The sequence below is a fragment of the Magnolia sinica genome, chromosome 8 (genome assembly GCF_029962835.1).
Source record: "Magnolia sinica isolate HGM2019 chromosome 8, MsV1, whole genome shotgun sequence".
Lineage (NCBI taxonomy): Eukaryota > Viridiplantae > Streptophyta > Magnoliopsida > Magnoliales > Magnoliaceae > Magnolia > Magnolia sinica.
Window position 1 is genome coordinate 65661487 of NC_080580.1, and position 72089 is coordinate 65733575.

The 72089-nt window shown below is 40.4% G+C and overlaps 2 protein-coding genes, 1 long non-coding RNA gene and 1 pseudogene across 3 annotated transcripts; 3 read left to right on the forward strand and 1 right to left on the reverse strand.

Moving 5' to 3' along the window:
* Positions 1–33242: 33242 nt before the first annotated feature.
* Positions 33243–37027, forward strand: LOC131254288 (probable CCR4-associated factor 1 homolog 11). Its single transcript, XM_058255281.1, has 3 exons — positions 33243–34109; positions 36765–36930; positions 37007–37027. Exons 1-3 carry the CDS (start codon positions 33277–33279, stop codon positions 37025–37027), a joined length of 1020 nt encoding a protein of 339 aa, XP_058111264.1. The 5' UTR covers positions 33243–33276.
* A 14442-nt stretch (positions 37028–51469) lies between these two features.
* On the forward strand, positions 51470–53814 carry LOC131254033 (uncharacterized). The gene is made up of 5 exons (XR_009175446.1): positions 51470–51818; positions 52536–52598; positions 53424–53507; positions 53602–53674; positions 53781–53814. It is a non-coding gene; the product is annotated as an uncharacterized LOC131254033 (long non-coding RNA).
* Positions 53815–55004: 1190 nt separating this feature from the next.
* LOC131254289 (probable CCR4-associated factor 1 homolog 11) lies at positions 55005–55922 on the forward strand. Its single transcript, XM_058255283.1, has one exon. The coding sequence runs from the start codon at positions 55074–55076 to the stop codon at positions 55920–55922; it is 849 nt and encodes a 282-aa protein (XP_058111266.1). The 5' UTR covers positions 55005–55073.
* Positions 55923–68863: 12941 nt separating this feature from the next.
* On the reverse strand, positions 68864–70046 carry LOC131254290 (probable N-acetyltransferase HLS1; annotated as a pseudogene).
* Between the last annotated feature and the right edge of the window lie 2043 nt (positions 70047–72089).

The window sequence follows — 72089 nt, forward strand, 5'->3', positions numbered from 1 at the left end:
ACCATGAAGAAAACTACCCTACGCATGATCTGGAGTTAGCGGTCGTCATCTTTGCATTGAAGCTCTGGAGACATTACCTCTATGAAGAGGAGTTCGAGCTCTTTTGCGACCACAAGAGCCACAGGTACATATTCACGCAGATGCACCTGAATATGAGGCAGCGACGATGGATGGAAACCTTGAAAGACTTCAAGTTCGAGGTCTCTTACCATCCTGGCAAGGCCAACCTTGTAGCAGACGCGTTGAGTCGCAAGAGAACAATAACATTTATAGCTCCACTAATGATAGCAGAGTGGGATATGGTAGAGTTTGTGCAAGACTTTGAGCAAAAACTTACGGTAGAGGAGCTGTTCGAAAGTATCGCACATATTCGGGTTTAGTCACTCATTGATGACAGGATTATTGCAGCTCAGGGGGACAATGAGCTATTGGTGAAGATGAGAGAGCAGGTTAGTGACAATGTAGACTCGAAATGAAGAGTTAGTACGGATGGGGGTTTACATTATCGTGGCCGCCTATGCATCCCAAATCTTCATGACTTGAGGAAGGAAGTTCTCAAGGCCACCACAACTCGAGGATGGCAATACACCCTGGCAGTATGAAGATGTATCGAGACATGAAGCGCTCGTACTGGTGGGACAACATGAAGGCCCACATAACAGATTATGTATCCCGTTGTCTTACATGCCAGCAGGTCAAGGCAGAGCATCGCCGACCTCCTGGATTACTGCAGCCCATGCCCATAGCTGAATGGAAATGAGATTTCATCTCTATGGATTTTATCTCAAGGCTATCGAAGACGAGGAAGGGACATGACTCCATATGGGTGATTATGGATCGATTGACGAAATTGACTTATTTCCTTCCGATCAGAATCTCAAACTCCGCAAACGAGTTGGCCAGGTTGTACATTAAGGAGATTGTGCATCTACATGGAGTTCCTATGGAGATCGTGTCGGACCGAGACACGCGATTCACATATATTTTCTAGACTCATATCCAGGAAGTTCAGTACCGCGTTCCACCAACAGACTGATGGGTAGACGGAACGGGTAGATCAGGTATTGGAAGATATGTTGTGAGCTTGTGTGCTTGATTTCAAGGATAGTTGGGATGACTGTCTTCCGTATGCAGAGTTCACTTATAACAACAGCTTTCCCATGGCTCCCTATGAGGCCTTGTATGGGCGCCCCTGTCGAGCACCGCATTGCTGGGTAGAGGTTGGTGAGAAGAGCCTAATTGGCCCAGAGTTAGTTCAGGCGACTTCAGAGAAGATCGACATTATCAGGCGTCGACTTTTGACAGCACAGAGCAGACAGAAGAGCTACACCGATACGAGGTGGCGGCAGTTAGAGTTCGAGGTTGGGGACTACGTATTCCTGAAAGTTTCTCTGATGAAAGGAGTCCTTTGATTTGGCGAGAAGGGGAAGCTCATGCCAAGATTTATTGGCCCATTCCAGATACTGGATCGAGTGGGTGTGGTAGCGTACCGCCTGGCTTTGCCCACACCACTCGTAGGCGTGCACAACGTATTTCATGTGTCGATGTTGAAGAAATACGTTCCTGACCCTTCCCTTATTATCAGATGGGAGCAAGTACAGTTGAGTGAGGATGCTACTTATGTACTGTGACCGACGCGTATTTTATATAGGAAGAAATAGGTGTTGCGCAGTAAAGTGATTCCACTTGTTAAGGTTCTGTGGACACACCACACTGAGGAAGAGGCTACTTGGGAAATAGAAGCCGAGGTCTAAAAGAACTACCCTCAGACTCTCGAGGAGTACGAAAAGGTACTAATTTCGAGGATGAAATTTTTTCTTAAGGGGGGTAGATTGTAACGTCTCGAAAAAATTTGTACAAAGGCCCGAGTAACACCTCAGGCAGAAATCACTAAGGACCAAATCCTTTAGAAATTAAATGAAGATTAATTAAGTGTTAAACTAAATCACCTATCGAATTAGCTTGGACAACTTTAAATACGAATTGCAAGACCAAAAATGAGTAGAATCCCTAACGCTACATTACCTAAAAACCTAGGATCAATCTCAAAACCCAGTTGCTCTCAGGCGCATCACGAAACTCCGTATCGGGCCTAGACCACACGTCAAAAGTCTGATTACTGCAAAACTTATACTTATGACCACCTTACTGGGCTTGACAACCATCTCAGAAATCAAGTCCTAATAGTATCCAAAAACGCACAACTTGAGCCCGGAGCGAAGTGTGTGAGAAATGCAAATATCTTTAGGAAGTGAACTGAAACTTAAGTGAATTGATTCGTTCGCTTGCAAGTCAAATCTAAGGATTCTGACCTAACTATACCCTCGGATCAGGAAAAATTTTCAACACATGTCAGTGTATTTATGGCCTTGATCGAGCAATGGCGACCGTTGAACTGAAACTGATCCTCCGCAGTCGATCTGTAAATCCGATCGAACCGAAAACTTAAATTGACTTAGATCCAATGTTAGGGAACTTACTTCGGACCGTACGTAGAAAAGGGGCCTCCTGATGTGATCCATTTGACTGAAACAGCCAACTTTTGGCTATAACATAAGTATATCATGGCCATGGGGCCATTCTCATCAGTTCTGGGCCTATATAAGGGCCTTAAACCCTCTCTCTCCCATTTCATACGAATTTCTAAACCCTAGGAGAGAGAAGAGAGAAAAGAAAAGAAGAAAGTAAGGAGAAGAGAGAGAGAGAGAGAGAGAGAGAATTAGGGTTTATTCTTAGGATTCGATCCCACCACTCCACGTACTTAGCTACTGCTTCCATGTTGTTATATCGGCGATTTCGATACCATTTTCGGGTAAGAAATCCTAACCTTAATCTGTTTTATGGATTTAAATAGAGTAGATGGTGGAATAGCTAACCTATTTCATGCTATAGGTTGTTGTTGTGCCGTAGACAAAGACTTAGTGTTTAAGCTGAGTTCGTTACGAGTCTATCGATGAAAGGTGCAGACTATAAATGTTTAAGTTATGGTTTTCAAGGCTTTCAATGTCAGCAATGATTTATATTTGACTTGATTGCTATCACATATGCTTAGTTACGATGTTTCCGCGTATTACACATATATATGAACAATGTTGAAAATGATGCATTTCATGTGTTTGTTTAACCGTTTGAATGAATATGGAATTATGATTTATGCTTGTTATGATGGATGTTTGGGAAAACCTGATTGTTGTACATGTGGCAACTCCTTGGTGAAAGGATTTGCTATAAATTTATGTTTTAACTAATTTATTACATGTATGTTATATGCGTAGTTTAAGTGTTTGATAAAAATGCCTGAATGAGAAAAATGCTGCCTGAATGAGAAAAATGCTAGTTGAATTGTATTTAATAATGGTGTTGAGATAGGATTATCTATAGTTACAATTTCCTTTATGTAACCTATCTTATTATTATGTGATTTGTGGATGAAATACTTATGTATGTTAACATGTACACTATATGTTGGTAAAATGCTCAAATGAGATTTATATTTGGATTGGTTGTCACATATTGTCTTTGACTATCACAAGTGAATGTTATTGTTTTGAAGTGAGGTTGGGGGTATGATGTAGTTTAGGTAATCGACAATGGTTTAAGATTAGAGGCTGAATTGTTCTAGCCACGTTGGACACGTTCCGATGAATCCGAGTCGTACGTTGATTATCGACAGTGGTTAGATCATGTGGAGTGCTTACGCACTTCATGTCGATTAACTCAACATATACTCGTACTAGTCAAGCTTGTCAAGTAACCCGATTGGCTCAATGTATATTCACCATGTATGAACGCTACTGCTTGAACCTAAGGTACCAAACTTACCAATGCAAAACCCGTTTAAACCTTGGTACCACGATCCGCTAAGACTCATGAGTCGGGCATGGTGGTATGGGACACCGTGGTCGAGATGTCTGCCTGCGCTGGGGCTACGAGCCTTCCAGTAGTGTCCAGTGAGCAACCCGGACTCGTGAGCCGAATACGGTGGTATGTGACACTGTATTCGAGCTATCGGCCTACATTGGTGCAGCCTGGCTGTGGTCCCCAGTCGGGTTGGTGACGAGCCTTCAAAAATAGACTGCCAGTTGGTAGGGTGTTGGTGGAGTGACCTCGAGTACAAAATAGGCCTATGTTGATGATGACAAGCGTCTCCGTAACGACTTAGAACTTGCCTTTCGTATGTGATTAACTAGGATTGACGACCTTAGATGGATCATCATTTGGGTAAACGATATAAAGGGAGGTACCTTAGCTTCCCGAATATATTGTTTGAATAAGTCTAAATAAGAACTTGGCTAACACGATCATGCATTCGCATTGCACGGTGCTTTGGCGAGGAAGTGCACGTATCTGGAGTGGTGCATACCACGATCGTGAGATGATATCGCTGAGAAAGTGTAGGTGAGGGCATACATCATTATCATATACCATTTTTGCATTAACAAGAGTACTTAGGCTATGATTGTTGTACTACTTTATCATTACTACTTGATTGAGTTGATAACATATTAACCTTTGCTTTATAGCTCCATTGAGTTGATCACTCACTCCCACATTCTGGGACGGTGCTTTAAACACTAACCTAACTCTGGTTTAGTTGCAGATGATGGTGATGCTTGCGAGGTAGAGCCTAATTTTATGATGACGGGAAGGTCTACGTAGACCATGTTCTGATCGACGGGGATTACTGGGATGCTGACTAGATGACATTACACATTTTGTATATTTTGAAATTTTATATGTAATTAATTGACCTGGTGACATGATCATACTCAGGAGACTTACAATCACTTATATGTTTTATATATTTATCATAGTCTTTCGCTTGCGTAATCTAACTGTCTCTGGAGTATGATATGCCCATTTGGTATAATCTCACTCATGTTTAATGCACTAATATGGATAGCATTTAATCATCATTATCTATGTTGCATAAGTGATGTGTTCAAACTCAGGAGTTGGGCTCCTGCTCGACCACCGATTTTTAGGGCGTTACGTACATGCACCACATTCATGTGCCTTTTGAGCACAGTGGAAGGGGTGCATACCACGATTGTGAGATGATGTCGTAGAGGGAGTGTAGGCGAGGGCATGCATCATTAACACATATCATCTTAGCATTAACCAGAGTACTGAGTTGATCACTCACTCCCACTCTGGGACGTTGTTTTAAAACACCAACCAGACTCTGTTGTAGTTACAGATGATGATGCATCTTATGATCTAGAGCCAACCTTCTAGGACGATGAGGAGGAGTTCTCCTACCTACAACTCTCTGACGGGTCTATGTAGGCCTGGTGTTACGTCACCAGGGCTACAGGGTTATGGATTAGTAGACATTACACTTTATCATTTTGTAATTTTGGGAATTATACATGTAATTTACCTAACCTGGCGACGTGTTGATACTCTAGGGACTTACACCTTATATATTCTATATACTTATCACAGTCTTCCACTTGCGTAATTTAACTATCTCTGGAGTATGATATGCTGATTTAGGGTAATCCCATTCATATTTAATGTGCTAATATAGACAACATTTAATCATCATTATCTATGTTGGATAAGTGATGCGTTGGAACTCGGGGGTTGGGCATCTGCTCGGCCCTCGAATTTTAGGGCATTACAAGTTGGTATCAGAGCATGATTTGGATTAAAATAGACTTGGGTTATGGTAACACGATGCACACTGACGTACTTTGACTTAGGAGGGAAAGATGAAACATAAAAATGATCATAGGATCCCAAGTTTCTCCCGTCGATGGTCATATGACCGTTAAAGTGAAACTGACCCTTGAATTTCACCCCATAGGCATATAAGATCATGTAAAATGATCCCAACCCCTTCCTAGACCATCAACTGATGGGTTTGGGCGATGACTCAGTGAATCTTACGCTCAAAACACGTCAAAAAGTGTGAATACGTGTGAGTTGAAGTTCGAAAGTACCTCAAACCGTTGTGGGGGCCACACCGTAATTTACAAAGGGACCTCAAGGGGGTCCCACATGTTTTCAGCACCCCGGGGAGGGGTGGACACTGCCCCTAGGTGGAGCCACCGTGGTCGGACCAGAGTCCAGGCAGCGGCACCGCCAGACTCCACAGCGCCCGCGCGGCGGCACCGCCAGGTCTGCAGCACGCTGCCCACCGCCTGGTCTGGTGGGCCATGTCACACGTGTGGGGCCTCTATTTGACCCCCTCACTTCCCCTTTTTCTATTTCCTTCAACTCCTAACCCCCCTAAACCCCTCAAATCCTCATTTCTCTCTCAAACTCCCTCCTACATACAAATCCATCTTCCAAATTCTCTACCCATTGCATCTACCCACCACCATTGCCATGAAACCATCATTTTCATCTTTCTAGCTTCCCTATTTCCACCCATTTGAGCACAAAGGCCTTCTTTTGTGGCTCACAACCTTTCAAACCCATCAACCCATCTCATCCTTCAAGCATTTCCACTTCCAATGGCTTTCTTCAAGGTTGTCGCTGCCATCCTCTCGAGCTCTACACTCCTTTCTCTCATGGGAAAGAAGAGAGCAGCCCTGGATGAATCTGGGCTGAGCCGACCACACCGTACTACGAGGAGGGCGGACGCCGAAGCCTGTATGAGGTTGAGCATAAACGGAGGTCCAAGCAGGACCTCGATCCTCAAATTCTGTTGGAGAGATCGCTATTGCTGAACGTCGACCTTAGTAAGTTCCGCAACCGCAAGGTCGTATTTGAGACACATGTCGATGAGAAGATGTTTGGGACTTATCTAGCCATTGACTTTCTCTTGGAAAATGGGTGAGGTCCCATGTTTGAAGGGAACACTCATGCGAGCAAAGCCACTGTGTGCACCTTCTATGCCCTCATTCGGAATCCACTATTGAAGCCTCTCCAGTTTACTATCCCTCTGGGAAGGCAAGAGGTCATAGTTGGTGTGGATGAGATTGCCCGCATTATGGGAGTCGAAAGGGGTGTGGTGCATGCCAGTGAGAAGAATCTCACTAGTGAGCAAGAGAAGAGACTCCGCACACATTTTCTATGCGGCCGACTCGAGCATTGGATGTGGGGAAATAGTCTCGATTCATCCAAGATGACGGCAGACTTCCGCCTGCTCCACCACATATGCACGTATAACGTGTATCCTAGGTGGAGTAATCACACCAAATGCATAAGGTTCATGGTGGATTTCTTATATAGAGTCGGGTAAGGAGAAAAAGTATGCCTGCCTACTCTTGTCTTATCCCAGATAATCTGCACTGCACGGTCTACTAAGGAGAGCTTCTCTCTGCCTTTTGGTCAACTTGTTTGCAAGATAGCCCACCACTACTATTTCTGACTCCATATGGATGATGTCGCCCCAATCCACATTATTAGCGAAAACACGCTTGACAACATGGGTATTGGCCTTAGGCGACGCTGAGCTCGACTTGAGGAGCAGAGCGATGATACAGAAGAAGGGAGCGAAGAAGGCGACGGAAGTGAAGGTGAAGAAGGAAGTGGTGATGAAGAAGAGGAAAGTGGTGAGGAAGGCAGTGAAGATGAGGGCAGTGGTGAAGGAGGGGAGCAGGAAGAGGAAGAAGTGGAGGCCCAAGACTCAAATGAGGGATTTCCACCTGCTACACTTGAGCCCCACCATGATCGAGCTGTTATAGAAGCCCGTTTAACTCGGATCGAGGAGGGCCAAGTCGCCTTGAGACATGAGATCAAAGAGACCCGAGCCAAGGTTGAAGAGAATCAGGCCTTGGTGAAGTAGAAATTTAGCAAAGTGTCTCGTACCTTGAGGGCTATCCTGTGTTGCCTGCAGGACAAGGGTGCCCCTCCATCTCTAGATTCGGATGACTAGTCTCATGTGTAGTCGTCTCTTAATTTGCTTTGCTGTTAGTCTTCCTTTGTACTAGCCTTAGTAGACTTGTTTGGTTGTTAGTATGTTTAGTGTTTAAAGCTTTGGTAAATTAGCTCACATGCATCTTCTATCATGACTCATGTGAAACTATATCTCATGTTTTGTGATGATTTTGGTAAATAAAATGCATGAAGTTTCTTCTGATTTGGATGTGAATGAGTGTATGTTCTTATGCTGAATCTGACATGGGTTGCACCCTATGTTGTATATAGGGGATGCCACCTAAGGCCACACGGAGTACAGCATGTCTTACACTTGGCGACTTGATTGATGGGGCACTTCCCCTCAGCGATAGCCATACGAACCCCAGTTTGGGCCCGGATCACTAAACTATGCCGGATTCCTAGCCGGCCATTGGCCCCACTAATGGGCCAACACCTGTTAGACCACCAGTTCATAAGTAGAACCGTGCGTCTACTTCAACGCCTCATGTGCCTCAGTCGGCTCCTCCTCCTGATAGGTTGGAGTAGATGATACTCTTGATGCAGCAGCAGCAACAACAGCAGCAACAGTTTTTGGCCACCATTGCGGGGGCCATTGCCCAGAGCATTCACACAGTTCTGCTTACACCACCAGTGCAGCCTACTGGAAATAGGAGTGCCAGCAGCTTATTCGAGCGATTCCAGCGCTTCCGACCTCTTACTTTTACGGGTACTCACAGACTCGAGGAAGCTGAGTATTGTCTTAACCGCTTCTCTAAAATGCTGAAGCCACTGCACTACACTGAGGCAGCTCAGGTTGAGTTGGTCACATATATGTTTGAGAAGGAAGCCAGTCTCTGGTGGGAGAGCATCCTTCGGACCGTGGCTTCTGGCTATGTATGGATGTGGGAAGCTTTTGAGACATGCTTCCATGAGAAGTACTTTCCCCTCACGTATCGTAATGAGAAGGAGAGTGAATTTTTTCACCTCCGTCAGGGAGGGATGACAGTAGTAGAGTACGAGAACAAGTTCATGGATCTGGCTAAATATGCTCCCTTGATATTAACAGACCAGCCGATGTGAATGCGGCGGTTTTCTGAGGGTCTGCGACTCAAGATACGCTCGAAGATGTGTTACGCTAGCATATCTGACTATGTTGAGATAGTGGGTATGTCTCTGCAAGCTGAGTAGGATGGGAACAGGTTGTCCTGTACACGTGTACCTATGGTTCCTAGGCCTCGACCGGATTTTTCAAGCAGACCATTTCTCAGCAAGAGGCCCCGTGCAGACTCGCCTTCCAGACTTACTGCTCCACCAGCCCCGACGAGGTGAGCAGACTTGTGGTGCACCTACTGTAAGAGGTCAAGCCACATGGATACGTATTGTTTCACCAAGATGAGGGACAATGGCTTCTCGTCACCTTAGAGGATCAACCGCCAGCTTCCTCAAGCTCTTGCAACCCCACCTCTACGGTCAGCATCAGCACACCCATCTTTTCGACCGCCTGCACTTCGTTTTAAGCTGCCTCCATGGCCTATGGCACCTCAGACCAATCGTTCTCAGCAGACGCGAGTACATGCGCTTGCAGCTGAAGCGCCTGAGTCATTAGCTACAGTCCCTTTGGCTTTTGAGCTCACTGCCCACATACAAGGTACACCAGCATTTCTATTGGTGGACACCGGATCTACTATCTTGATGATTTCTTGCTCGGCAGTTAAATGTTTAGGGTTGAGTACGACCCCTATAGTAGGGGTGAGAGTGATCGCAGTAGCAGGAGTATTTTCAGATGCTACTAAGTTATGTAAGGGTTGTTTAATAGACTTAGGAAGTAGAACCATACCCGTTGACTTGATTGTCACCACGATATACCACTTCGACGTCATCCTCGGCATGGATTGGCTTACGAAAATGAAGTCTGAGATTGACTACGAGACCCGACTGGTGACGGCATACAGGCCCGAAAACACAGCCTTCACATTCCCGTTCAGGTCAGTTGCCCCTTTCGGGTCCTTTGTTATTCTGCCCTGTTGAAAGATCATAATGGTCCGACGCTTGAAAACACGCCCGTAGTCCAGGACTTCTGGGAAGTGTTTAAGACGATACCTGGATTACCTCCTCAGCGCGAGATTGATTTTACTATCGACCTGGTGCCTGGTTCGACACCCATTTCCTTACCCACGTATCGCATGCCTCTATGTGAAATGGAGGAATTGAGGAGACAGATTGATGACTTTTGGGGTCAAGTTTCATTCAGCTTAGTGTGTCTCCTTAAGGAGCACCCATGCTATTTGTGAAGAAGAAAGATGGCTTACTGCGATTGTGTATTGATTATCATAGGTTGAACCAGGTGATAGTGAAGAATAAGTATCCTTTGCCTAGGATAGATGATCTATTCGATCAGTTGAAGGGGGCACAGTATTTCTTGAAGATTGACTTACATTCAGGGTATCACCAGTTGCGTGTTAGGGATGAGGACGTGTAGAAGACAACGTTTAGAACCAGTTTTGGGCATTACGAGTTCCTTGTGATGTCGTTTGGACTCACAAATGCACCAGCCATGTTCATGGATCTGATGAACCGAGTGTTTCGGCCGTATCTATACCGATTCGTCATCGTATTTATAAATGACATCCTGATATACTCTAAGAGTCGGGAGGATCATGAGGAACACCTGTAAGTAGTCTTTGATACTCTAAAGAAGAACAAATTGTTTATGCAGTACAAGAAGTGCGACTTCTGGAAGGAAGAAGTGAAGTTCCTGGGACATGTGGTGTCCAAGGAAGGGATAGTTGTGGACCTTGCTAAGGTAGCCGCAGTTCAGGATTGGGAGCAGCCCGGTTCGGTTATAGAAGTGAAGAGTTTTCTGAGACTCGCAGGCTACTACCATCGATTCATTAGGGACTTCTCCAAGATACCCAGACCGTTGTCTCAGCTAACTCGGAAGGATCTTAAGTTCGCCTAGAATGAGAAGGCGGAAGCAGCTTTTCAGGAACTAAAGGACAAGTTGACGTCTGCCCCTGCGCTAGTATTGCTAGAGCAAGGGGTCAAGCATACGATATACACCGACACATCTCGTATTGGTTTGGGTTATGTCCTTATGTAGAAGGACAAGGTGATCGCCTATGCATCGCGACAGTTGAGAAAACACAAGGAAAACTACCCTACACATGACTTAAAGTTAACAGCGGTCATCTTTGCATTAAAGCTTTGGAGACATTACCTTTATGGAGAGGAGTTCGAGCTCTTTTACGACCACAAGAGCCTCAGATACATATTCATATAGAGGGACTTGAATATGAGGCAGCGACAATGGATGGAAACCTTGAAGGACTTCAAGTTCGAGGTTTCCTACCATCCTGGCAAGGCCAACCTTTTGACAGACGTGTTGAGTCACAAGAAGACAATAGCATTTGCGGCTCCGCTGATGATCGATGAATGGAACATGGTAGAGTTTGTGCGGGACTTTGAGCAGAAGCTCACGGTAGAGGAACCATTCGAGAGCGAGCACATATTTGCGTACAGCCCCTTATTGATGACTGCATTATAGTGGCTCAGGGGGAAGATGAATGGTTAGTTGAGTTGAGGAAGCGAGCTAGTGATAATGAGGACTCTGAATGGAGAGTCGGTATGGATGGGGGTTTGCGTTATCGTGGCTGCCTATGCGTCCCAAACCTTCATGACTTGAGAAAGGAAGTTCTCGAAGCTGCTCACAATACGAAGATGGCGCTGCATCCTAGTAGTATGAACATTTATCGAGACATGAAAAAGTCGTACTGGTGGAAAAACATGAAGGCCCACATAGTGGACTATGTATCCCGTTGCCTCACGTGCCAGCAGGTCAAGGCCAAACATCACCGACCTCCTGGACTGCTTCAGCCCATACCCATAGCAGAATGGAAATGGAACTTCATCTCTATGGACTTCGTTTCAGGGTTACCAAAGATGAGGAAGGGACATGACTCCATTTGGGTGATTATGGACCGGTTGACGAAATCGGCTCACTTTCTCCCTATTAGAGTTTCGAACTCTACAGATGATTTAGCCAGGCTGTACATCAAGGAGATAGTGCGTCTGCATGGAGTTCTCATGGAGATCGTGTTGGACCGAGACACGCAATTCACATTTATCTTTTTGACTCGTATTCAGGAAGCGATGGGTGTGAAACTGAAGTTCAGTACCGTGTTCCACCCACAGACGAAACAAGTAAATCAGGTGTTGAAAGATATGCTGTAAGCTTGTGTGCTTAATTTTAAGGACAGTTGGGATGACTGTTTTCCTTATGCTGAGTTCACCTATAACAACAGCTTCCAGGCAAGTATTGGCATGGCCCCCTATGAGGCACTGTATGGGCGCCCCTATTGAGCAATGCATTATTGGGCAGAGGTTGGCGAGAAGAGTTTGATTGGCCCCAAGTTAGTACAGGTGACCTCAGAGAAGATCGACATTATTAGGCGTCGACTTTTGGTGGCATAGAGCAAACAGAAGAGTTACGTCGATACGAGGCGACGACCGCTAGAGTTTGAGGTTGGAGACCATGTGTTCCTAAAAGTTTACCCCATGAAGGGAGTTCTTCGGTTTGGAAAGAAGGAAAAACTCACACCAAGATTCATTGGCCCATTCCAAATACTAGACCGAGTGGGTGTGGTAACTTACTGCCTTGCCTTGCCAACACCACTCGTAGGTGTGCACAACATATTTCACGTATCTATGCTCCTTCCCACATTATCAAATGGGAGCAGGTACAGTTAAGTAAGGATACTACTTATGTACTGCGACCGACACGTATTCTAGACCGGAAGGAGCAGGTGCTGCGTAGTAAAGTTATCTAGCTTGTGAAGGTGCTGTGGACACACCACACTGAGGAAGAGGCTACTTGATAAACAAAAGCCGAGGTTCCCAAGAACTACCCTCAGATTCTCGAAGAGTACGAAAAGGTACTAATTTTGAGGATGAAATTTTTCTTTAAGAGGGGTAGATTGTAACGTCTCGAAAAAATTCGTACAAAGACCCGAGTACCACCCAGGCAGAAATCACTAAGGACCGAATCCTTTAGAAGTCAGACGAAAATTAATTAAGTACTAAACTAAATTAATTGGTAAATTAGCTTAAATCGCTTCCTGTATGATCTGTAAGACCCAAAACCAGTAGAATCGATAACTTTACATTACTTAAAAACCTATGATCAATCTCAAAACTCAGTTGCTCTTGGGAGCATCACAAGACTCCGTATTAGACCTGGACTGCGCATCGAAACTCTGATTAACGTGAAACTATACGATTATGACCATCTTACTAGGCTTGATGACTGTCTCAAAAATCAAGTCCAAATAGTATCCCTAAATGCACAACTTGAGCCCGGAGCGAAGTGTGTGAGAAACGCGAATATCTTCAGAAAATAAACTCAAACTTAAGTGAATTGAGCCGTTCGCTTACAGGACAAATCTAAGGTTTCAGACCATCAGATTCTGACCTAACTACACTCTCAGATCAGGGAAATTTCCCTACACAGGTCAGTGTACTTGTGGCCCTGATCGAGTGACGACGACCGTTGAACTGAAACTAGTCCACCGCGGTCGATCCACTGATCTGATCAGACCGAAAATGTAACCTGACGTAGATCCATTGTCAGGGGACTTTCTTCGGACCGTATGTAGGTAATGGGCCTCCAAATGAGCTCCATTGGCTTGAAACAGCTGCCATTTGACTATAACCTAAGTATACCATGGCCCTGGGGCCATTGAGCTCACTTTTGAGCCTATACAAGGCCCTTAAACCCCCTCTCTCCTATGCTATACGAATTCTATAAACCCTAGGAGAGAGAAGAGAGAAAAGAGAAGGAGGAAGTGAGAAGTGAGAGAGAGCGAGAGATAGTTGCTGGGATTTGATCCCACCGCTTTACGTGCTGATTCGCCTCTCCCATATCACTTCACCGGCGATTCCGACTCCATTGTTGGGTAAAAAATCCTAACCCTAACCTGTTTTAGGTATCTAAATAGAGTAAATGGTGAAATAGCTAATCTATTTCATGCCATAAGTAGCCGTTGTGCCGTAGACGAAGGCATAGCATTCGAACTGAGTTCGATACGAGTTTACAGGTGAAAGGTGTGGACTATAAACATTTAGGTTATGGTTTTCAACGCTTTCAATGCCAGTTAATGATTTATGACTGACTTGATTGATATCACATATGCTTAGATACAATGTTTTCGCGTATTACACATATATATAAACTATGTGGAAAATAATGCATTCCATGTGTTGTTTAAATGTTTATATGAACATGGAATTATGATTTGAGCTCGTCATGATTGATGTTTGAGGATACATGATTGTTGTACGCATGGTAAGTCCCTTATGAACGGATTTGCTATAATACTTGTTATAACTAATTTATTACTGTAAGTGATATGCATAGTCAAGTGTTTGACAAAATCCCTGAATGAGTAAATGCTTGTTGAAATGTATTTAATGAGGGTGTTGGGATAGGATTCTCAATCCCCTTATCTATAGTTACCGATTCCTTTAGGCAACGTATCTTACTACCATGTGATTTATGGATGAAATGCCTATGTATCATAAACATGTGTACTATTTGTTTAATGAAATGCTCAAATAAGGTTTATACTTAGATTGGTTTCACATGCTGTCTTTGACTATCCATGTGAATGCAAATTATTTTAGAGTGTGATTGGGGCTACGATGTAGTCCAGGCAATCGGTAATGATTCCCAAATCAGTGGCCAAGGTTATTTCACCACACAAGACACGTTCAATGAATCCGAGTCGTACACTGTTTGTCGACAGTGGTTAGGCCACACAGAGTGCTTATGCGCTCCATGTCGATTAATCCAACGTGCGCTCATACCAGTCGAGCTTGTCAAGTAACCTGATTGACGTAATGTATGTTCACCAAGTATGAACGCTACTGCTTGAATCTAAGGTACCAACCTACTAGTGAAAAGCCCGTTTAACCTTGGTACCATGATCCGCTAAGACTCATGAGCCGGGCATGGTGGTATGGGACACCGTGGTCGAGTTGTCAGCCTACACTGGGGTGACAAGCCACCCCGTAGTGATCAGTGAGCAAACCAAACTCGTGAGCTGAATACGGTGGTATGGGACACTGTATTCAAATTGTTGGCTTACGATCAGGTGACAAGCCTCTCATAGTGACCTCAAGTATACACTAGGACTACGCTAAGGTGACAAGCCTTTCCATAGTGACTTCGAGTATAAACTAGGCATGCTCTGAGGTGACGAGCCTCTCCATTGTGACCTAGAACTGCTATCGTAAGAGATTAAATAGGATTGACGACCCTAGATGGATCATTATTTGGGTACCCAACCTGCTATATAAATAGTTCTAATTAATAACTTGGCTAATCATGTACATATACCGCATTGCACGTGCCTTTGGCGTAGGAGTTGAGCACAGTGGAAGGGGTGCATGTCGTGATCGTGAGATGATGTCACGGAGGGAGTGTAGGCGAGGGCATGCATCATTAACACATATCATCCTAGCATTAACTAGAGTACCTAGAAATGCTTGTTGTATTGCTTTATCATTACTGCTTGACTGAATTGATAACATGTTAACCTTTGCCTTATAGCTCCACTGAGTTGATCACTCACTCCCACTCTAGGACGGTGTTTTAAAACACCAACCAGACTCTATTGTAGTTACAGATGATGATGCAGCTTACGATCTGGAGCCAGCCTTCTACGACGATGAGGAGGAGTTCTCCTACCTACAACTCTCTGACAGGTCTATGTAGACGTGGAGTTGTGTTACCGGGACTACAAGGTTATGGATTAGCAGACATTACACTTTATCATTTTGTAATTTTAGGAATTATACATGTAATTTACTTAACCTGACGACATGTTGATACTCCGGGGACTTACCACTTATATGTTCTATATACTTATCACAGTCTTCCACTTGCGTAATTTAACTGTCTCTGGAGTATGATATGCTGATTTAAGGTAATCCCATTCATGTTTAATGTACTAATACAGACAACATTCAATCATCATTATCTATGTTGAATAAGTGATGCGTTAAAACTTGGGGGTTGGGCATTTGCTCGACCCTCAGATTTCGGGGCATTACAGACCTTCAAGATGCTTATAATGCCCTTTACAAGGAAAGTTGTAAAATTGCTGTTAAACTAAAACTTCAAAAAGAAAAGTTTTTAAAGCTTAAAGAAAATTTTGATGCTCTTATTTTAGAAAAATCCCACATTTTAGATAGTTTTGAAAAATCAAAATGCGATTTAGATTTCAAAACCTCCCTTATTGAAAATCTTAAATCTGAAAATGAAAAACTTAAACTTGAAGTCCCTTCACTTTTGAGTTTAAAGGATACATGGAAGTATGCTTAAGGTGATCTAAAGATAGAAAAACTTTTGTCTGGATCAAGAAAATGTGGCGACAGATCTGGTTTGGCCTACGACAGAAATATTCCTCCTAAACAGAAGAATACTCTTCCTAAGTTTGTGAAAGGAGAGTCTTCAAACTCAAAAGGGAATAGTTCAAATCAAAATTTTTCTAAAAATGCTAAAGCTTTTTAATCTTTAAAACCAAAATACAACAATATCAACTATAACAATCAGAACCGAAATCCTTTAGCTGAGAAAATAGTTGATTTAGTTAAGTAGCTCCTAAAATCTAACTCAGTAGCTCATTCTTACAACAACTACAAACATAAGAAGACCAACTATACTTCTAAACCCAAAACTGTAATGAAATGGGTTCCTAAGGTTAATTGCTTGGTTGCCTACATGACTTTCAAAGCTACAAGCCATTCAAAGTGGTACCTAGACAGTGGTTATTCCAGGCATGTGACTCGTAACAAAGGTCTATTCACCAATCTTAATGACATGGCTGATAGATCGGTCACATTTGGTGATGGTAGCAACTGCAAGATTATTGGTCAAGGTACGGTTCAACTCTTTAACCTCCCCTTATTTGAGAATGTTTTATATGTTGAAGGGTTAAAACACAACCTGTTAAGCATATCTCAAATATGCGATAACAATCATAGAGTAAAATTTACTAACCAAGGTTGTGAAATTTTAAACAAGAAGGGTTCTATAATATTAATTGGTCGTAAAACATCTGAAAACTGCTACATTGTAAGTGATTCTAGCTCATCTAATTAATCGTGTTACATGGTCCATATTGATGAGACTGAATTATTACATAAACGCCTTGGACATGTACACTACTGGAATTTATATAGATTGAGCAACAGAGAACTGATAAGAGGTCCACCTAAATTACAGAAAGTAGACAAAATATGTGGTGAATGCCAGATTGGCAACAAACTAGGAGTGCTCACAAAAAGGTGGACTCTAATGCCACATCCAAACTGCTCGAACTTCTCCACATGGATCTTATAGGACCAACCAGGATGGAGAGTCGAGGTGGCAATAAATACATACTGGTAATCGTGGATGATTTTACCAAATTCACTTGGGTAGCCTTCTTAAGGGATAAATCAGAAACCCTTGATGAAGTAAAAAGAGTTCTCAAACGGATCCAAACGGAAAAAGGTTCTCAAGTCTGTAAGATCCATAGTGATCATCGATTAGAATTTGAGAATAGCAGTTTTGAGAAATTCTGTAGTGATCAGGGAATATCACATGAATTCTTTGCACCCAAAACACCAAAACAAAATGGAATTGTTGAAATAAAAAATAAAGTGCTTCAACAAATGGCAAATGTAGTGTTGAATAGTATGAAGCTCCCTAGAAATCTTTGGGCTGAAGCTGTAAATACTGTCTGCTATATAATTAACCAGGTTTATACAAGTAAGTAAAATAATAAAACTGCTTATGAAATGTGGTTTGATAAGAAACCTACTGTCAAATACTTTTGAGTTTTTGGCAGCAAGTGCTATATTTTACGTGATCATGAAAATCTGGGTAAGTTTGATACCAAAAGTGATGAAGGGATCTTTTTAGGATATGCTTTAAACAGTCGAGTGTATCGAGTACTGAATAAGAGGACTGGTGTAATTTAAGAGTCCATCAATGTGGTCATTGACGATCACTTGAATACACCTGCCTCAAGTTCAGATAATGATGAAGCTCTTCTAATTGACAAACTAGATACTTCATCAAGTTAAAATAACTCTGAACTGAGGACTATTAAAGATCATCCAACCACTCAGGTTCTTGAAAACCCTCTCACTGGTGTGCGTACTTGTAGACAACTAGAAGATATATGTAATTACATGTGCTTTACATCTCAGATCGAATTGGCTAACGTAAAAGAAGCTCTTATTGACGAAAACTGGATAATAGCAATGCAAGAAGAGCTTAATTAATTTATTAGAAATGATGTTTGGTATCTTGTTCCTATACCTAAAGATAAACATATTATCGGAACTAAGTGAATTTTCAAAAATAAGTCTGACGAACTTGGTAATATAATTCGAAACAAGGCTAGACTGGTTGTACAAGGGTACACTCAAATTGAAAGAGTCGATTATGATGAAACCTTTGCCCCAGTAGCTCGTCGTGAATCAATCGAACTATTTATATCCATTACATGCTTTAGAAAGTTCAAAATATATCAAATGGATGTAAAGAGTGCCTTCTTAAATGGTGATCTGCATGAAGAAGTATATGTTGAACAACCAATGGGTTTTGAAGACCCTAAGAACAGTGATCATGTTTATCGCTTAAAAAAGGATTTCTACAGTTTGAAACAAGCTCCTAGGGCATGATACGAAAAATTAACTAAGTTTCTACTAAGTCATAATTTTCAAATGGGAAGTGTTGATAAGACCCTTTTTGTTAAGAAACATAACGATCGTATCTTATTAGTGCAGATCTATGTTGATGATATTATTTATAGATCTACCTGTACTAACTTGATTGTTGAGTTTATAGATCTTATGAAATCTAAGTTCGAAATGAGCATGGTTGGGGAATTGAATTATTTCTTAGGGTTGCAAGTTAAATAGCAACCTGATGGTATATTTATTTCTCAAACCAAATATACTCTGAACTTAGTTAAAAAGTTCGGCCTTGACAATAGTAAAAAATTTGATATTTCTATGAGTACAACATTAAGACTCTCAAAAGTCTCTACAGGTAAAAGTGTGGATCCTAAATTATATCGTAATATGATTGACAGTTTACTTTATTTAACTGCAAGTAGACCTGATATTACTTTTAGCGTTGAAATTTGTGCTAGATATCAATCTAACCCTAAAGAGTCACATTTAACTATTGCTAAGTAGATTATGTGATATGTCGCTAGCACAGCAAATTTGGATCTCTAGTATCCACATGATACTAGTGTTCAATTGGCTGGTTACATAGATGTTGATTGGGCTAGTAATATGGATGATAGGAAATCGACCAGTGGTGGTTGTTTCTATATTGAAAACTGTTTAGTTTCTTGGTTTAGCAAGAAGCAAAGTTCCGTATCGCTCTCAACTACTGAGGCTAAATACATCGCAGCTGGAAATGCATGTACTCAGCTTGTATGGATGAATAGAATGTTAAGCGATTACAGAATTACATATGATTTAATAGTTTTATATTGTGATAATTCTAGTGCAATTAATATATCTAAAAATCCAATTCAGTATTCACAAACCAAGCACATTAACATTAGATATCACTACATTTTTGAATTAGTGGAAGAAAAGACTATTTCATTAGAATACATTCCTACCGAGACTCAACTCACTAACAGTTTCACTAAATCACTCGATAAAAGCAGGTTTAATAAATTGAAATTTGATCTTGGTATGTGCAATTTGAATTGATTATTCATGCTTGTATGTATCATAGTATATATATTTGTTAATTTATTTGTTTGAATTTTGAATTTATCTGAAAATTGCATATTTTTGGGTTTGCACGACCAGTCGAGGATGTACTCGACCAGTCGTGGCACAACTGGTCAAGGACATACTCGACCATTCGTGTAGCGCGTCTGGTGCTTTTAATTTGGGAAAAAACCCTTTTCTTCCTCATTTGCTCTTCCTCTCCAACGAGTCTAAGCTCAATCGGTCGTACCCAACTTCTTGATTCTTCAAGGTTAGTTCATGATTTCCATTTTTCTTATAGATTGAAGTGCATATCACTCCATTTTCTTACTTGGAGTGGTTTATTTCTTGTTTCCTTGAAGTTTTTAGAGTTTTCTTCTCCAAATTCTGATTTTGAGAAAACCTATTCTACATCTTTTGCAACCTCTTCATTTCTTGTATTCCAAGTTATAAATGGATGTTAGAGGTAGAAAGAAAAACACTCGTGGTCCTTCAACATCCAGATCATCACCTATCACAAGGCTCCACCTTCGGTCACCCGAAAATGATCCTCCCTATGTGTGGGATTTGAGATTGCGTAATGTAATAGTTGAGCGACCTATGCATGTTAAACATATTGCTCCTTTTAATTTCCTCCTGCTTCTCTAATATGTAGGATGGGCTAACACTCTACATTGGGGTGGGCCGACATACCGGTCTATTGCGCAGGCTATGTTTGCTTGCATTTTTTATTTTTCAACTAAAAATTTAACGTTTATAATAGCAACTAGAGAAGGTCCATTTGAAGTTGATCGACATTTGATTTCTGTCTTAATGGACATACCTGTCACTGATGAAGGTATTCCTCTTAGTACTCTAGTTGAGAAACCATCTGAATCAGAAAAATGCATGCTTACTAGAGCATTATGCAATATAGATGCACAATCGAGTCAAAATGGGAATGCACTCGCTTCAAAGTACTTGTTACCCAGATACAGGGTTCTTCACAGGATATTTATTTCAAATCTGTATCCTCGTTCTAGGAACAAAACCGAACTCACCTCTTTTATGGTTCGGATTTTGCTTTCCATCATCTCTGGTACAAATGTCTGTCTTCCTTCTTTAATCTATCATTCCATCATGCAATTCTGTATCCATCCTGGACATAGTGATATCCACTTTGTAGATCTTATGACTGTATTAGCCACACATATGTTAGTAGCTATGCCTGTTGGAGAGGCTCCTATTCATCACCTTATTTTCAACAACTCTAATACTAATAAGATGAATTTGAGGTTAGCTGATGGCCAAGTGGATGTGGGTGGTGGAGTTGAAGCAGTGAATGAAGAAGAAGGCGATTTACCTCCTGATGATATAAACATGGATGATATCTTTAATGAGATTGAATCGGATTCCGAAGCTGACCCTAATTATCAGCCTTCTGATTTTGCTAAGAGGTTGCATACGCTTGAGGAACAGGTGGCTCAGATTCGTGTAACCCAAGATTCTCAATTTGCTTATATGCGTAAATATATGAGGCACATTAATAAGGGTTTACACCAAATTGATCCATCTATTCCTGCTTCCTCTTTTGGATCTGATTAAGTTTTTTTTATGGCCTGTAATAACTCCTATGATTCTTTGCTTTCTTTCAGTTTGTGGGACTTACTTTGGTTGAATTTGGTTCATGTTGGTTACTTATATGTGAACATTATTTGCTTCTATCTTGCCTAGTTTGCTCCCTTATTCTTCTTTTATTTATTTTCCTCTTCCATATCTTAGTTTCTTCCTTTGTCATATTGTGACAAAAAGGGGGAGAATATTTTGTTGTGATTGCTTATGGATATAGATATGGATTGTGGGAAGTAGCATTTATTTAATTTTGATGTGTGCTACTCAGGGGGAGTACGTAAGAAGGTGTTTTGAATATTTCATGATAAGTGTGTTCTGATTATTGCAACTGGTGCATTATACTTTCTTGTATACATATGGTGCATGATTCTTTATTGAGCATGTAATGTTTCTCTTATTTTTAATGGAGTGTGTTTTGTCACAAATTTGACAAAGGGGGAGATTTTAAGTGCTATGGTTTCATGCTCCTTTGATTGTCAAATTTTGTAGTGACAAAACCACAATCTGTGTCTTATGTAGCACATTGATATATCTGTTCAAGGCAATGCATCACATATACAAGGACAATGCTTCAAGTCATGAACGAAGATCTACTTCAAGAAATGCAAGATCAAGTACATTATTCACTCCTTTAAGCTTCAAAGTTTAATGTTTTAAAGCAACATCGAAAGACAAGTCCACTGTTCATACTTAAGACTCAATGTGAAGTACAACTCATGTATTACAAATTCAAGCTTCAAAAGATCTCAAGTACAAGCTTCATCATGTGTCGAGATCTCAAACTTCATGAACTTCAAAGATTACCTATCATCTGAAGAAAAGAAGGTTCAATGTTCATATGTCATGGTTAAGGTATGAAAGACCTTAGATTGACCTTAAGGTAGGTCATTTTGTATACATAATTCAAATTGAATCATTTTATAAGTGTTTGGTCTGTTCTTCGACTAGTCTTGGACTCTATTCGACTAGTCCTAGCACTGACTCGACCAGTCCAAGAAATTCTAAGACCAGTCCTAAGTTTGTTGCAACTTTTTAGAATTTTTTTGTTAAGCCACGACCAGTCCTGGAGACTGTTCGACCGATCGTGTGAACAGTGCACGACTCGTTCACAACCAGTCCTGCAGCCACGACTCAAACTCTAACAACTATTTCTAGTTCCACACAACTAGTCGTGGAGGTCCCACGACCGGTCATGAATGGCCTACTACCAGTCGTGGAACGACTTTATCCTATCGCGCTCTAAATTTCAAAAGTCCGTTGGTCCTATGACCAGTCGTAGTGTCCACAGGACCAGTCGTGAACTCTATTCCTTCACCTATAAATAGAGCACGAATTTCAGAGTTATTCATTTTAATTCAAGTATAATCAAGACATCAGTCTGAGAAATAAGTTCGTAAACTTCTTAAGCTATATTATGCATATTTAATATTCTCTTTTATTAGGTTTTTATATTTGATTTTATATTCTACATACTAATCTGATTGGAAAGAGGGATTGATGAATTCCACTTCTTGGAATCAAAATCAAATAGAGCTAGCCCAACTTGATTTAATTTAAAATCAATTTAGAACCCAGAACCATTTCATAAGAGAGTGTGGATCTTGAACTTTTGTATTCGAACTTCTACTCCGATTTGGTTCTTCCAGGCTGCAACAAAAGAAGAAATCTAGGTATTTTACATTATTGTAATTTTCTTTATTTTGGTCTCTTTTGAGATTTAGATAGAAAAATCTCATTCGTTTGGTTATCCGAGGTGATCTAAAAAACTCAGAGTGTGGGGTTTATGAATTATGTAAGCCCATTTGAAAGACACAATTGTGAGGGTTTTAGGTGAACTTGGACAAACCTATTTTTATTGTGAACACTAATATCCACCGTGTGAGGATATTATGAGTGGAATAGCTGTGTGGCTGTTGTTTAACAGTTGGTGTACACATAGGCGAACCATTATAATTCTTTGTGTTTCGTGGATGTGTGGTTTATTTTCTATATCTTTTATCATTCAAGATTGTGGGATGTATTTGTGGATGTGAATGTTGTAATCTTTACCTTTCAGCATTGTGGGGAATGTTGTAATAGCGTAGATTCCCTTTCTAGCTATTTCCTTTGTTTATTCCTCTTCAGTTTGAGTTCTTGATACACAAACCTTTCTAGTAAGGTTGTCCTGCCATAAACCCTTGGTTTTTATGGTGTAAGGTTGTCCTTAGAACAACATTTGTATCAACTTCTCAATATTAGAATTTGAGGTTATTTTACATTTCCATAATGTGGATTGTTTAAAGTGTTATCTTTCCTTTAATTGTTTAAATTCCACTGTTATTATTTTAATTTGGCACAGTCCTATCCACCCCCCCCCCCCCCCCTCTCTAGGACTCTAGCTCGGCCTTTTCAAACTCCTCCTCCTCATCCATAAAATCCTGCTCCATCGCATAAACTTCATCATCACCTACATCTAAATTAGAGTCTAGTTAGTGTTTTAAAACACCGTCCCAGGGTGGGAGTGAGTGATCAACTCAGTGGTACTATAAGGCAAAGGTTAATTTGTTATCAAGTCAATCAAGCAGTAATGATAAAAAAACATAACAATCACTTCCTAACTACTCTTGTTAATGCAGGAATGGAGTGTAAGTAATGATGTATGCCCTCGCATCAAAGCTCCCTCAACAAGCGACTCCGACACCCAATTTCGCATATGACATCACTGCCTCCTGTGCGACTTCCATGCCTTTAAAGCACGTCCTAACTAATGCAGTGTAACGCATGGTCATGTTAGCCCAGTAGTTTATTAAGTTTATTCATACAACAGATTTGAGAAGCTAGAGTACCTTCCTTTATGTCATTGACCTGAACCGAAACATCCATCTAGGTTCGTCACTACTAGTCAAGTATATACGATAGGCAAGTTGTAGGGTTATCACTCCCAATGAAAAGCAGTCGATATGTAAATTCAAAAATTTATACTCGTGGTTACTACGGGGTGACTAATCACCTCGGCGTAGGCAGACAGCTCGAACACGGTGTCTCATACCACCATGCTCGGCTCACGAGTCTGTGTTACTCACTGGTCACTACGGGGAGGCTCGTCACCCCAGCGTAGGTCGATAGCTCGAACATAGTGTCCCATACCACCATGCCCGGCTCATGAGTCTTAACGGATCATGGTACCATGGTTAAAGTGGGTCTTTACATTGGTGATGGGTACCTTAGATTCAAGCAATAGTATCTATACATGGTAAACACACAATAGGCCGATTGGTTTGTTAGGCAAGTTTGATTGGTATGGGCACACGCTGACTAAATCGACATTAAGAGCATAAGCACCCCTTGTGACCTAACCACTGTCGACAATCATCGTGCGACCCAGATTCATCAAGTATACCTATTGTGGCAAGATTAATTCGGCCACCTGAACAGGAACTGTTACCGATTGCATGGGCTAGGTTGTAGCCACAATCTTACTCAGATGCAGCAATTAAATATATGTGATAATCAATTCAGCATTTAACAAACAATCCAAGTGAAATCCTCATTTGAGCATTTCATCAAAATCTTGATCATGTTACCAAATACTAGCATTTTATCAATCATTTGCATAGGGGCGAATATGATTTCATGAAAGAAACTATACATATGTATTAGGCAAGAAAGAATTCTATCTTAACACTCGTAATACATACAAATCATCAACAATTTCTCATTCAGACAATTCATCAAACACTTAGACTACACTTCACCAAATACGTAGACTAGGTTAGTTATAACATATATTTTAGCAAATCCTTACACAAAGAGGTCGACATGCATATGACAACGATGAATCCTAGATTAGTAGTCATGGCAAGCATAAATCATGTTTACATGTTTATTCAAACATTTCAACAAACACATGGGATGCATCTTTTGTTCAACATAGTCCATACATGTATATAATATCGAAAACGGAGTATCTAAGACAATATGGCAGCAATCAAGTCAGAAATAAATCATTAGCTGACATTGAAAGTATTGATAACCATAACTTAAGCGTTTATAGTCCGTACCTTTCATCAAAATACTCGATTTGGACTCGGTTCGAATTCTACGTTCTCGAAAATGGAACATTGGGCACCTAAATAACGAAATAGATTAGCTAGTTTGTGATTAATCAAACTGGATCTCTATAACAAGATTAGGGTTAGGTTTTTTTTACCCAAATTGTAGCCGAAACTGAGTGTGTAGCGTAACGGGAAGGTGATTCAGTGCGTAGAGTAGTGGGAGAGAATTACTGCAACAATCACCAAGAATCCTTTTTCTCTCTTTCCTCTTTTCTCTTCTTTTCTCTCTCTCTCTCTCTCTCTCTCTCTCTCCCTTAGGGTTTTGGAGAAATTCATATATGAGAGAGGTGGGGTGATATAAGGGCTATTTATAAGCCTAGAAGTGATGCAAATGACCCCAAGGCCACTATATACATGGGTTATACCCTTTGGGCAACTGTTTTTGACAAACAAGGCTCACAGGGAGGCTCACTACTCACCAACGTAATAGTGTAAGTTCCCTGCCAATGGATCTATGCCAGGATGTGATTTTGGTGTGATCGGATAAGTTGATCGCCGTGGACCTGCGTCAGATCAACGGTCGTACTTACTCGATCGGGGCCATAGTTATACGGATATGTGCAGGAAAATTTTCTTTTCCTATGGGTGAAGTTTGGTCAGAAACTGACGGTCCGAAACTCCAATTTCGTGTATGAGTGAATGGCCCAATTCACTTAAGTTTCATTACATTTTCTAAAGATATTCACGTTTCTCGCACACTTCACTCAGGGCTCAAGTTGTGCATTTCTCGACACTATCTGGGTTCGATTCCCCTGATGGTTGTCAAGCCCAGTAGGACGGACATAATCCTATAGCTTCGCGATTATCGGACTCTCGACGTGCAGTCTAGGTTCGATACGGAGTTTCAATATACTCCCGAGAGCGACAGGCTCTTGGGATTTTTCCTAGGTCTTTATCTAGTGTTAAGCCAGTGATATTAATAGTTTTAGGTCTTCTCATTTGTGGAAATGGTGGCCCAAGCTTTATCCACCAATTATTCAGTTTAGTACTTAACTAAATTCCACCTTAATTACGACAGGATATGGTCCTTAGGTGATTCTTCCTGAGGTTGTACTCGGGTCCTTGTACAGAATTTTTTGAGATGTTACACTTTTCTTTGTTTAAGGTTTTTTTTTTTAAATTTAATTTTATTTATTTGTTTTTTTTTTTTTTGAAGGCATGGTCATACGCAACAGTTAGTAACCTTTGGAGGGTTTTGTTTTCTAAGAGAGAAGGGGGTTTTTAGAGGAAGAAGAGCAAGGCTCTTTCTACAAGGCCCTAATTTAAGTCTTTTGTCAATTTCAATATTCGTATCCAGGAAAGTGATGCTTCCATCCACAATTGCTGGATTCATCAGTAATCTTCTCCAAGGGTTTGTTCGTGGATTATTCTCTACATTCCTTTGATAAGAAACTTCTTTCTTCTTTATTAATGCTTGCAATCCACCCATTGGGTGTTGTATTTCGGTTACTCAAGAGAGTATTTTCTCGAAGGTTGTTGCGTGGTGTATGTTGGGCATCAACAAGAAGATGTTCTCTTAATGATTTTACTTCCATTATCGTTATAGTGGATCTGTTGTTGGACTAGGTTCAATAGGTTTTCCTTCATTTTAGAGCGTTTTTCACGTTAAAAATCATGATGCCTCATTTGCATTCTACATGTTCGATGATATGCTTATTTGATTTGGAATCACTTATTTTTCATCAAATCTCTCCATATTTTAAATCTCACTAATTTAAACATAGCTAGGAAATAGATTGTTTTCCCTACAAGTGGTATTAGAGCTTTAGTTGTAAGCTCGGTCATTTTGGGAGGAGTTTATTGTTTGTCGTGTTTATGTTGAAATAAAGGCAAGCATCATAAATAGAATGGTCAGCCTTAATGGCTTCAATTGGATGATTTGAAAAGCCAAGATAGAGGACATCTTATATTGCATTATATGCACTTGTTAAAGGAGATGAAGCCAAACCTAAAGACATGTCGAACGAGATATGAAAGAAGTTAAATAGAAAAACCATTGGACTTATTTGGCAATGGTTGGATGATAGTATTTTCACCCAACTTGTAGTCATTTGCACCAGCAAAGGTCCCCGAAGATGACTAAACCCCTAACCCGGCCCCTCATTTGTTCTCTCTCTCTCTCTCTCTGTCTCTCTCTCTCTCTCCCGATTCTCCTCTTTCCCTCTCTTTCTCTTACCCGATCTCCACCCCCAATTCTCCTTACCCTTTCTCCCTCTCCTCTCTCACCTGTTGCATCTCTTTCATTCGCCTCCCTCTCTCTCCATCGCATCTCCACCATCTCTTGTATCTCCCTTACATCATCATTTTGCTCAGACATCCATTGCAGCAACCATGAGACTCCTATCCAAAGGAAACACGTACCATTCAAAAGCCCCTTTCAGATTTTTAGGGCATGTCTTAAATCTAAGGAATTTGAGACTCCTCTCCACATGTCTGGTCTCTTCCTCTTTTGTCTTTCTCTGTCTTACTTTCAAATTTCATACATGCTAACTGTTTGATGAAATGGCTCAACAAGAAAGGTTTTGGTGGTTAAAACTGTTTGATGAAATGCCTCAACAAGGTAGTTATAAATGTAGTCCTTTTGGATGCATCTGGCTTTAATGGTCTATTTCAATTAAAGTTCGAGACTTTTTTATACAAAAAGTAATGAATTAAAAATAGTTAATGGTGCCTCCATGAAGGGTCATAATCAAAAGGCCCTGTTGAGAATCTGATTGATGCAATCAACTTGTTGGTAAACATGAGGGGGAAGTGACTGACTTATCAATGTGTCATTAGATGATTACTCGCCTAGTATCTGCATCAGCAGATGACATGGTTTGTATTTGTTCTGCAACTAATTTCCTACTCTTGTTACTTGCAATGTTAGTTCAGTGTTCAAGAGATACAATTTTTAGAATTAGTTTAGAACATCTTGAACTATGCATTACCATTAGATATTCCTAGTAGATCTCTCTCTCTCTCTCTCTCTCTCTCTCTCTCTCTCTCTTTTCTTTGATGGGTATCATTGATGACTAATTTGATGGCTATTATTCTTAAGAAATGATCAAATTTCTGGTAATGTTTATTTATTTATTGTTTCACTCTTTAGAGTCATGTAGTAATTAATTTCTTATTTGCTCATGACTTGAGTTAGTGCAGTGGAGGGGATTGAATGATTGATAATCTAATTAGTGGATAGTGTTGCATTGTTTTATATCTACACATGGGGCCCAAGGAATCATTTTAGAACCATTCTTTTACACAACAACAAGCTCCCAAAAATAACATCCCCCTCATATAGCTTGATGTACATGAAAGGGGTATTATTTGTACATGTGGAAGATGGGAGTGAAAGAAAGTAAAAGAAATGAAAGAGTGGAAAGTCTTTTTTATTGCAACTCCATGCACCACCTAGGTCTTTGGAGGCCCTTGTTGTCCACCACTCTACACCACACTGTGGTCTTCAGGGGAGTGCCTATGAAAGAAGAAGAGAAAAAGAAAGGTAGGAATATGTAGAAAGAAGGGATAAAAGGAACGAAAATGAAGCATGAATGGATCCTAACTTTACACTTACCTCTTGCTACCAATGGAGCACCACCCTTAATGTCCAAACTCCCAAGAAGCCCCTAACCAAAACCACAAGAAGGAAGAAAAAGAGGAGAAGAAAGAGAGCTTGAGAAGAAGAAAAGAAAGAAATTATGGGAAGTAAGCATGCTGTAATGGCTACCATAGCCTGGAATATATAGAGGAAGTGGGGCTACCCTATTACCCAACACATGGGAGAAACCCTTTTAGTGATAGGACTTGGCCCAACCCTCTCCCCTTGGGAAAAGAGGGGCCTTGGGAAGACCACTTGCATGAAAACTTGCACGGTTTGTCGAGAATGAAGTGATGGAAGAGAGAGAGAGAGAGAGAGAGAGAGAGAGAGAGAGAGAGTAAATGAGGGAGTTGGTGGAAAATTTTGAATTTTAATTCAAAATCCAATAACTCATGAGAAATAAAAAAAAATGATGTGAAAAAGAGAGAAAATCACATGCATTTTAAAAATCATAAAAACATTTCCAATAAAAATTGGTATCCTTCGTGATCGTCATTTTGCGATCCAATGGACCAGATCGTTTTAAAAATCTTAAAACTATTTTCGATAAAAACAAACATCTATCACAACCATTGATTCACATTTTGTAAGACAAGATCATTTTAAAAATATTACAAAAATATTTCTAATAAAAACCAGCATCATAATAAGTTGATTAAACCTTCTTGGGGTTCACTGTTGAGGGTCAAATATTGCATATTAGACCCCAGTTATTACCTGATTTTATGAACATGATACTGTTTGACGTCCTATTTTAATCATGTTTTTTGTTGCAAGATGAATTTAGGAGCTTAGACTGAAAAATGGTTTTAAAAGCATGGATTTAATGCTTAAGAATCACCAAGGTAAGGGACGGATCTTAGAGAAACAAGATCGAAGAATTCACATACCAAAGATCTGAGAAAATCAAGTGATTAACGATAAAGAGGCCTGAAAGTCATCCTGAATGCAAGATCACAGGGTTCCCACCATTTGTTTGGCTCAAAACTTTATATCTGGCCTGAGGACCCTAAATTAACCGTACACGTCGAAATTCAGCCCTTGGATATTTGTGGAAGTGGCCCAACGAACAGATCAGCCACTAAATCAAGGATTTAGGGCCCACCGGATATCTGGATATACATCAATTTTGGTCTCAACCTCTTAAATTGGATGAGAAGAAGGATGGATGGAGTGGATTTATCATGACATCACAATGGGCCCCACCTTGGGGTCCGTGCACACCTAGCACATGTAATCCCGCAGTGCACCGGATCACAGGACCAGTCAAAGACCGGTTGACCCGATCCCGTCTTCCTTATTTAGCTAGCCTCCGCACGAACGATGGCTGTGGAGTGTAATAGCCCACCACCGAGGACCGGTTCGACGATCTGGACCATCCATTCGATCCAGAGGGGGTGCTGACCATAACCATGGTGACCTTTTGATCCTATGCACGTGTACACATGCAGATCACCGTCAAACGCAGGATGAATAGCAGCATGACTTGATACAGTGAGCCACACCAAAACTCGACCAAAACCACCCTTTTCTGATCGAAATCTCGCCAGGAATTCAATGGACGGGGTGGATTTCTCCGAAAACATCACTGTGGGCCCACTGAGCATCTTAGCTCAAGAGATTTTGCAATAACGCATGTCTGGGAAAACTGGGACTTTTGGGCAGTTGTACGACCACGATCATAATCAGATATGTGATCCAGATCGTTCAAAAGAGAGAGGGTGGCCACTACCCTAGCCAAGAATATTAAATTAAGGATGGGACGATCTTTTGTCCCATAACTCAGTCCAAGCGCAAGTTGTCTGCACGGTTTGCGTTTTCGCTGCGAAACACTACTGTGCTGCGTAAACAACCTTCTTCACCGACTTCCAGCCTTCTCTACCGACTTTTAGCCACCGCCATACCTTGTGTTTATAAAAGGAAGAGAGAGAGAGAGAGAGAGAGAGAGAGAGGCAGTAACTTGACCAAAACCACCCCTTTCCGACTGAAATCTCACTAGGAATTCAATGGACGGGGTGGATTTCTTCGAAAACATCAGTGTGGAGCCCACCAAGCATCTCAGCACAAGAGATTTCGCAGTAACACATGTCCAGGCAGTTGACCATCCAGAAGGGAGAGAGGGTGGCCACGACCCTAGCTAAGAAGATTAAATCAAGGATGAGACGATCTTTCGTCCCATAACTCGGTCCAAGCGCAAGTTGTTTGCGCAGTTTGCGTTTTCGTTGCGAAATTCTGCTGTGCTGCATAAAGAGCCTTTTCCACTGACTTCCAGCCTTCTCCACCGACTTCCAGCCACCACCATATCTTGTGTTTGTGAAAGGGGGAGAGAGAGAGAGAGAGAGGCAACATCCTTAGACGGAGAGAGAGAGAGAGAGGCAGCATCCTTAGACGGAGAGAGAGAGAGAGAGGCAGCATCCTTAGACGTGTGGAGCACGAGAGAGAAGAAGAAAGAGAGAGAGAAGATGACGTGTGGCTGGCCTTTGGCTGGGAAGTTTTCTTCCTTTTCAATGCTTTCTTTATATCTTTCCTATAAGAGATTCTAGTTCATCATGTCTATGAAGAGCTAAACCTCTTAGCTAGGGATAAGAGGTGAAGCTTGTAGCTTGATGGGATTGTTTCTACGGTTTTGATTCATCTTACGTTGAACTCTCTTTGATTCTAGTTTGGTTATATGGAATATTCATAGTTTTTTAATGGTTTGTTGTAACTTGAATTACAATAGATCTGCGATAGCTTTGAGCATGTTCTTTTCATTATAGGGATTGTGAACTTAGGAGCTCTGTTGTTCAGCATCGTCTCATGGACATGGTTGGATGATGAAATCCTTCCTAATGTTCATAATTCGCTCAGATTAGTTGTAGATTGGTATATTCTATTGTTGGCTTTGTCTCATGGGCATGGTTTTGTGATGGAATCAATTCTAGTTCTCATACCTCTCATTTCTTGAAAACTGAACCAAAGGAAGTTCATAGTTGATTTTTAATGAAATAACTTCCAATTGGATGAAGAAGGGACTCTAATTCCAGTTGTGTTCATGAATCAGTCCCGATTAACCATTGATTCGAACTCGATTTGATGTACGGTCGGATCTAACTGGGCCAACTCTATTTGACTTGATCCTGGCCTTCAGTTCGGATTGGATCGGGTCGAATCCATCGGATCGGTTTGGTTTATGCCCGACTCTAGTAGTAACTCACTATGCTTAGGGTATTAAGTAAACTCTATGAGGTCCACTATGATTTATGTATTTTATCCGCTCTGTCCATACATTCTACGAGATAATTTTAGGGCTTGAGCTAAAAAATGAAACATATTCAATATTCAGATAGACCACACCCTAGGAAACAGTTGAATTGAACTTGTACCGTTGAAAAATTCCAAGGGACCACGGAAGTTTTGGATCAAGCTTATATTTGTGTTTTCCCTTCCTCCATGTCTATTTGATCTTACCAAAAGGTTGGATGACAAATAAAAATCACTGTGGAGCCTAGAAAGATTTCAACAGTAGAAATCATTATCCCCACTGTTTCCGGTGGTATGATCCACTTGATCTTTGGATATTCCTCTATTTGGGCTCAACCCCTTAAATTAGATGGAAAAACGGATGGACGGCGTGGATAGACCACAAACATTCAAGGTGGGCCCAACTGAGTTTACTCAGTAACATAACAGCGTACTGTGTAACTCAGTACGGATTGACAGGGACGCGGATGTCCTGCTAAAGCTTTCGCAGTAACTTCGTGCTCTGGGAATCTATGTGGGCCACCATCATGTTTTTGACAGATCCACTACGTCCATCCGTTTTTTGAACTCATTTTAGGATAAAAGGACAAAAATAAGCCCAATTCAAATTCAAGTGGGCCTCAGTAAAGGAAAAGGTTTCTAGGGAAATTTCTACCGTTGAAACCTCCCCGGGTCGACAGTGATTCTTACGTGAAATCCATACCGTTCATAACGTCACTAATACTGGGATAAACTGAAAAAACAAATACTAACCTGATTCAAAACTTCTATGGCCCACGAATGTTTCAACTGTGGACGTTCAATTCTCACCTTTTCGGCCCACTTGAATCTTGGATCCGGCTTATTTTTGATATTTTGCCCAAAATGAACTCAAAAAGCCGATGGACGTGGTGGATTTATCAAAAATTTTATGATAGGCCCCACATAGTTCCCAGCACAGGCAGTTCCTGCGAAAGACTTCCGCATGCGCGTGAGAGAGACGCGTTACTTATAAAAACTCCGCTTCTTCTCTCCCAGCTTTCAAATTTCTTCGAAAGCTACCTACCTCTTCTCTCTTCTGTTTCAAATTTCTTTCAAATTTCTTCGAAAGATACCCACTTCTTCTCTCCTCTGTTTCAAATTTCTTCGAGCGAGCGAAAAGGAGAGATGCTACCATCAAGACCTAGTTGTGTCTACAGAAAACCAATTCGTATCAGAAATGTGGATTCGTTAAATGTGGAGTCTGAGTTCCGCATAATCAGCGGCTTCCTCAAAGACTACCCTTTCATCTCTATGGACACTGAGTTCCCTGGTGTCGTCTACCATAACGTGCCCGATACACCCGACTCTGTAGCCAGCGATCGATACGCACTCCTTCGGGCGAATATAAACGCGCTCAAGCTCATCCAAGTCGGACTCACTTTCTCCGACTCAGCCAGCAACCTTCCTGATTTGGGGACCAACTACTGTTACGTCTGGCAATTTAATTTCAACTTCGATCCATGGTGTGACCTCCACGCACCCGAATCGATCGAACTATTGCGTAAGAACGGCATTGACTTCGAGCGCAATCGATTCTACGGGATTGATGAGGCCCGTTTCGGGTTCCTCATGAAGCTATGCGGACTTGTTGGGAACAATTGTTTTAGTTGGATCACCTTCCACAGTGCTTACGACTTTGGCTATCTGATAAAGGTGGTCACTCAGAGGGAGCTACCGGATGAGATTGGCGAGTTTCTCAAATTGATGAAAGATATATTTGGGTACAAGGTTTATGACATAAAATATCTCATGAGGTTCTGTCACAACTTATATGGAGGGTTGGAACGTGTGGCCAATGAATTGGGGGTGGACAGGGCTGTTGGGAAATGCCACCAAGCTGCATCAGATAGCCTGCTAACATTGCATGTTTTTACGCGGCTCAAGGATAGAGGTTTTCAGCTGTATGTTCCTGACCACTGTGGAGTATTGTATGGATTAAAATACCCTTCGGGAAATCTGTTTTCATTGAATTGAATGTATTTTATTTTATTTTTTCATATACATACACCATGTAAATAGGTCTTCCAAGAGATTATAAATTTAAATTTTTAGTGTTTTTTGTTTCACATTTATTTATAAATATATTATTTTTAAATGTTTGTTAGTATTAGTTATAGCAAATTGCAGTACTTTGGCTGCTAAAGCATGGGGCCTGTAGAATTTTAGTCATTGATGGTGCGGTCCACCAGTTGAATATTATGAGCAGGTCCACTGTGTCGCAAGAGTTTTTCTCAAAGAATTTGACAGAAAATAATGATAATAAAAGTCACAGGTGTATAGAAATTTGAAAAAAACAAAAAGGTAATTGTGAATATTTTTGTTAAAAATAGACAAACAGGGTAATGTAGCATAGAAGAGTAATATCTGCACTCCTATGAGATGGTAGGATGTACAAAGTAAAAACTTGCTACATTAGCAAGTGCTAAACATGTCTAACAACAGAAACTTTAGGCTATGGTGCATGGATGGTGGGGATGATCCAATGGGTGGATTGGATCTTATACAAACTCGCTATATTAGCAAGTGCTAAATATTTTAGACATGTGCACCTATGAATCTCATGGTTCTTGCTACTATCTGAAAGTGGTACACTCACTCACACGTACTCACACCCCACGCTCTAAGCCTAAGGCATTATTAAGTACACAATGTTGGTTTATACTTATTTAGCAAAAGTATGGCAAAATAAAGTAGAAAATTATGTTTGGTTTCTAATATCACCTAAATGATTTTTAAAATTCTTCAACTAATCTCTTCCTCATAGTACAAATATTTCTTTTTTAAATTTGAAAAAGTCTCTTCCAATTTTTACTTATTCATATGGGTCCACCTTTAATATTTATTATCCATCGTGTGGGGCCTATGTACCTTTGATGTGGATTAATTGTTCATGATATGGATCCCACCTTATCCCTATCTACATGTGAACCGTCCATTGTGTGGGGCCTACTTTCGATGTGGACTATCAACCTTGCGAGGCCCACCTTGGATGTGGGTTGACCAACATGTCGGACTTTTGATGTAGATCGTCCATCATGTGAGGTCCAACTTCAAAATTTTCCATCCATCATGTGATGCCCATCTTAGATGTGGGCCCTTTATCATTAGAGCGGACTTTTGATGCGGACCATCTATTATTTAGGTCCCGCCTTGATGTAGGTCATTCATCATTGAGGCTCACTATCATTGTTAAATTTCCATTATGTGGGGGCCAGCTTCATTGTCCGTTGCCCATTATGGTGAGCCCACCTCTGACATGGACCATCCATCGTGTGGGCCCCACCTTTAATATTGGTCGTACATCTTGTGGGGCCACCTTATTATGGACCACATGGAGAGATGAGGAGGAAGAGGAAAGAGAGAGAGAGAGAGAGAGAGAGAGAGAGAGAGAGAGAGAGAGAGATAAAAAGGTAAAAAAAGTAAATTTACTTGTGGCCATAAGAAAATTCAAGTTCACAAGTTATTTTTAAGAAGGTAATTATTCAGCTAACTTTTGTTAAATAAATACTTTATTCTATTCAAATAGGCCTAAAGTGGATAAGGTGCTGCCCCGCCTCATGTGCGGCCCTTATTGTGGTACCCACCTTTTTGCATGTACTATATCCATGCTATCCATCCGTTTTTATAACATTGTAGGCCATGCGCCTAAAAATAACGCAGTTCCAAATATCAGGTGGACCTTACTAAACGGTGGCGATTGAATGCCCCACAATTAAAACCTTCCTAAGGCCCACTGTAATGTTTCCATAATATTTATTTGCCATCCACCTTATTGATAAGGTCATAAAAACTTGGATTAAAGGATATATATATATATATATATATATATATATATATATATATATATATATATATATATATATATATATATATATCAGATTGATCCAACAACCTTTTGTAGCCCATGAAAAGTTTTTAATGGTCAGTCACCAATGTTTTGTTAGGAATTCCCTCCCCATGTGGAGGTGAGTCCCACGTGTGAGGACTAAGTGAAGAGATTTTAGTCCTTTTGCCTTGACCTTTTTTTGTTTAAGATTTAAGGAAAAAAGCAAAAAACACAAACAATTACAGTTGGCCTGATAGCACATAGGAAATCCACATTTAAAATGTATATATTTTTTTCGGAGGGGTTAGTTTTACTTGTTTTCTTTTTCAAGTAAAAGCTAAGAAAAGGAAATTGATTCTCCTCATTTTCTTTTCTTTTTCTTTTGTTTCTCAAACAGAGTAAACTATCACATCTATTCCTTTCCATAATTTTTTCTCACAACAAACATGCCCTTCCATTTTATAGATTTTTTTAATTTTTTTTGTTAAATACAATCTATGATCCTTGACAGGAGGATTTGCATAAAATCTCTTGGTTGAGGCACATCAGGCATGTAATCTTTGACCTTCCTGCTGTTGAATGTGGACTGTTGCTGCATTTTATTTTCTCATCTTCTATTTACAGGCTCACAGTTAGATAGTTGGATTGTCCAATCAAGGACATTTTATAGCATGGTCCATCCACCGTGGGCCCATCATATCAATAATCTTGATCGCTAGACCACAAGAACATTAAAAAAAGAACACTTTTACAAGGCAATGGGATGAGGAACTCGAGCTGTGTTCAGGAGGATTTTGATTGAGGAGAAGGCGATCGGATCAAGTAGTAGCAAGGATGCAGCTGCATTGTCGTCTTCTTTGGATGGAGTCTACAAAGTGCGATTTAAGGGAGCTAGGGTTCTCCATTCTTCCTATCTTGGTGGATCCTCCGATTCTTCCGACGATGAAGATCAGGTGAATTCCTTCAATGTCATCTTTCATTTTCAGTTTTGGTGTTGCATTTTGATTGTTTGAGGTTGTGGGATTTTAGATTGGGGTTTATGCTGTTTGATTTATTTTAGTTGGCTTTTTTGCTTTTCAACCCAAATTATCAATTCCTATTTTTGGGATTTACTTTATATTTAGATGTAGGATGGTGAGATCAATCTTGTTGATCTTGTTGATTCGTCTCCCACTTGTTAGATGACCTGATAGAGACAGTGTAGGTGTGTTGGGATTTGTGCTGCGGAATCACACAGATTTAGATCTAGGATAGCAATCCAAGAGCGCCAAGCAATCACAAGAGAAACACGAAGATTTAACGTGGAAAACCCTTGCAGGAAAAAACCACGGCACAAAGCGATAGAAATCCACTATGAAAATAGAAATTACAAAGAGAGAGGACTTACCCGATTCGAACAACCTCGAATCTCACCCTTGCTACACCCTTTGATAACCCTAGAACCCTTTTAGAAACCCTTAGAATACCTTTAGGAAGCCTTAGAATTACTTAGAAAGGCCATAGGGACCCATATTTATACTTTAGGAAACTCCACTTACGCACCTCTCTAAAACTGCCTCAAATTTATGCAGTCCGCGCAACATCTGCGTAACCTTCGACTGGTAGAGCCTGGGCTTCGATTGGTCGAAGGGCACCTTCGACTGGTCGAGCTAGTCCCTCAACTGGTCGAAGACATTGGGATTTTCAGAAACATTGTCGCTGGACTTCGAGTCGAGCGGGCTTCGACTAGTTGAAGGGATCCTCGACTAGTCGAGCCAGCCCCTCGACTGGTCGAGCAGCGCGGTGAAACCAGATTTTAGACATCCGTTTTTACAACAATCTCTACCATGTCTTCAATCTTTAACCATGTAGCTTCTTGACCTCTTCTCTTATCTCTGCATCACATCATAGCTTCTTGTGCATACTTCATCCTTCTTCTTCACCATCGCCAAGCCCGGAGAAGTTGCACAGAAGTTGAACTTCTCTGTAGGAACGATCTTGGTGAGTATGTCTGCCGGATCTGAATCCACATGCCCAATCACCTTTACTCCTGTCTTCTTACAAGTAAGACGTAGTCTTTTGTACCATCTCACCGCTACCCAATATTACTTGCCGGGGTATTTGCTCACAACACCGATTGCCTGACCATGACATACACTGCCAACCGCATTCGAATAAGGCTCACGAGATATATCTTGCTTTTCCTCACCTGTTTTAAGACATGTCCTAAGGAAAACTTGAGGAGAGATTCATAGGGAACGCTCTCTGGCTTTGCCTGTTCCATCACATACTTGATCAATACCTACCCAAGGTATTCTGCCTGAGATAACCAAAGCATACTCCTCTTTCAATCTTAATGTCGAGAACCATCTTTGCAGCCCCTCGATCCTTCATCCTGAATGTCCCACTTAACCGAGTCTTCAGTACATTGATTTCAGACATGTCATAATTGGCGATCTACATGTCATCAATATACAATTCCTGACTCACCATAAAGAAATCAAACCATTGCCCAGGCGACAGGTCATACCACGACCTTCTGCAAACTCTTTTTCTTGGCCTCTTTAACTTCGAACCGCTCTAGTTGCTCCATGAAGAACCGCTCTTCCAATTTCCCATGCAGAAGTGCAGTCTCCTCATCCATCCTTCCAGCTCGAGATCGCATTGGCTAACCAACGCCAATCACGAATATAAAAGACACCTGCTATACCGTCGGCGCGAATATCTCTGAGAAGTCGATGCATTCTCTTTGAGCATAACCCTTCGCTACCAACCTCGCTCTGTATCTATGCTGTATTTTCCTGAAGATCCACCTGCATCCAACCGCCTTCTGACCCACTGGAAGCTCCACCAGCTCCGATGTGTCAGTCTGGTACAACGAGTCCATCACATCACCCATAGTCACCTTCCACTTCTTAGCACCAGGCTTACCTAGAGCCATCCGAATAGAAGACGAATCCCCTGCGATATTGGAGTCGTCCATGTACCTTGCCGATTACCTAGGATTATACGGTGTGATTATTCTCACAGGTGGCTGCTCCACCTGCTTTGTATCTCTAACCGCGCGTCACATCCTTCCTGCCTTGCCCGCTCATGTGGCCATGCCTAGCATGCCACACATGTGCAGAGGTGGAATCCACTACAACCACTGCAGCTCCACCTTTTGAAGTGCTCCCTATCAACTTGTAGAGATTACCGAGTCGTCGCGCTTTCATGATCACCCGTACCCCCTTAGATACTTTAAGGACAACATCAATACTTGTGAACCCGCACTCTATAGCCTCGAGTGTGCTGAGAGAAATCAGGTTCTTCTTCATGTCAGGAACATGCCTCACCCTAGTCAGGGTACGCTCTGTCCCATCAAACATCTTGACATGCACCGTACCAACAGCCACAACATTACAGGCATTGTCATTGCCCATAAACACCTGTCCACCATCGCATTCTCTGTAATTAGTGAACCAACTCTAATGAGGAGTCATGTGAAAGGATGCCCCTGTGTCTAGAATCCCCTCGCCTCTACGATCATCGTATGGGCGTCTGATCGTAGACATAGACAAAACATCACCATCACATGCACTCGATCCATCTAACGTGGCAACTTTGGCCTCCCTGTACGAAGCCTCAAATTCTTCTCTATTAGATTTATGATTTGTACAATCCTTCTTCACATGTCCTTCCATCCCACAGTTCCAACACTTTACCTTTCCTTTGCCCTTGCCCTTAGATTTGGTTCTAGAACCTGAAGAACCTGTACCTTGTTCAGAATTCCTACCCCTTGTAAACAGTGCATCAGAAGATATCCCCATTTCGACGTTAAGCTTTCTCATAGCCTTCCCTTGAAGGGCTGATATAACGGTGTCGACACTAAGGGTTTTATTCGTGGTGCACATTATGTCCTTTAATGACTCATACGATGCCGGAAGAGAATTCAACAACATACATGCTTGTTCTTCATCTTTCATTACTTCCTCCATATCCAGCAATTTGTAGACCAATTTTTTAAAGTTGCTGATGTGAGCCTCCAGATCTCTACCCTCTACCATCTTGAAGTTATACCACTGCCGCTTCAAGTATAGGCGATTTTCAGAGGATTTTTTCGCATAAACATCCTCTAACTTCGCCCATAACTTAGCCGCAGTTTTCTCCCTCATGACGTTGTAGAGAACCTCATCTGTGAGATATAAACGGATTGAGGATAAGGCCTTCTTATCAAGAGTATTCCAATCATCATCAGTCATAGTAGACTTTCGCTCATCAATAGCACCATCTTCGCCTTGCTTGATTAAGGAACTGATCATCTTGATCTTCCATAACTCGAAATTATTTTTCCCTGAGTACTTCCTCAATATCATACCTAGTGCTAACCATTATTGCTTATCCCTCAGATTCAGATCTATTCCCCAACGATTGCTCTGATACCACTTGTTGTGATTCCGCAGAACAAATCCCAACTGTGTGTGAGCGATCCAGGGTTCAATCCCTAGTAGACCTTTCAGGAAAAGAAAAAAGAAGGTTTAGATATAGATATAAGAAGATTTGATTATGTTTATCTTCTATTTTTAGCGTCCTAAATTCTTATAAATAAGAAGGGTTGGGGAATAAGAATGGCTTATTGAAGCATCGTGTTTATGAAGGATTTCTCCCTCAAAGTAGTTGTTTATCGAAAAATGTTCTATTTTTATTTTGAATTCTCATCTCATTGTTTATTTTCCTTTGGAAGATTTGAATTATGGATATCTTCTAATGCATGTAGTTCTTTGATCCATTTCCCATTGTATTGAAACTCTGTTATGTGATGAGATTGTTATCCAAATAGGAAGATTTTGTAAGATTTTGTCTACTAGAACATTTTAAATTGGATGATTTTGTACATCAATTTTTGGCCTTATTTTTGATCCATACCAGTATATATATATATTTTTTAGTTATCCATTTGTGGCTCACTAAAAGGGTTAGAAACCTCTAATCTGGAAGATTTTTCATAAGTTCCCCATTCAAAGTATGAACCACAAGATCGACTGTTTGGATGTAGAAACTATGTTCCATTTGTACCTGATGGTCCATCATGTAGGTTCTAATGCATTATGACTTTCTAATTCCTCCCTTTTAAGAGATTGAATTTTAGTGTTTACTAGTGGCCATGTGAGTGTATTTTGGACTTGTAGCATTATCGTTCTGGGTTTTTGTTGACATAAATGTAGACATATTCATTTCTGAATTGCATTGATTAGAAACATGACTTGTTGGAGTATTTAACATGTATTGCAAAAAATCATGTGGATGCTGGATTCCACTTATATCAGCATTGTTTGTTAGTGTTAATTACATGGTTGCTATTTTGATAGTAATTTGTCCATTATTTGATATTATTATGATTTATTTCCCAATGTTTGTTCTCTTGACATTTTATCTGGCAATCCCAAATGTATCCCTTGACATGCCCAAAGCCCCAAACAATAATTTCACCATCACTCGAGTTCCTGTGAAAATTCTAGGCCCGCTTGGAAGTTTTCTGAGGACATTGTCCAACCCAACCATAACTGGGTTCTTTAAAATGTGAGGATTGGTTTCTTTGAAAAGGCGCAATTGATTGCATTTTCGTTGGACTTCCAAACAGGCCCTTAGGCATCTATTGTATTGGTTTGACTATTTTATAAAATCTATTGATGATCATGTCTCACGTATTACACTGGGATGTGTAAACACACAAATTTGAAGAATGTTTTCTATATTTCTTCAACCCAAAGGTGGGTTTAAATAACCACATTACAAGGCTATACAAGGAAGGTTATTTAAGAGCTTCTCTATGCATGGTATTTTACACCTAACAACCCATATATACAATATTCTATTCACATCCCCCCTCAAACCGATGTGGGATAATGAACCAACATCAGTTTGCCCCGAAGAAACCTATGATGAGAAGATGTCATAGTTTTGGTAAAAAAATCAGCAAGTTGCAACTCTGAAGTCACATGATGAAGAGAAATGATTCCAGTTATGTATTTTTCTCTCACAAAGTGGCAGTCAACTTCAATGTGTTTACTGCGCTCGTGAAATATTGGATTCGAAGCCAACGGAATCGCACTAAGATTGTCAGCATATAATGGAGTCACCATAGACAAAAGGATCCCAAGTTCTGTCAACAATCCTCGGAACCAAGTAATTTCACCACATGCATCTGCCATTACACGGTATTCTGCTTTTGTGTAGGATCTAGATACCGTGGTTTGCTTTTTACACTTCTAGCTAACCAATGATTGTCCTAAGAAAACACAATAACCCGTGGTGGACCGTCGTGAAATGAGACATCCTGCCCAATCTGCATCAGAGTAAGCAGATAATTGTAGATCAGGTTGTGATGGAAAGAGAAGCGCTTGGTTAAGGGTACCTCTAAGGTAACGAATAATGCGATGAACTACCATCATATGCAATGTGCAAGGAGCCTCAACAAACTGGCTAACAACATGAACTGCATATGAGAAATTGGGATGAGACATAGTGAGATAGACTAGTCTTCCCACTAGCTGCCTATAAAATGTAACATCAAAGAGAAGGTCGCCATCATCTTTCCCATACTTGACATTCAATTCCAGAGGAGTCTCATGGGTCTTGTTATCTGTAAGGTTTGCAAGCTTGATCAAATCACAGGTATACTTCTGTTGACTCAAGAGATAACCTTGAGTATTACGAGAAATTTCAAGACCCAAAAAATATGTTAACTGTCCCATATCCTTCATATCAAATGAGGAGTGAAGTAATAATTTGAGATCAGCAATTCCTTGACCATCACTTCCTTTGATGAGAATATCATCAACATAGACCAATAAAGCAACTAGACCTGAATCAGTCTTGAGAATAAACAATGAAGAATCATATTGGCTTTGAGAATAGCCCGCCATGGTTAACACCCCATGAAAATTTTCAAACCATGCTCTTGGTGCTTGTTTGAGTCCATATAAAGCTTTAGATAGCTTGCAAACTAAGCGTGGATCCTTGGATTTGTAACCAGGAGGTTGCTTCAAGTAAACTTCTTCTTTGAGATTTCCATGGAGGAAAGCGTTCTTGACATCGAGTTGACTGAGTTGTCAACCTTTAGAAGCACTTATAGCGATCAAGGAACGGACCGTTTTCATTTTTCCCACTGGAGCGAACGTCTCATCATAATCAACTCCATATTCTTGTTTATAGCCCTGGGCCACGAGCCGAGCTTTGTATCGATCTAAGCTCCCATCAGATTTTAATTTCACAGTATATACCCATTTGCTTGCTATCACTTGCTTTCCCTCAGGTAATGGAACCAACATCCAAGTAGCATTCTCCTCGAGTGCCTGAATCTCATCCTCCATGGCCTTGACCCAACACGGTTGTGTAGATACCTGAGAATAAGAAGCAGGGACAACCAAAGAATCTAATCCAGAAAACAAGGCATGATGAGAGGCAAAAAGATTTAATCGACGGGGAGGAACAGACGGACGACTGGAATGTCGTAATTGAATCTCAGTGGAAGATGGAATAGTTACCTGTGCAATAGGAGAAGAAGACAACTGATTGGAAGCAGGAGCAGTTGAGGGAGAGGACCCAAGAGAGATAGGCTTCACACGGTGTTGGTAGACCTGCAAAGGAAGAGTCGGAGAAGGAAGCATAGAATGATTGTCTTCAAAAGAAGACATGAGAAATGGAAGATAGAACAATGGTAACTGAAGGAGATGCATGGACAACTCGATAATAAAGTAAATTTTCAAAGAATGTGACATGGCGAGACACACGAACACGATGAGAAGATGAATCATAACAACGATACCCTTTCTGGTGCTCCCCATATCCAAGAAATACACATTTAGCTGCCCTGGGACTGAGTTTATCCCATTTTCGCTCTGGAAGATGAACAAAAGCAATGCATCCAAACACTCGTAACCGACTATAATCGGGATCTTTATCATGAAGGAAGAACGTGGGAGTTTTCCGGTTGGCCAAAACACTAGAAGGTAATCGATTGATCAGATACACAGCTGTTGATTTTGCTTTAGCCCAAAGAAATTTTGGAATACTGGCATACTCCATCATGGTGGTTGCTACCTCAGTAATGTGCCGATTCTTTCGTTCCGCTACTCCATTTTGCTCCGGTGTGTGAGGACACGTTCACTGATATATAGTTCCATTTGAACTTAAAAAAGTCTCAAACTCGGAGGACATGTATTCTCCCCCGGAGTCAGACCGTAGAACTTTAATTTTCTTTGCAAATTGAGTTTCCACATATGATGAAAATTGTCTTTAACATGAAAATGCTTCAGACTTGTGCTTCATGAAATAAATCCAAGTGTATCTAGAAAAGTCATCCACAAAGATGATGTAATACACGAACCACCAGGAGCCATGATGAGAGATGGACCCCAAACATCAGTATGAACGAGATCAAACAGATTTTGAGTACGAGTGTTACTTAATATAAAGGGCAATGCAGTAGATTTACACACTTTGCAACTAACACAGTTCATATCAATGAAAATGGGACTAATATTGATTTCTTTATTCAAAAGATCAGATCGAAATAAGAAAAGCATGTTTTTAGAATTTGGATGCCCTAAACGACTATTCCAAAGTTTTCAGCATTTATTAACAACAGAAATATCATTAGAAGATGGAAGAAAAAAACAATGCGATGAGACAACTCCAGGATCGAACGCCAAAGTAAATAACCGCCTTATCTTATGGCCCTTCCTAATCAGCTTCCCTGTTTCCAAATCCTGTATGAAACCAGACCAATAAAACAAAACCAAACAATTATTCTTTATTAGTTGAGCAACCGAAATCAAGTTGGCAGATAATTTAGGAACATAAAACACTTTGCGAAGGAAGAAATTGCGAGATGAGGAAGGTGAGACTTTCAAGGACCCGATATGAGAAATAGGTAAATGGTTCCCATCCGCAGTGTAGATGGGACCCACACCACTATACGGAACGCAATCAGTTAGACAAGAAAGATCCCCCAGTCATATGATTAGATGCTCATGAGTCAATATACTAAAGATTTCTAGGATCAATATTACCTATCGAACCTGAAAAACCCATCGCTTGAAGGATTTGTTGAATTTGTTCTGGGGAAAGGAGATTAGGCTGCACCGATGGGGCCACAGATGAATTTGAGTCAGGCTTCACAGGAGAGGAAGTCAGAAATGCACATCCACGTCGCTAGTTGTGAGGAGGTAGAGGAGGGCGAGTCGGGCAATTGGCTATCTCATGTCCTTCTTGTTTGCAATACCGACAAAACAGAGTACCTGGTCCGGAGGTTTCATAGTTGCTTTCTTGTTGGGATAACAAGCAGCCACATGACCAAAACCATTACACTCAAAACATTTAACTTTCGACATGTCTCGTGACTTTCCTGAAAAATTGCGGGTAATGAAGGCAGCATCAGGAACAACCTCTCTCATGGAAGCAAGGGTTTTTAAACGTGTTTCTTCTGCCATCAAATCAGATAGCGCTGCTTCAAGAGATGGAAGTTGAGGCCGGTTCATCAGGGCGGCTCGGGTTGGTTCAAACTCCGGACGAAGTTTATACAGAAATTGTATCAATTTACTTGTGTCACGAAGTATCTTTATTGTCTCGACCGCCGCAGCGGGAATAACTGGATCTATAAGTTGAATCTCATGCTAAAGGGAGGTAAGTTTAGAATAGAAATCTTGTATACTCAGAGCTCCTTGTTCTAATTTTGACAGCTCATACTCTACTTGATAGTGATGGGCATGATTCGATTGTTGATAACACATTTTTAAGTAAGCCCATATTTCAGATGCAGTCTCGAATGACGTGAGGTTAATTGTAATGTTGCTCTCAACACTGTTAAGGATCCATGTGACCACCTTCGAATTATTTGTGGTCCAAGATAGGAGTTCTCTTTCATCCTTTGGTTTGCCTATCGAACCATCCACATAGCCATAGAGGCTCTTTCCTGCTAAAAAATGTTTGAATTGAAACTACCATAGGGAAAATTTTTTCCCATCCAACTTAACATGGATAGTTTCGATCTTATCGGAGGGATTCATGGATGCCATAAGGAAGAAAAACCACGAAGAAGAAATGTACCACGGATTTCTGGGTGAGCAGGATTGGATCTGACGAGCAGGACGAAATCGTTGATGGAGAGCAGGACCAAATCTGATGCGGATGTGGAGGTTTTTGTGGTTGTGCAGCAGTATGGGCCATCGGATCTAGAGATGGTAGAGATTGGCCGCAACTACAGCAGGATCTGGAGATGGTTTTTGACAGCAAGCACGCTGATGGAGCATGATGGAGATGATGGTAGGTTGCAGAGAAGATGACAGAGCCACCGGAATCAAAGGAGGAGCGTCGGTTCAGAAACCTAGCTCTGATACCATGTAAACACACGAATTTGGAGAATGTTTTCTATATTTCTTCAACCCAAAGGTGGGTTTAAATAACTACATTACAAGGCTATACAAGGACGGTTATTTAAGAGCTTCTCTATACATGGTATTTTACACCTAAAAACCCATATATACAATATTCTATTCACAGGATGATCATGTGCAGTGGGTTTGAAGATGTGAATTCCCCATGTGATTATGTTTTACGGTATTGGGCTTTCTCTTGGATTTATGTCACAAGTGGTTTTTGGTGATTGTGCTTGTTGGTCTTTATGTTTCTTGTTCTTTTCATTTTATTGTTGCATTGTATTAATACACTGTCCGATTCTGCAGTACACTTCAATTAATCCACTGGGCGATAGAGTACTTCTTAAAATCAAAACCGTTGAGGAGAAAACTACTGGTGGTATTTTGCTTCCGACAACTGCCCAGACCAAGCCCCAAGGAGGTGAGGTCGTTGCTGTTGGAGAGAGTAAGACCATTGGCAATAACAAATTCTTTTATTTTGTTAGGTGATGCATATCACATAACATAGCTAAATTTTGTTGGGGCTTAGGTTGTTGCTTTGGGTAAGTGCTCATTTTTTCATATTTATCCCCTTTGATATCTGTCCTAGTACTAGGGATATGATTTGATTCAATCATGTACAGCTGCCATGGCTCACAAATTCTCATTTCCACAATTTTTTTTTAGGTTGCTTAGGTTATGAAATCTGGAGATACTGATTTGGATGTCCATATTGCCATCAGTCCCTCAAGTGAAATAGTGATGCATCCCTATTATTCGAAGTAGATAAGAGGGCAGCGTGACTTGCCTTTGAAACTTAACCAGTGGTGCAATGTTGTTCGGTTGGAATTCAGCCTTTGAAACTTGCCTCATTTTGTCACATTATTCAAATTGAATGCATTTTCTTTGACCTGTTTATCTAGTTTCAGTTTATAGGTCACCGATCAAATGGTTAAGATTGTTTTCATCAGTGATATCCATTTTAACCTTTTGTGCATCTCTCTGTGAAAAGCTTTCAGTCCATTTCTGCCCCCATCTATCCATAAGACACCAGTCACCTGGCACTTGATCTTGCATATCCTCAAGATACTGGCATGACAACAACTCTCCTAAGATCTAGAATATCACAATGCACTTCAATTGCTAAAGAAACAAATATTCATAGCCTTTTTCGCACTTAAAACAATGGGTTTCCTTTAAATTTTCTCCAAGCTGACTACCTAAGGGAATTCTGTAAGCTAATTAACCATGGTGAACTCAAGATGAATCTTAGGCTTTCCATTTTCCTTTGTTTTGTATTTGACCTTCCTTTTCTGGTAATGAATCTATGGTTGCTACCTCAAAATTAATAATAATAATAATAATAAAACTCAAGATGAATCTTACACCATTTTTAAGAAGTGAAAAGAGGCCAAAGGTGGCAATTTGATTTTCATCAACAAACCAAACTCATCCTTTATGTTCTTATACTCAATCAAACAGACCAAGAAAACTAAACCAGCAGGTTATCAGCCCTCCGCTTTTCCACCATGAAAACCACTTTGTTTGGTTACTATCATGCCACTGATTTCTTCATAAAATCCCGTAAGTTGACATTTGTGTGAACGCCATGCTATACACTATTCATTCACTATTTAAAACATTGGTGCTAGTACAAAAGTCCAGTCGTAAATTTTACACCCATGTTTCTGATAGCTGTATTCTTGAATTGTTTTCAAGCATATTTGTTTCTTTACCTGTTCTTTTACCATTTGTGCATCCTTAAGCTAAGTGCTTAGGTTTTGGTTCTTTCTATCACCTTGCTCTTCCCTAGGTAGAGGGATTTTTGAGATCCATGCAAAAGCAGATCCAATCTGCTGGAAGACGTGGATTGTTTTCTAAATGATCTGTCGGCCCTCAAGTTCGGGAGAAGTTTACTTCGGAGGACATGCGGTGTTTCCAAAGGGTGCTTGTTCCATTTGATTTCACTGCAGTCATTGATTTGAGAATACCTGGATAAAGGTGGTTTACATTGCCATATGGCTTTTAGATTTTTGAACTTTCAATGGATAGAAGGGTTTTGTTCTTAAAGTTCCCTATAGTCATGTTCATGACTACTGTTGTATTCGGTGCATAGATTATGTGAAATATATGCTAAAATCCCAACCTGATCTGACCCACTGAACTGTAAATAGGTTGCGCTCAAATGACCTGACCCGCCACACCAAAGACCTTTGTATATCCATTGATTCTTTCACTTTTTAGAGAAGACAAACGAGCCCTCCTTTCTATTTTATTTTATTATATATATGAAATTCAAAAGATTCTTTTGATTGCTTGCTTGATTGATGTGGAGAAAGTTGGCTAGAATGTGCTTTATTTACAAATGATTCCTATTCACATGTCAATGTTTCATTGAATAGATAGCTGGAATGCATCACTGGAAACATGGTAGGAAAGGGGCTGGAGTTTTCTGGCCCAAGCAAACTCTGGATGAAGTTCAGCTCAATAGAATCGCTTAACAGCTGTTCAAGTTTGTTGAAAAGTCAGTTTCTGATGATAGTTTCAAGGTCAGTTTTATCTGGAATTGGGTTGGTCTGAAAGTTTTGGTCTATAAATTAAATTAAACAGAATATGGCAGCTTTTCTTTGGGGCACCTTCACCATTGGCATGTGGAGCCCTCTTCTATTGAAGATATGGAAAGGGGAATGTTTTTTGTTGAATGGACTGTTGATTTGCGTTGTTTGTTTCATGGCTTCCATAAACCATCTACTTGCTAATAGTTGGATGCCACGTGCAATTTGACCATAGCTTATTCCTGTTTTGCATTCTACCAAATACTAGTTATTGCAATTCAAGATTTTAATTTCCAATGATTTTCTTTATCTTCTATGTGCTTTCCTGAGCTTTTTTAACCATTGCTTGGCACAATCATTTTATATGCTAGGCTAGGACAAGCCCCATAACCATCTGGTGATCCAGATAATCCATGGGGTCTTTCTCTTGTTGGATGGGCCACACCCAGAAAATTGCACGGATTGAACAATAATACCCATATGATTTCTGGACTTTCACCTGTTGATGCTTGCAAATATTGTTTTCTATCATCTACTCTTAGGTCACGTAATCTGATGTTTAAGATTGCCCTGCAGTGAAATTTTAATATCATGGCCCATTCATGGTGGAGTACGCCATCTGAGCAGATTCAATTACTCACTATTGTGCAATGTGTTAAACTTGGGTTCAGCCCATGATAAAAAGCACATGTTAATTGGTTTTTCCTCCTTTCTACCTGTATCTGTCTGTTTCATGTAGTTAGTTATTGGTTTGGTATTTTAAGGTATTTTGTTGTGTTTGTTCTTACAGCTCCCGACCAATCAGTCACGCTGCCTGATTTTCTTTTATCATGGCCTGGTCAAATTGTCTAGGACTTGCACTTGCATGGTATTAAAATGATCAGAATTTTGATTTCTGCAATAAAATCTAGTGGTATTGTGTTCCTTCCTTACCAAACACACATTGCAGACCCAAAGCGAACCAACACAATTTTCAGTTTCTACCTTTTTTCCCCTTATCATATAGTTCTGAGTGCAATGCTTTGTTATTTGCTTTGTAGGCGATGAAGCGGCCAATAGTAATGATTCATCTTGGAGTATGTATTGTTCTACTGTTCTGAGAGTTAAAACGATACACATCAGCTCACCAATTCTAGCTGCCAAGAGCCCATTTTTCTACAAGGTAAGATCAGAATTTTATTTATGTCATCATTCCATCGTCCCTCTCCCAAACAACTCACTTTATTCCCTGCTACTCTTTTGAAGCGTTTCTCAAATGACATGCAAGAAACAGAGCAGCGACATGTTATTCTATAAATTAGTGCCTCAGGTAACACATCTCTCTGTCGACCATCGACCCAAGTCACTAGTCATGCCCAAAAATATTTCCTAAGACAGATTAGCCTCAACAAGAAGAAGCGTCGATCCAGCCTCTTCGACATGGTAATAGTCATATTAATTCAATTTCCAGTTTCCCATCATCTACGAAGTGTCGATTAATTTCTTTTATTTTTAAAATCTCTTTGGCAGGTTGGTTACAACAACACTTCAGTTCCAATTATTGATTCCAAGCCCAAAGATTCCCTCTCAACTGAATTTCCTGTTCCAACTGTCTTCTTATAGAACATGCTGCGAAGTTCATGAAAATATCCCTCAGGTCGATCTTAATTCATTCGAACAAGAAACCAAATTGGGAAACCAACAAACCAAGCATCTTCAATTGCCAGCCAATCTTTATCAAATGCCTGTTTGGCCATCCTACGGATCACCTGGTTCATATCCTGATTTTGTTTTCCAACCATCTTCTGTCCTAACAATGTGGTAGAGCGTGGATGGATGGGTGGCATCTCTATTATGTTGGGATAATTAGGGGATATTCTCGGACTCAATTTTTAGGATGTCTGTTGTTTTTGCTGCCATTGTCATGTATGATGCTCAGGTATATATATGATTTTTACTATATCTCCAGGGGCAACTTTTGATGGTTTTTCAAGTAATATGATTGCTTCATTATTATGATTTGAAATTTTTTGTGAGTCCTTATAAATCCCGATGATCTTGTTATGCATCCACTGTGGTACCATCTGTTAAACAGTCTAGATAATGGGTTATTGTGTTCTGTGTTGAATTGAAGTGCAGTGCACCAGTTAGAATGACACTACACCAAAATCGATGATTAGAAATGGCTCTGTTTTTGGTTTAGAAACAGTTTTAGGCCGTACGTAATAAAGGTTAAAAAGGTAATTAAAATAAAAGCCTGATTTGATTTTTAAAAGAGCACTTTCTCTCTCTCTCTCTCTCTCTCTCTCAGTATTTTCCAGCACTTTATATCCTTTTTTCCTTTTCCAAACCCTATGCAGGGATTTTCGCAATATTTGTGATCGAGGGAAGTTTTTTCTCCAGCTGTCTGATTAGGCTCTCATTGTGATTCTCTTTTTCACAGATCGGAATGGTAGATCAGTGTTGTCGTTTGACGAAAGGGGGTTTTTAAAACCCTAGCATTGAAGGAAGTGTGGAAGCAATGTGTGTTGCTCTCGAGTCTCGACGGAGCAGGGGTGGAAGTCATGACTGGGAGCAGCAGTAGAAGATGGGGGCCAGAGGTCTGGATCTATGGTTTGAGCAAGCCACATTAGAGGATGACGGGTTCAATGGCTACGTGATGCGCACGGGTCGCCGATTTCAGAGGACTACTGGATTTAATGGAGGCACGAAGACAGAAGCCAGCGAAGAAGAAGGCCCTGCGATTTCACGATCTGTGACAGTGGTGGGCTGATGATTGGAGCAGAGTTCTGCTCTTTTTGTTGTAGGTGCTGCTGAAGGTCCCTTCATTTTTGGTGCGTCCCTTCATCCTGGTAAGGCTCACTGGATAAATGGTTTGGATGACGTATACACAATGCGATGAACTCCAAATTTCATCTGGAACTTTCTACGGTAAGAGTCTCTCTCTAATGTCTCTCACGGTTCATTTTGATGGGCCCATCTGAGTTGTAAATCAATCTGGATTTTGGCATGTAGAAATAACATTTCAAGGCACATTTAATAGACGGGTAGATGGAACTCAAACATTTCAGTGGGCCCGACATAGCTCGAGAGAATTGTAACTAACCACAAGTTCCAGACATGTGAGCATTCTGTAAAGATAGGCGGGAACCTCACCAACCACCTTCTTTCTTCGGTTGATATATAGACCTACCCCTTTTGTTCTACCAACCAACATTCATTTCCTCTACTGATTTCAATCTCTACACAAAACCCTTCACTGTTGTCATGAGTTTTCATCTGCTTCTCATCTCTTTCATTTCTTGCATGGATTCACTTCTCATTTATTCATACTCACCTCAATTTCCCATTTTAATTCAATATTTTTATTTTTATTTTTGCAATTTCTTTTGTTGGGTGTTCTTCCTCTTGAGCTTAAATTCATTCATGTTTTTTATTTTTTTTGGGTGCTTGCACTTTTTTATTTGGTGGGGGAGGGGGTTTCTTGGGCACTCTGTACTTTGAAATTTAAATTGGTTTTTCTGATTTTTTTTTTTGGGTACTTAAGAAATTCCATATTAATTTTGGATCTGCATTTTGTTTGACCATTTGTTTTTTATATATGGTTTTTCCTACTTTTATGTCTCTAATGATTTTTGGATTTTGCAGGTTTGTCTTTTCTACAAGCTAAAGTGTATTTAAATGGCACAAGAACCCATAAATCCAGATGAGGTACTTAAAAAAATAATAATAATTCTAGATGTTCTCTTCCTCTACTTTCTGTTACACATATATGAGATTCCCATATGACAGCAACTGTGTCTGAGATCCTAGCTTTCCATCAGGTGGGCCACGCCCATTATATCTTCTGGCTCAAAAATCTGTTTCAATCTTTAGGTGGGCCACATTGTATAAAACAAAAGGGATGTTGAAATTTTCTAGCCATTCATTTGTTTTCAACCCTGCCCCATAGGAGGAGTGAAATGGCCTGAATTTTATCATAAAAGATCGTTTAATTGATTCCTGTTATTTCTATGTTTAGTTGATGGGAGGAGATCCAGTCCACCTAATTGGACAAAAATTTTGCCCACCTACTCTCTATCTTCGACATGTGGCATATGTGTATGGTGAAACATAGCACTTTCATTCACCGGGGACAACCATGAACTAGTTATAGACCAAAAATCGAAGTTATTGGACAATCCTAACCATTTAAAATTTGGAGCAAAAAATCACTAGAATCCAGTTAATAATTTTTATTTTTATTTCCACCATTACACAGTTAGTATTGTCTGATCTCTGTGTTTTCTGTTCTTTGATACTTTTATGGGTCCTATTGATTGAAGAGACATTCAGATCATTTCATACATGTGGCACATGTAAATAAACTTAGGAGGATGAAATATTCATCTTCTTTGGTGGACCTCATCCCTCTCTTAGTAGATAAGAGTCGATAGATGTCTGATGGCCCCAAATCGATGGGACAAGGCTATGAGAATGATTAGGTATATAGTTCTTGGATTGCTAAATGTCTCTGGGATTGTGTCCTTGTCTTAGGTTGTTTTGGCAGAAGAAGTAAACCATGCAAGGTCGATCACCTTAAACCGGCCTCGCCAATTGAATGTCATTTCATCCAAAGTGGTAAGTTCAAATAAAATTCAGTTGTATTTTCTGTAATATTAGAATTGATTCAGGAGCCTATGAAGTGATTATGGAGTGGTCTGGTTCATTGCAGGTTGTTTTGCTAGCTGAATTCCTTGAAAAATGGGAGAAGGATGATGATGCAGAGCTTGTGATAATTAAGGCTGGTGAAACTTCCTCCTATTTTTGGGTGGTTCTTGATTTTTTGGAAAATAAATTGTTTCAGTTTCCTTAATTATGTTGTTCCTTTTGCTTATTATTTCCCCTAGGGAGCTGGACGTGCTTTCTCTGCTGGTGGGGATCTAAACGGATCGGTTTGGTTTTGCTCGGCTCTGGTAGTAACTCCTCGGCAGGGTGTGAGTAAACTCGTGAGTCGCTTGTGATTTATGTATTTTATCTGCTCCATCCATACATTTTACGAGATAATTTTATGGCTTGAGGCAAAAAATGAAACATATTCAATATTCAAATGGACCACACCCTAGGAAACAATTGAACTTGTACCGTTGAAAAATTCTCGGGGACCACTGAAGTTTTGGATCAAGCTTATATCTGTGTTTTCCCTTCATCCATGTCTATTTGATTATGAACAGGTTGGATGACAAATAAAAATCACTGCAGGGCCTAGAAAGGTTTCAACAGGGAAATCATTATCCCCACTGTTTCGAGTGGTATGATCCACTTGATCTTTGGATATTCTTCAATTTGGGACTCAACCCCTTAAATTAGATGGAAAAACGGATGGACGGTGTGGATAGACTACGTACAAGGTGGGCCCAACTGAGTTTACTCAGTACGATAAGAGCCTACTGAGTAACTCGGTACGGATTGACAGGGACGCGGCCTGCTAAAGCTTTCGCACTAACTTCCTGCGCTGGGAATCTATGTGGGCCCACCATCGTGTTTTTGACAGATCCACTACGTCCATCCGTTTTTTGAACTCATTTTAGGATAAAAGGACAATAATAAGCCCGATCCAAGATTCAAGTGCGCCTCAATAAAGGAAAAGGTTTGTAGGGAAATTTTTACCGTTGAAATCTCCTTGGGGTCGACAGTGATTCTTAGATGCAATCCATACCGCTCGTAACGTCATTAATACTGGGATAAACTGAAAAAACAAATACTAACCTGATTCAAAACTTTTATGGCCCACGAATATTTCAACTGTGGACGTTCAATTCTCACCTTTTCGGCCCACTAGAATCTTGGATCCGTCTTATTTTTGGTATCTTGCCCAAAAATGAGCTCAAAAAGCCGATGGACGTGGTGGATTTATAAAAATTTATGATAGGCCCTACATAGTTCCCAGCACAGGAAGTTCCTGCGAAAGACTTCCGCATGCGCGTGAGAGAGACGCGTAACGCGTTACTTATAAAAACTCCGCTTCTTCTCTCCTAGCTTTCAAATTTCTTCGAAAGCTACCTACTTCTCTCTTCTGTTTCAAATTTCTTTCAAATTTCTTCGAAAGCTACCCACTTCTTCTCTCTTCTGTTTCAAATTTCTTCGAAAGCTACCCACTTCTTCTCTCCTCTGTTTCAAATTTCTTCGAGCGAGCGAAAAGGAGAGATGCTACCATCAAGACCTAGTTGTGTCTACAGAAAACCAATTCGTATCAGAAATGTGGATTCGTTGAATGTGGAGTCTGAGTTCCGCATAATCAGCGGCTTCCTCAAAGACTACCCTTTCATCTCTATGGACACTGAGTTCCCTGGTGTCGTCTACCATAACGTGCCCTATACACCCGACTCTGTAGCCAGGGATCGATACGCACTCCTTCGGGCGAATATAAACGCCCTCAAGCTCATCCAAGTCGGACTCACTTTCTCCGACTCAGCCAGCAACCTTCCTGATTTGGGGACCAACTACTGTTACGTCTGGCAATTTAATTTCAACTTCGATCCATGGTGTGACCTCCACGCACCCGAATCGATCGAACTATTGCGCAAGAACGGCATTGACTTCGAGCGCAATCGATTCTACGGGATTGATGAGGCCCGTTTCGGGTTCCTCATGAAGCTATGCGGACTTGTTGGGAACAATTGTTTTAGTTGGATCACCTTCCACAGTGCTTACGACTTTGGCTATCTGATAAAGGTGGTCACTCAGAGGGAGCTACCGGATTACATTGGCGAGTTTCTCAAATTGATGAAAGATATATTTGGGTACAAGGTTTATGACATAAAATATCTCATGAGGTTCTGTCACAACTTATATGGAGGGTTGGAACGTGTGGCCAATGAATTGGGGGTGGACAGGGCTGTTGGGAAATGCCAGCAGGCTGCATCAGATAGCCTGCTAACATTGCATGTTTTTACGCGGCTCAAGGATAGAGGTTTTCAGCTGTATGTTCCTGACCACTGTGGAGTATTGTATGGATTAAAATACCCTTTGGGAAATCTGTTTTCATTGAATTGAATATATTTTATTTTATTTTTTCATATACATACACCATGTAAATAGGTCTTCTAAGAGATTATAAATTTAAATTTTTAGTGTTTTTTGTTTCACATTTATTTATAAATATATTATTTTTAAATGTTTGTTAGTATTAGTTATAGCAAATTGCAGTACTTTGGCTGCTAAAGCATGGGGCCTGTAGAATTTTAATCATTGATGGTGCGGTCCACCAGTTGAATATTATGAGCAGGTCCACTGTGTCGCAAGAGTTTTTCTCAAAGAGTTTGACAGAAAATAATGATAATAAAAGTCACAGGTGTATAGAAATTTGGAAAAAACGAAAAGGTAATTGTGAATATTTTTGTTAAAAATAGACAAACAGGGTAATGTAGCATAGAAAAGTAATATCTGCACTCCTATGAGATAGTAGGATGTACCTAGTAAAAACTTGCTACATTAGCAAGTGCTAAACATGTCTAACAACAGAAACTTTAGGCTATGGTGCTTGGATGGTGGGGATGCTAAACATGTCTAACAACAGAAACTTTAGGCTATGGTGCATGGATGGTGGGGATGATCCAATGGGTGGATTGGATCTTATACAAACTCGCTATATTAGCAAGTGCTAAATATTTTAGACATGTGCACCTATGAATCTCATGGTTCTTGCTACTATCTGAAAGTGGTACACTCACTCACACGTACTCGCACCCCACGCTCTCAATAAGGCATTATTAAGTACACAATGTTGGTTTATACTTATTTAGCAAAAGTATGGCAAAATAAAGTAGAGAATTATGTTTGGTTTCTAATATCACATAAGTGATTTTTAAAATTCTTCAACTAATCTCTCCCTCATAGTACAAATATTTCTTTTTAAAATTTGAAAAAGTCTCTTCCAATTTTTACTTATTCATATGGGTCCACCTTTAATATTCACTATCCATCGGTCATGTAGGGCCTACGTACCTTTGATGTGGATTAATTGTTCATGATATGGACCCCACCTTATCCCTATCTACACGTGAACCATCCATTGTGTGGGGCCTTCTTTCGATGTGGACTATCAACTTTGCGAGGCCCACCTTGGATGTGCGTTGTCCAACATGTCGAACTTTTGACGTAGATCGTCCATCATGTGAGGTCCAACTTCAAAATTTTCCATCCATCATGTGATGCCCATCTTAGATGTGGGCGCTTTATCATTAGAGCGGACTTTTGTTGCGGACCATCTATTATTTAGGTCCCGCCTTGATGTAAGTCATTCATCATTGAGGCTCACTATCATTGTTAATTTTCCATTATGTGGGGGCCAGCTTCACTGTCCGTTGCCCATTATGGTGAACCCACCTCTGACATGGACCATCCATCGTGTGGGTGGGGCCACCTTATTATGGACCACATGGAGAGAGAGAGAGAGAGAGAGAGAGAGAGAGAGAGAGAGAGAGAGAGAGAGATAAAAAGGCAAAAAAAGTAAATTTACTTGTGGCCATAAGAAAATTCAAGTTCACAGGTTATTTTTAAGAAGGTAATTATTCAGCTAACTTTTGTTAAATAAGTACTTTATTCTATTCAAATAAGCCTAAAGTGGATAAGGTGCTGCCCCGCCTCATGTGCGGCCTTTATTGTGGTACCCACCTTTTTGCATGTACTGTATCCATGCTATCCATCCATTTTTATAACATTGTAGGCCATGAGCCTAAAAATAACGCAGTTCCAAATATCAGGTGGACTGTACTAAACGGTGACGATTGAATGCCCTACAATTAAAACCTTTCTAAGGCCCACTGTAATGTTTCCATAATATTTATTTTTCATCCACCTTATTGATAAGGTCATAAAAACCTGGATTAAAGGATATATATATATATATATATATATATATATATATATATATATATATATATATATATATATATATATATATATATATCTCCCCATGTGGAGGTGAGTCCCACTTGTGAGGACTAAGTGAAGAGATTTTAGTCCTTTTGCCTTTACATTATTTTTATTTTTATTTTTTATTTTATTTTATTTTATTTTGTTTTTGTTTAAGATTAAAGGAAAAAAAAAGCAAAAAACACAAACAATTACAGTTGGCCTGACAGCACATAGGAAATCCACATTTAAAAAATATATACTTTTTTCGGGAGGTGATAGTTTTACTTGTTTTCTTTTTCAAGTAAAAGCTAAGAAGATGAATTGATTCTCCTCATTTTCTTTTCTTTTTCTTTTGTTTCTCAAACAGAGTAAACTGTCACATTTTTTTCTCACCATAATTTTTTCTCACAACAAACATGCCCTTCCATTCTATAGATTTTTTTTTTTTTAATTTTTTAAAAATACAATGTATGATACTTGAAAGGAGGATTTGCATAAAATCTCTTGGTTGAGGCACATCAGGCATGCAATCTTTGACCTTTCTGCTGTTGAATGTGTACTATTGCTGCATTTTATTTTCTCGTCTTCTATTTACAGGCTCATAGTTAGATAGTTAGATTGTCCAATCAAGGACATTTTGTAGCATGGTCCATCCACTGTGGGCCCATCATATCAATAATCTTGATCACTGGACCACAAGAACATTAAAAAAAGAACACTTTTACAAGGCAATGGGATGAGCAACTCGAGCTGTGTTCAGGAGGATTTTGATTGAGGAGAAGGCAATGGGATCGAGTAGTAGCAAGGATGCGGCTGCATTGTCGTCTTCTTTGGATGGAGTTTGCAAAGTGCGATTTAAGGGAGCTAGGGTTCTCTATTCTTCCTATCTTGGTGGATCCTCCGATTCTTCCGACGATGAAGATCAAGTGAATTCCTTCAATGTCATCTTTCATTTTCAGTTTTGGTGTTGCATTTTGATTGTTTGAGGTTGTGGGATTTCAGATTGGGGTTTATGCTGTTTGATTTATTTTAGTTGGCTTTTTTGTTTTTCAACCCAAGTTATCAATTCCTATTTTTGGGATTTACTTTATATTTAGATGTAGGATGGTGAGATTGATCTTGTTGATTCGTCTCCTACTTGTTAGATGACTTGATAGAGACAGTGTAGTCTATGTTGGGATTTGTGCTGCGGAATCACACAGATCTAGATCTAGGATAGCAATCCAATACCGCCAAGCAATCACAAGAGAAATACAAAGATTTAACGTGGAAAACCCTTGTGGGAAAAAACCACGGCACGAAGCGACAGAAATTGACTATGAAAATAGAAATTACAAAGAGAGGACTTACCTAATTCGAACAACCTCGAATCTCACCCTTGCTACACCCTTTGATAACCCGAGAACCCTTTTAGAAACCATTGGAATACCTTTAGGAAGCCTTATAATTGCTTAGAAAGGCCCTAGGGACCTATATTTATAGTTCAGGAAACTCCACTTATGCACCTCTCTGAAACTGCCTCAAATTTACGCAGTCCGCGTAGAATCCGTGCAGCATTTGCGTAACCTTCGACTAGTAGAACCCGGGCTTCGACTGGTCGAGCCAGTCCCTCGACTGGTCGAAGACCTTGGGATTTTCAGAAACATTGTCGCTGGACTTCAAGTCGAGCGGGCTTCGACTAGTTGAAGGGATCCTCGACTAGTCGAGCCAGCCCCTCGACTAGTCGAGTAGCGCGGTGAAACCAGATTTAAGACATCTGTTTTACAACAATCTCCACCGTGTCTTCAATCTTTAATCGTGTAGCTTATTTACCTCTTCTCTTATCTCTGCATCACATCATATCTTATTGTGCACACTCCGTCCTTCTTCTTCGCCATCGCTAAGCCCAGAGAAGTTGCACAAAACTTGAACTTTTCTGTAGGAACAATCTTGGTGAGTATTTCTGCCGGATCTGAATCTACATGCCCAACCACTTTTTCTCCTGTCTTCTCAAAAGTAAGACGTAGTCTTTTGTACCATCTCACTACCACCGGATATTGCTTATCAGGGTATTTGTTCACAACACCGATAGCTTGTGAAATAACCGGTCTAATACAAACTATGGCATACACTGCCAACCACATTCGAATAAGGCTCATGAGATATATATTTCTTTTCTTCACCTGTTTTGGGACATGTCCTGAGGAAATTTGAGGAGAGACGCATAGGGAACGCTCTCTAGCTTTGCATGTTCCACAACATACTTGATCAATACCTACCCAAGGTATTCTACCTGAGATAACCAAAACATACTCCTCTTTCAACCTTAAAGCCGAGAACCATCTTTTCAGTACCTCGATCCTTCATCCTGATTATCCCACTTAACTGAGTTTTCAGTACATTGATTTCAGACATGTCATAATTGGTGATCTACATGTCATCAGCATACAATTCTTAACTCACCATGAAGGAATCAAACCACTGCCTAGGTGACAGGTCGTACCACGACATCCTGCAAACTCTTTTTCTAAGCCCCTTTAACTTCGAACCGCTCTGATTGCTTCATGAAGAATCGCTCTTCCAATTTTCCATGTAGAAGTGCAGTTTCCTCATCCATCCTTCCAGCTCGAGATCGCATTGTCCAACAGCGCCAATCATGAATTTAAAAGACACCTGTTATACCGTCAGTGCGAATATCTCTGAGAAGTCCATCCCTTCTCTTTGAGCATAACCCTTTGCTACCAATCTCGCTCTATATCTATGCTGTATCCTCCTGAAGATCCACCTGCATCCAACCGCTGTTTGACTCACTGGAAGCTCCACCAGCTCCCATGTGTTGGTCTGGTACAACGGGTCCATCACATCGCCCATAGTCACCTTCCACTTATCAGCACCAGACTTATCTAGAGCCATCTGAATAGAAGACAGATCCCCTGCGATATTGGAGTCGTCCATGTACCTTGCCAATCGCCTACGATTATCTGGTGCAATTCTTCTCATAGGTAGCTGCTCCACCTACTTTGTATTTCTGACCATGCGTCACATCCTTCCTACCCTGCGCGCTCATGTGGCCATGCCCAACATGCCACACACGTGTAGAGGTGAAATCCGCTATAGCCACTGTATCTCCACCTTTTGAAGTGCTCCCTATCAACCTGCGGAGATTATCGAGTCGTTGCACTTTCATGATCACCCGTGCCTCCTTAAATACTTTAAGGACACCATCAATACCTGTGAACCCGCACTCTATAGCCTCTGTGCGCCAAGAGAAATCAGGCTCTTCTTCATGTTAGGAACGTGCCTCACCGTAGTCAGGGTATGCTCTGTCCCATCAAACATCTTGACACGCACCGTACCAACAACTACAACATTACAGGCATTGTCATTGCCCATAAACACCTGTCCACCATCGCACTCTCTATAATTGGTGAACCAACTCTGATGAGGAGTCATGTGAAAGGATGCCTCTGCGTGTAGAATCCACTCGCCCCTACGATCATCGTATAGATGTCTAATCGTAGACAGATAAAACATCACCATCACATGCACTCGATCCATCTAACGTGGCAGCATTAGCCTCCCTGTACGAAGCCTCAGATTCTTCTCTCCTATATTTAGGATTTGTACAATCCTTCTTCACATATCCTTCCATCCCATAGTTCCAACACTTTACCTTTCCTTTGCCCTTGCCCTTAGATTTGGATCTAGAACTTGAAGAGCATGTACCTTGTTCAAAATTCCTACCCTTATAACTGTGCATCAGAAGATATCCTCATTTTGACGTTAAGCTTTCTCATAGGCTTCCCTTGAAGGGTTAAGATAATGGTGTCGATACTCAGGATTTTATTCGTGGTGCACATTGTGTCCTTGAATGACTCATATGATGCCAGAAGAGAATTCAGCAATATACATGCTTGTTCTTCATCTTTCATCACTTCCTCCATATCCAGCAATTTGCAAATGAGCCTCCAGATCTCCACCCTCTGCCATCTTGAAGTTATACCACTGCCCCTTCAAGTGTAAGCGATTTTCAGAGGATTTATATATATATATATACATATATACATACATCATGTTTTCACTGAATTGAATACACACACACACACACACACACATCATGTAAATAGGTCTTTTAAGAGATTGTAAATTAAAATTTTTAGTGTTTTTTGTTTCACATATATATATATATATTATTTTTAAATGTTTTTTAGTATTAGTTATAGCAAATTGTAGTACTTTGGCTGCTAAAGCATGGGCCTGTTGAATTTCAGTCGTTGATGGTGTGGTCCACCAGTTGAATATTGTGAGCAGGTCCACTATGTCGTAAGAGTTTATCTTAAAGAGTTTGAGCCCACCATGATGTATGTGTCCACTCGGTCCAAACATTTTAGGGTATGAGCCCAAAATTGAAGCGGTCAATCTAATATATATATATATATATATATATATATATATATATATATATATATATATATATATATATATATATATATAGCTAATATATATATATATATATATTGACCACATGGGAGCTTCCCATGAAGTCGAGTTGTGTGGGGCCACCGGGATGTGTGTCGAACATCTACCCCATCAGCTAGATGCATCATTCCATGTTGGGCTACAGGTTTAAGAATCAAGTTAATCCATGACTTGAGTGGGCCACACTACATACAATAGTTGAGAGGGGTTACCCTCTCATTAAAACATTCATAATCATTTATTGGGCGCACAGAGATGTGGTTCATAAATCCAGCCCATCCATTGTGCGTGTCCCACTTGGATGAAGGGTTAGACCAAGTTTCAACCACATCTAAAACTCATGTGGGCCCCACCAAGTGCTTTTATTTGTGTTAGGCATATCTTCACATGGTATTGCCCACCTGAGTTCCATATACTGTTGATTTTTGGGATATCCCATAAAGTGAAGGGAACCCATCAAATGCACGGTGTTGATGTTCGACAAACATCATGGTGGGGTCCACACAGCTCGACCTCACGGGAAGTTCCCATGAGGTCGAACTCATATATAGTACTATTTCTAATATATATATATATATATATATATATATATATATATATATATATATATATATATATATATCGATTATAAATAAGTTGGATGACAAATAACCATCACTTCGCTGTTAACCTCACCATTTCCTATGGTGAAGTCCACTCAAGTTTTAAATATGTTGAATTTGTTGATTAATAAATGTCTTAAATCTGAAAAGTTCGACTAGGTCGGAGAAAGTTCGACTCAAAGTCCAGCAACAATGTATATCAGAATTTTTGTGATCTTCGACCAGTCGAAGGTGCCCTTCGACTAGCCCAAGCCCTGCTTCGACCAGTCGAAGGTTACACAAACTGCGCACGGATTGCGTGGTTTCCGGACTTCCAAGTCGGTGCAAAAGTGGGATTTCCTAATATATAAATAGGAGTTCCTAGGGCCATTCTAAAACATGTTAAGGCTTTCTAAACTATTCTAAAGGATTTCTAGAAGGGGTTCTAGGGTTTCAAAGGGTGTAGCAAGGGTGAGATTCGAGGTTGTTTGAATCGAGTAAGTCTTTTCTTTTTATAATTTATGCTTTCATAGTGGATTTCTATCGCTTTGTGCCATGGTTTTTTCTGAAAAGGGTTTTCCACATTTAATCTTTGTGTTCTCTTGTGTATGCTTGGTGCTCTTAGATTATTATCCTAGATCCATCTCTGTGTGATTTTGCAGACCAATCCCCAACAAGTGGTATCAGAGAAATCGTTGATGCACAGATCTAGATCTGCAGGATTAACATCAATGGGAAACGCCAAGTTTGATATTAAGAAGTACTTGGGCAAAAATAATTTTGAGTTATGAAAGATTAAGATGATTAGTCTATTAATTAAGGAAGGCGAACTAAGGCTTTTGAGGTGTGAAAATTGATTATGAATGACGGAGACTGGAATACTCTTGATATGAATGTTTTATCTTCCATCCGTTTATGTCTCACGGATGAGGTTCTTTATAATATTTTAAGAGAAAAAATGTGACTAGTTTATGGGTGAAGTTAGAGGATATCTATGCGAAAAAATTCTCTGAAAATTACCTACACTTGAAGCTACAGTGGTATGCCTTCAAGATGATAGATGGTGAAAACTTGGAGGCCCACATAGCAACTTCAATAAATTAGTATGCAAACTGCTAGATATGGAGGAAGTGATCAAAGATGAGGAACAAGCACGTATGTTGTTGAATTCTCTTCCTACATCATATAAGCCATTCAGGGACTCAATGTGCACCATAAATAAAACCTTGAGTGTTGACACCGTTATCTCAACCCTTCAAAGGAAGGCCATGAGAAAGTTAAACGGTGCATGGGGACATCTTTTGGTGCACTGATTACGAGGGGCATGCATACTGATCGAGGTACAGGATCCTCAAGACCTAGATCCAAATCTAAGGGCAAGGGCAAAGGAAGACTATAGTGTTGGAACCGTGGGATGACTAGACACATGAAAAATGATTGTACTAATCCTAAAGCAATGAAAGAAAATCATATCTGACGAAGAGATGAGTGGAGGTGATGTTTTGTTTGTGTCCATGATCGAACACTTGCACGACAATCATAGAGATGAGTGAATCCTTGACACGGGAGCGTCATATCACATGACTTGTCATCGGAATTGGTTTGGCAGTTACAAAGAATGTGATGGTGGATAAGTCTTTATGGGAAATGACAATGCCTGTAATGTTGTGGCTATTAGTACGGTGAGCATCAAGATGTTTGATGGGATGGAGTGTACCTTGACTGATGTCAGGCACGTTCCTAATATGAGGAAAAATCTGATTTCTCTCGATGCACTCGAGGCTATAGGGTGCAAGTTCACTGGTCTTAATGATGTCCTTAAAGTTTCAAAAGGGGCACTCGTGGTTATGAGAGCGCAAAGGCATGAAAACCTTTATAGGTTGATGTGAAGCACTTTAGTAGGTGGAATGGCAGCAGCTGTTGCAGATTCCATGTCTGTACGTATGTGGCATGCATGTCTGGGCTACATGAGTGAGCGGGGCATGAAGGTACTATCTGATCATTGTTTGATTCTAGCTTTTAAGAATTCTGATTTAGATATATGCGAGCATTGTATATATGGTAAACAATCTAGATTATGTTTTAAATCTGTAAAACATATATATAAGGGAGTGCTTGATTATGTGCACTCTGATGTATGGGGGCCTTCACTAGAAGTTTTCATTGGGGGCTCATCATGGTTTGTTTCATTCATTGACGACTACTCTAAGAAAGTTTGGGTTTACTTCGTAAAATGTAAATCTGAAGTTTTCACCATATTCAAACAACTGAAGACAATGGTGGAAAGACATTCAGGGTGAAAAATAAAGATTTTAAGGACTAACAATGGTGGAGAATTTACTTCTGCTATATTTAATGAATATTGTAAGGATGATGGGATCATTAGGCACAACATAGTGCGCCACATGCCCGAACAAAACGGTGTGGCTGAGCGTCTGAATCAAACTTTCTTGGAGAGGGCCTGATGCATATTAAGTAATGCTACATTAGGCAAGGACTTATGGACTAAGGCTGTTAACATGGCTTGTTACTTGGTGAACTTATCCCGTCTACGACAATTAAATATAAAATCCCAAAGGAAGTATGGAGTGGTCATAAGCTGGACTACTCATATCTGTGCATATTTAGTTGTGAGGCTTACTCTCATGTACCATCAGTTAAGAGAGATAAGCTAGACCATAGAGCTAAAAAGTACATCTTTGTTGGCTATGGTATTAGTGTGAAAGGTTATAGGTTATTCGACAAGGTCACACATGAGGTCATTATTAGCCGTGACGTCAGGTTCGATAAAAGTTTCATATTCCACAAGAATGATCAAGAGGAGTAAGAGGAAGAAAAAAAGTTATTTGTAGACGTCCAGATTAAAACAAATGATACTCAGGTAGAGACAAATGTGCAGACAGAAGTACAGGAGTAGGTGGAGCAGCTACATGTGAGAAGAAACCCACCGCGTGATCGCAAGTTACGACCAAGATACAGGTACGACTCTAATATCGCATATGCCCTCATTACATATAAGGGGGACCCGTACTATTCAGGAGGCTCTTGATGAGTTTGATGTAAAAAAGTGGAAGACGGCTATGGATGATGAGATGGATTCATTGCACAAAAACTATATATGGGGGCTGGTGAAGCTTTTAGTGGGCCAAAAAGCAATCAGATACAAATGATTATTCAAAAGGAAACATAATAGATACAAAGCGAGGTTGGTAGTGAAGAGGTATGCTTAGAGAGAAGGAGTCAACTTTATAGAGATATTTACACCGATGGTTAAGCAAGTATCCATTATATTCGTGTTAGTGCTGGTTGCCCAATACAATCTCGAGCTAGAACAGATGGATGTCAAGACTACATTCCTGCTTGGGGAGTTAGAAGAACATATCTTCATGAAGCAACCAGAGGGCTACGAAGTTAAAGGAGTAAAGAAAAAGGTTTGTAGGTTAATGAGGTCGTTGTATGACCTGAAATAGTCACTTAGGCAATGGTATAAGAAATTTGATTCTTTAATGTTGAGTCAAAAATTCACTCGGAGTGAATACGATCACTGTGTCTATTACAAGATACTAAGTGATGGAAAATTCATCATCCTAGTATTGTATATTGATGATATGTTGATTGCCTGTCATGATATTTCTGAAATCAACATAGTGAAGACTCAGTTATCAGGGACATCTAAGATGAAAGATCTGGGGGCTATAAAGAGGGTTCTTGGCATAGATATTCATAGAGATAGGAAAAGAAATAGACTTTGGTTATCACAGGTAGAATACCTTGAAAAGGTGCTGATCAAGTATGGGATTGACGAGGCAAAGCTAGTGAGCGTTCCCCACGTAGCTCACTTCAAGCTTTCCTCAGAACAATGTCCGAAATCAAATGAGGAAAAGCATGTTATGTCTTATGTGACTTATTCGAATGCGGTTGGCAGTTTAATGTATGCCATGGTCTGTACGAGACCAGATATTTCACAGGTAATCGGTGTTGTGAGCAGATACATGTCAAACCCCAGCAAGTAACATTGAGAAACAGTGAAATGGTTACTTTGATATATTTGAGGTACAAAAGACTACATCTTAACTTTTGGAAAGAGAGGGACAAAGTTGGTAGGCTATGTGGATTTAGATTACGCAGGTAGTGTGGATTCCAGAAATTCGACTTCAAGTTACTTGCTTGTACTAGCTGGTGGAGCAATTAGTTGGATGTCAAAGCTTCAGTCTGTGGTGGCTCTTTTCAGGACCGAAGCAGAATATATGACAGTGACAGAAGTGTTTAAGGAAGGTGTTTAGTTAAGAGGCATGATAAATCAGTTGAGACTTCAGCAGGAGGCCGTGCTAGTTAATTGTGATAGTGAGAGCACTATCAATTCAGCTAAAAATACTATTTATCTCTCACGTACGAAACACATTGATGTTTGTCACCATTTTATCTGGAAGATGCTTGAGGAAGGAGGCGTAACACTGGGGAAGATTCGCGCCAGCGTGAATCCGGCATACATGTTCACCGAGGTCATTCTTAAAGAGAAGTTCAAGTTCTTTGTAACTTCTCTAGGCTTGACGATGACGTAAAAGAAGGATGGAGTGTGCACGAGAAGCATTGATTGAAGCTATAATACAACGCAAAGATAAGAGAAGAGGGCAAGAAGCTACACGTTTGAAGATTGAAGACATGATGGAGATTGTTGATTAACAGATGTCTTAAATCTGAAAAGTTCGACTAGCCTGGAGAAAGTTCAGCTCAAAATCTAGCTATAATGTATTTTGGAATTTCTGAGATCTTCAACTAGTTAAAGGTGCCCTTCGACTAGCTCAAGCCCTGCTTTAACCAGTCGAAGGTTATGCAGGCTGCACACGGACTAAGTAAATTTGAGGCAGTTTTCGGACTATTCCAAGTCAGTACAAAAGTGGGGTTACTTAATCTATAAATAGGAATTCCTAGGGTCATTCTAAAACATGCTAAGGCTTTATAAACTATTCCAAAGAGTTTTTAAAAGGGGTTCTGGGGTTTCAATGGGTGTAGTAAGGTTGAGATTCGAGGTTGTTCGAATCGGGTAAGTCTTTTCTCTTTGTAATTTATTCTTTCATAGTGGATTTCTGTCACTTTGTGCCATGGTTTTTTCTCAAAAAGGGTTTCCATGTTAAATCTTTGTGTTCTCTTGTGTGTGCTTGGTGCTATTAGATTGCTATCCTAGATCCATCTTGTGTGATTCCGCAGATCAATCCCCAACAGAATTTTAGACTCATGCCTTAAGATGAACTGGAAAAACGAATGGATTGGACATTGTAGGTAAGAGACATACACCATGGTGGTCCCCATAGAGTTTGTTGAATACACTAGGGGTGTTGAGTTAGTACGCAATCGGCATCCGGCCCAAAAGCATACCGGTCCACTCATTAGATAGGCCACATGTACTGACAAAAGGACGATTCATAATGTCAAGGTATGCTAGTAGCCTACCCAATGAGTTGATCATTTTTATTTTTGGACTAGAGCATGTTCATAGATGAGTGTCCTTGATACGAAACACATGTTACATTCACAAGTGTGCCACAATTGTGGCATCAATCTATTCTTACGTGCGAATCTCCTCGAATAGAAACATGGAAATTTATGCAAGAAGCATGTAAAATTCCTAAGCATTTTGATGTGTAATGAAAATGAAGAAATGGCCTACACCCCTCTTTTATTTCCTTGACTTGCAATCTCTCACTCTTATCCCCTTTGATGTGGGCACATTGGTGTCGAGAAGGTGGGACATGGTGGGCCATCCAAAATGCCTGAGATGGGACATGACTAAGTGGCCCATACCCACTAGAAGAGTTCATATCTCTAACGTTTCTTCACTCATTGGCTATTCCACACATCATCACTGAAACTTAAAAGGAAAGCCGACCTACCGCCAATGTGGGCACCTAAATTAGGAAATCGTCGGAGATTTTCACTGTTACATCATTGACAGGAAAGTAATGCGACAAAAGTTCTTGGAGCGAATGGATGATTGATGATGAACAATTCCAGGCCCACTTATGAACTTTTTCTTTTATTTTAGACCTCCTTGGGGTCCACAAAAATGGCTCGCGGGTGTGGTCTTTTAGTCCAGTAAAGCCAAGTCTTCTCCTCTTTACTTCTTAGTAATTTTATACACCACAAATCCTCAACACATGATAGTGATTGCCAGTGAAGTATGTCATGCCACAGCGCGTCCCACGGCCCAATCTCTAGAACAATAATCTTACAATCCTTACACATGATTGCCAGATTATGTACGAATTGGCATAAGGAATGCACAAGCATGCCTGATCGAGGGCCTTCACCATGCACTCCATATAAGAAGTAGAATCCAAATTCATTGAAAACATCAGGTAGAACAGGTATTCTTAGCCATGGGAAGATTTGGTCGACCAAACTTGAGGCTTTCACTTATAGAACACAGCTGAGGGAAGGTTTCCCAACCCTTAGCTTGAAAACTTTCGCTGTATTCCACACACTTAACATAGCCCAATTGGTCGGTACATAATCATTGTCGTCACATGACTCATCATGTGGATAAGCGACCCATGTACCCAAGCTCAACTTATTCTTGACGATCTGATTGATATCTCACGGGAAGAATTCGGTCGTGCCCATGAATCGACGGTAGAGATGCTTGGCTTGCTCCATCTTGATCTTCGTGATCTTAATCCTAGATGATATACGGATAGTACGTCTGTGGACAGGGTTTACTAGTATCATAGACATCCGAAACTTGATAAACCCTAGCTTGCTAATGAATAGCTTGAGCGAAGCTTTGTTGTCCTTCTTAGTGGCCATATAGGCGTATTCAACATAATTAGAATCAAACCACTGCTCAAGTCGCCGTACCAAGCTCGAACCAATCCTTCTCCTATGATGAAGGGGTGAGACTCGAAGGCTGAGTATATAGCCAACCATAGCTTGATCTTTGGATGGGCCACTTACTGTTGCGATCTTTATCGAACCACGAATGACCCCTACCACCTCATTTTCCAATTCAGCAACCTGGAGTAATCAAAATCAAGAACCAACATTATTACTACAATGAAAGGGAACAAAAGAAGACGAACAAGATACGGGTTGGGGGGGGGGGCAACATTTTGTATTGTGGGCTGTTTCAAACCCTACAGATGGGGTCACCCATAGTGTTAGTGAAGAGAAATGATCTCTCTCTAAGCCCCACTTCACACTTCCTCTCAATTTTTTCCCATACCATAAGACGAACACCATCAGGAAGTCGATCATGAACTTCGTCCAAAAAGAAGATGAAACATTCTTCCAAATTTGGGAGCGGTTTAAGGATCTTGACAGTTCATGCCCACAACACAGTTTTGAAATGTGGCGCATAACAAGTTTCTTTCATGACGGACTGACATCCTCCATGCACCAATTTGTCAAGACGATGTGCAATGGAGAATTCATAAATAAAAATGCTGATGAAGTGTGGGATTACTTTGACAAACTCGCTAAAACCGCACAATCATGGGACATCTCCTCAAGACCTAGTACCACATTTAAGCCTAATCAATCAAAGGAGAGGGGTGGAATATACTTGTTGAAGGAGGATGACGATATAAATGCTAAAGTAGCCAGTCTCACACGAAAACTCGAAGCCATGGAACTTAAGAAGGATAAAGGTAAGGAAGTTGTCTATAGTATTTGTGCATGCAATATTCATATAATTGAAAATTGTCCAACAATACCTGCATTTCAAGAAATATTGAATGAGCAGTTGAATACTGTAAACAACTCCCAAAGCCCTTTCAAAGGACTCACTTCGAACACATACAATCCTAGTTAGAGAAATCACCTAAATTTCAGTTGGAGGAATGGACAATATCCCTAATCAATTCTTAAATAAAGGGAAACCTCAAGAGGAATTGGTTCAAAACCCTCAAGAGCTTATCCAACAAAGTACTCTTCAAGCCTTACAAGAACTCACAAAGGCCATCCAAAAGATAGACTCACGTGTTATGATTATGGAGAAAGGGATACTTCCAGCTCAACTTATCCCCAACCCTAAACCGTAATACGGAGTTAGTGAACCAAGCTCTTCAAATTCAACGGAGTAAGCTAAGTCTATCACCACTCTTAGGAGTAGGAAGATCGTTGACAAATCTATTCTGATAAGGGCTAGAAAGCCCAACGACTCGGAAGTAGATGAAATTGATAGACCTAGTGATGCTCCACAAGAGGTAGAATTGAAACTTTAAAGCAAGCCGATTTCTCCATTCCCCCAACGGTTGGTTGCACCAAAACCTTTCTCTAACTCTTAGGACATTCTAGAGGTGCTTAAACAAGTGAAGGTCAACATCCCTCTTCTGGATGCTGTGAACCAAATTCCTTTATATGCCAAATTTCTGAAAGACCTATACACGACTAAAAGAAAAATTTTCTGATAGAAAAAGTGAGTGACATCCTAAAGAAAGATTGCCAACAAAATATAAAGATCTCGGTAGCCTAACAATCACTTATGTAATTGGGAATTACGGGATTGAGCACGCACTTCTTGATTTAGGAGCGAGTGTAAATCCGATTCCTTACTCGGTTTATGAACCACTAGGTCTGGGTTAATTAAAACCCACCCAGACCACATTACAACTTGCCAATCGTTTAGTTCGTGTACTGAAAGGAATAATTGAGGATGTGTTGGTCCAGGTTGACAAATTCTACTACCCAATAGATTTTATTGTCTTGGATACTCAACCCATCGTGGACATGAGCACTCAAATTCCTGTCATCCTTGGTCGCCCATTCCTTGCTACATCAAATGCAATAATAAATTGTAGCAATGGAGTCATAAATCTATCTTTCGGGAATATGACATTAGAGGTCAATATTTTCTTCAATATGAGCAAATAGGCGGAGGATGATGACAATACCCACAACATTAATATGATTAATTCGTTCCTGGAAGATAAAACCCTGATGACCTTATCCTCTGACCCTATAGAGACGTGCTTGACACACTCCCATGATTTAGATGATGATACAATTAGGGAGACAGGTGCCATGTTTGATATTATGTCAGTACTTGAAGTTAACCGGTGGAGGCCACAATTTAAAGAATTGTCCCAAACTAATGTAGTGCCTCTACCATTTAACCTCAACGTACCAAAGCTTGACCTAAAACCTTTGTCCTCTGATTTGAAATATGTCTATCTAGGTCAAGATGAGACATACCCGGTGGTGATTTCTTCCCACTTGGAGCAAGAATATGAGAGTATGCTTATCTCTACTTCATTGAGCACAAAGGAGC

Bases quoted from the DNA above. Each gene is read 5' to 3' on its own strand.
- LOC131254288 (XM_058255281.1), top strand. From the start codon at position 33,277: ATGCTACCATCAAGACCTAGTTGTGTCTACAGAAAACCAATTCGTATC. The intron at 34,110-36,764 runs GTTTTCATTGAA...AGCTGTGTTCAG, and splicing joins AAATACCCTTCGGGAAATCT to GAGGATTTTGATTGAGGAGA. The intron at 36,931-37,006 runs GTGAATTCCTTC...GTGGGATTTTAG, and splicing joins CTTCCGACGATGAAGATCAG to ATTGGGGTTTATGCTGTTTG.
- LOC131254289 (XM_058255283.1), top strand. From the start codon at position 55,074: ATGCTACCATCAAGACCTAGTTGTGTCTACAGAAAACCAATTCGTATC.